This window comes from Sorex araneus, chromosome 3, assembly GCF_027595985.1.
Source record: "Sorex araneus isolate mSorAra2 chromosome 3, mSorAra2.pri, whole genome shotgun sequence".
Lineage (NCBI taxonomy): Eukaryota > Metazoa > Chordata > Mammalia > Eulipotyphla > Soricidae > Sorex > Sorex araneus.
The window spans coordinates 165038698-165110786 of NC_073304.1; the positions used below are offsets into that span (position 1 = coordinate 165038698).

The 72089-nt window shown below is 41.0% G+C and overlaps 1 protein-coding gene and 1 pseudogene across 2 annotated transcripts; both read left to right on the plus strand.

The window, feature by feature from the left end:
- The first annotated feature begins 37031 nt into the window (after positions 1–37031).
- LAYN (layilin) lies at positions 37032–57132 on the plus strand. Of its 2 annotated transcripts, XM_055132758.1 has the most exons (7): positions 37032–37255; positions 40881–41178; positions 46745–46902; positions 49197–49229; positions 49912–49989; positions 53529–53631; positions 56493–57132. In XM_055132758.1, the coding sequence occupies exons 1-7, from the start codon at positions 37171–37173 to the stop codon at positions 56854–56856; spliced, it is 1119 nt and encodes a 372-aa protein (XP_054988733.1). In that variant the 5' UTR covers positions 37032–37170; the 3' UTR covers positions 56857–57132. The 2 variants fall into 2 exon arrangements, with proteins under 2 accessions (XP_054988733.1, XP_054988734.1); XM_055132759.1 differs by lacking the exons at positions 37032–37255; positions 46745–46902 and having other exon boundaries at positions 40925–41178.
- Positions 57133–67074: 9942 nt separating this feature from the next.
- LOC129403592 (male-enhanced antigen 1-like) lies at positions 67075–67583 on the plus strand (annotated as a pseudogene).
- Positions 67584–72089: the final 4506 nt, after the last annotated feature.

The following is a 72089-nucleotide window of genomic DNA, read 5'->3' on the forward strand; positions in this document are numbered from 1 at the left end:
ATCTGAAGACCCACAAGAGCCCGCTGGACCCCAACAACTGCCAAGGAAATTGAGGGCTTCCAGCAGAGACTGTTGCAAATTTGGCACTCACTGGAGGGCTGGGGCTTGGCAGGGGGTGTACACAGGAGCTTGGGGAAGCGTCCTGAGTTGCCATGGCAAGGAGTCCCTGCAACGAAAAGGAGTCCAATGATATCCCTGGATTACTGGAGTTCTCAGGCTCTTCAGAACAGGACTCCATTTTAGCTAAACAGTTCTGGATTGCGGCGTCGTTGTACCCTCACAACGAATCTCAATTGACAGTGACGGGAGGGAGCTCCCAGCGGCTGCCCGTGGCGTCGTCCACAAGCAGTAGGCCTGGTGAGTAGCTGCCGCCTGTGGTGGATTTCTGCCACCACCAGTAACCAGCCAGGAAGATATCAGAGTGCCTTCGTGGAGAAATTTCCAAACCTAATACTAAAATACAAATCTTTCAAATGTCTAACTGCGCTATACAAAAACTTTCCCAGCATTGCTTCCTCCTCAAAATATAGGAAGTACCTTGTTGCAACAAAAAGTCCAAGGGCTGAAGAAATAGCACAGTGGGTAGTGGCTTGCCTTGCACATGCCAACCTGGGTTCAATCTCTGGAACCCCATACTATCCCCAGAGCCAACAGAAGTGATCCCTAAGTACAGAGTCAGGAGTAAGCCCTGAGCACAGCTGGTTGTGATCCCCCACCCGCAACCCTACCCCCACCAAAGAAGTAAATCATCAAGTAGACTTTAGCTTATGGTATCTATCTGACTAAACAGTATACAATCTGGGGAAATGTTGGCTGGAAGAATACTAAAATGATAGTTTATGTACTTGAATTCAAACAAAGTTGTGGAAAAAGTTGAATGAAGGCAGTATCAAAATTAGGTCCCAAGAAACCTAATTTATAAGGTCTTGCCTTTCTAAGGTCCAAGATGTGGAAACTATAATTAAACAATCTTTACAGGTAGAGAAAGGTTAAATAATTTTAATGTAATTTTTCCAGTGATTTCTTCTCCTTTCTATTTTTTTAGGAAAATTTTACATCCAGCCTTTTCCCTTTGATAAGGACAGTAAGTATCAATTTTTATTCCATTTAACATCCTAATTCCTAGGGTCTTCAAAGATAATAGGTAGTAAGTCTAAGAATATAACTTTATACTTTGGAATAACTCTCTGAATTGCATACCAAGATCCTATCCAAGGGATTACACTGTTTATCCAGAGAAAAAAATGCCTAAATTCATATACATAGTGAGTAGAAATGTAGAAATTAGAATATCTCATATGAGATACAGGTTATTTTAATAGAAGAAATATGTTTTCTTACCTCTACACAAGTGGCTTACTCCCTTTCTATAGAGAATAGTTTCCTTGCAACCATTGCTCAATTTTCTCCAATTATTTACGAATCTGTTCATGTGTTTACCCTTTTACTCCGTTACACCTTTTAACCACTATCCAATTTTATATCACATTTAATAATAATAAAACTGTTTTAACTGGAACTTGACTTTATTTCCTTTAGAGGAAACAGAGATCAAAACTAAGCTCACACAGATTCAAGAAACTGAGAAGAAAGAATATTATTTCCAAAAGGTAGGCTAATATTTCAAAAGACCACCTGAGTTTTGTTCAATTTCCTAAATAATCTTAATCATTCTTTTAAATATAATTTTTTCTGGTATCTTAGCTTGAGCAACTGGAATTTTGTTTATTTGTTTTTGAACCACACCAGGTGGTTCAAACTACACCAGGGCGTACTGGCAGGGCTTGAAGGACCATATGTGGTACTGGGGATTGAACCGGGGTCAATCACAGGCAAGGCAAGCTCCCTACCCCATTATACTATCACCCTGGCCCCTGGAATTTTAATGAAGATCAATAAATTCCATTAAATTCAAAAATAATTTCCACTACAGTCTCTGCAAATGCCAAATATAGAAATGTCAAAATGAGAGGAAACTGGGGAAAGATGGATGTACACAATTCCCATCATATAAACTCCAAACAGACACAATGCTCTAAAAACAAAAATATTGTGAAAACTGGAACTGTCAGAATTAACTGTCATGATTGATTAAAATTAAATGATTAAGGAATAAGTGTTATCTGGAACCACTCTGACTTGGTGTTGGTGCTGTCAACTAAATACACCCTTTTAGGGAACTTTTTTTTTGGTCTTTTATATGATATAGGTATAACTTTTAACTCATTAAACATTCACAAAAACATTTTGTTTGGTTAATGGATAAATACCATTTCTGTAACTTTCTGTACAGTAAAGATAGAAGCAAAGAAGATTCATTTTGGCCTAATGTCTCTAATCATTAGACATATTGCCAAACTCTGAAAGACTTATCGGGAATTCTACATAAATTACAGAACAATACATTTGAATTTGCTGAACACATTAATTCACTTTGTCTTCTATTGGCGATTCCTCCAAACAAATTAGGTGATTAGAAATAGTCAGCATTTTCTTGTCTCTTTAGGATATTAGGATATTTATGCCAGGCTTTAATGGCATAAATTAAAAAGACAACTTCTTCTGTACTTTTGGAGTTTGTTTCATTTAATTTAATTTAGAAAAGGATTATATATAAAAGATTAAAAAACAAATATCAATTTTAATCATCTTTTGTCAAACAATTAGACAAGATGATAGATTATATGTTGAAGGTCCTGCTAATGGCTACTATAAATATTAGTCTTAGAATTGGTTTCCTTGCCTTGCTTTTTTAAATTTATTACTTTATTCCACAGCTATTTATTGAGATCCTGATATGTGCTAAGTACTGTACTAGATAATGGGAATCAAAAATAAGATGTGATCCCCGATATCAAGGAGCTTACTCTCTAGTGGTCAAAGAATTATAATATGCTATATAATACACCTACACACATAGTATAATGAAACTTAAGGAATTAAGAAATCTTCCTAGGGGCTGGAGAGATAGCACAGTGGGTAGGGCGTTTGCCTTGCACGCGGCCGACCCGGGTTCGGGTCCCAGCATCCCATATGGTCCCCTGAGCACGGCCAGGGGTAATTCCTGAGTGCAGAGCCAGGAGTAACCCCTGTGCATTGCCAGGTGTGACCCAAAAAGCAAAAAAAAGAAATCTTCCTAAAAGAGCTGAGCTTCAAAGAATGTTTGAATCACCAAAATATGCAAACAATCCTCTTTGCTGCACTAAGTATCTTCCTCAAACCTAAAATAGATTACGTTGATCTCCTGGGTTATTAGTCTACTATTATGGTCATAACAAAATACCACAGATTAGATAGCCACAAGCACCAAGCTGGGAACAGTACCTATGTTCCACTTGGTGTGCTTTCAAAAAAAATCATAAAATTGGTATATAAATAAAATATTTACTGCAAGTAAATTATAAATCAAAAATAAAATTTTCATGCTTCACATATTCATTACCCTATATGGAGGTTTACACATGACTTCATTTGTGAAGCTAGGACTTAAACAGAACTTTGTATTCTTCTTTTTTTTTAATTTCTTATTAGTGATTCACCATGGGGTACAGTTACAAACTTATGAACTTTCATGTTTGCATTTCAGTCATACAGTGATCATTTACCCATCCCTCCACCAGTGCCCATTCTCCTCCACCAATGTTCCCAGTATCCCTCCCACCACCCCTACCACATCCCCCACCACCCCACCCTGCCTCTGCGGCAGGGCATTCCCTTTTGTTCTCTTTCCTTTTGGGTGTTGTAGTTTGCAATAGAGGTATTGAGTGGCTATCATGTTCAGTCTATAGTCTACTTTCAGCATGCATCTTTCAACCCGAATGGTCCTCCCAACATCCTCTACTTGGTGTTCCCTTCTCTCTGAGCTGCCTTTTTCCCCAGCATGTGAGGCCAGAACTTTATATTCTTGCAGTTCTGAAGACTAGAAGTATAAGATCATGGTGCCCATTGGGACTGATTTCTGGTAAAGCTTCTCTTGCCGGCTTGTAAATGACTTTCTTTTAACTATGTCTTCAAACAGAGGTAGCAATCTCTGATGTCTCCTTTTAAAAGATATCACTCATAATCTTTATGGTCTCACTTATATGATCTCACTTAAAAAACTAAATTGTCTTCCTAAAGAACCTCTCACCATACACAGTTACATTGGGAACTTCAAAATAAACATCTTGGAAGGACACAACTCTGTTCATAGATTACCTTTTTTTAAAAAAAAATTTATTAGTGTTATCACCATTACAGACTTACAAAATTTTGTGCTTGCATTTCAGTCATACAATGATTGAGTACCCATCCCTCCACCAGTACCCATTTCCACCACAATGGTCCCTGCATTCCTCCTACCACCACCACCACCCCACCTCTGTGGCAGGGCATTCCCCTTTGCTCTCTCTCTCTCCTTTTAGGTATTGAGGTTTGCAGTAGAGGTATTAAGTGGCCATCATGTTCGGTCTATAGTCTACTTTCAGCCCACCTCTCCCATCCTGAGCGGGCCCTTCTAGCACCCTTTACTTGGTGGTCCCTTCTCTATCTGAAGTACCTTTTCCCCCAGCCTGGTGAGGCTGGCTTCTAAACTGTGGAGTAATCCTCCTGGTACTTACCTCTGCTGTTCTTGGGTATTAGTCTCCCATTCTGTTACTTTACATTCCACAAATGAGAGCAATCTTTCTATGTCTGTCCTCTCTTTCTGACTCACTTCACTTAACATGATACTTTCCACCTATATGCAAATTTCATTACTTCATCTTTGCTAACAGCTGCATAGTATTCCATTGTGTAGATGTACCATAGTTTCTTTAACTAGTCATCTGTTCTCGGGCACTTTAAAGTAAATCAATGAGATACATAGTTACAAAGTTGTTCATGATCGGGTTTCAGTCATACAGTGTTCCAACATCCATCCCTCTACCAATGTACATTTCCCACCACCAATGTCCCCAGTTTCCCTCTTACCACCCCCCCAGCCTCCCTCTCTCCCTACCTCCCTTTCCTTCTCTATCTCTCTCTTCCTCCCTCTCTCTCTCTCTCTCTTTCCTATTCCTCCTTCCCCCTCTCTTCCTGCTTCCCTCTCTCTACCTCCCTCTCCTCCTTTCTTCCCCCTTTTTTGGGCATTACAGTTTGCAATGTTCCTTTATCTACTTTTCAGCACACAGTATACTTATTGAGAGTAATCATGAATCTCTATTTTCCCATGAATTTCTCTATATTTTCTCCATATTTTTCCATGAATCTCTATTTCTGTATGATCAAAACCAATCCCTTCAGTTTGACATTCTTCCTTTCCAATCTCACTGACTTCTTCCTATCATTCTCCTCTGCTTCTCACCCACCCTCAAAGTCTACTTCTCATAGTTGATTCTCGACCACTAGGCTAAGGTACACTTTGTATCCACCTATGTGTGCTACCAAAGTGGTAAGTGGATTAAAGTATATATATATATATATATATATATACTTTATGTCATATATATGTCATTTGTCACTTGTCACTTGTCATCCCATTGATCTTCAATTTGCTCGAGCGGGCGCCAGTAACTTCTCCATTCATCCCTGTCGCATGCTAGTGTAGCTCAGTGGTATCTGCTTGCTCCAGGAATACGAAGAGCCTCAAACCGTTCATTAAGGGTTTTGACAAAGAAGTCTGACAATCTTGTAGGTGGGCGGCCACACAGTCTTTTGACGTCCCATGGAATCTTGTCGGTAACAGCTCTAGTTCAGTGGTCGTCTCTGAATCTCATTATGTGTCTGGCCCATCTGATTTTTTTTATTCTTTAATTAGTGAATCACCATGAGGATACAGATACAGATTTTCGAGCGTGTTTTTCCCTCATACAATGTTTGCAAACACATCCCTCCACCAGTGCCCATTCTCCACCACCAATAAACCCAGTATCCCTCCCACCCCCCAATCCCATCTCCCCGCCACCCCACCCTGCCTCTGTGGCAGGGTATTCCCTTTTGATCTCTCTATCTCCAGTTGGGTGTTGTGGCTTGCAATAGGGGTATTGAGTGGACATTGTGTTCAGTCTCTCGTCTACTTTCAGCACAAATCTCCCTTCCCGCGCGGGATCTCCAACCACATTTTACTTGGTCTTCCCTTCTCTATCTGAGCTGCCTTTTTCCCCAGCATGTGAGGCCAGCTTCCAAGCCATGGAGCCAACCTACTGGTACTTATTTCTACTATTCTTGGTTATTAGTCTCCTACTCTGTTATTTTATATTCCACAGATGAGTGCAAACTTTCTATGTCTGTCTCTCTCTTTCTGACTCATTTCACTTAGCATGATACTTTCCATGTTGATCCATTTATATGCAAAATTCATTACTTCATTTTTTCTAATAGCAGCATAGTATTCCATTGTATAGATGTACCAGAGTTTCTTTAACCAGTCATCTGTTCTCGGGCATTCGGTTTTTTTCCAGATTCTGGCTATTGTAAACAGTGCTGCAATGAACATATAAGTGCAGATGTCATTTTGACTATATTTTTTTGCTTCTCCAGGGTATATTCCCAGTAGTGGTATTGCTGGGTCAAATGGGAGCTCAATTTCTAATTTTTTGAGAATCGTCCATATTGTTTTCCGGAAGGGCTGAACCAGTCGGCATTCCCACCAGCAGTGTAGAAGGGTCCCTTTCTCCCCACATCCTCTCCAAAAGAGGTTGCCTTTGTTCTTTTGGATGTGTGCCAGTCTCTGTGGTGTGAGGTGGTATCTCATGGTTGTTTTGATCTGCATCTCCCTGATGATTAGTTATGTAAATCACTTTTTCATGTGCCTTTTGGCCATTCGTATCTCTTCCTTGGGAAAGTTTCTGTTCGTTTCTTTGCCCCATTTTCTGATAGGGTTGGATGTTTTCTTCTTGTAGAGTTCATCCAGTGCCTTATATACCCTTGATATCAACCCCTTATCTGATGGGCATTGGGTGAATATCCTTTCCCATTCTGTAGACTGCCTTTGTATTCTGGTCACTGTATCTTTTGCGGTGCAGAAGCTTCTTAGTTTAATGTAGTCCCATTTGTTTATCTCTGTTTCCTCTTGGTTGGTCAGTTGTGTGTCATCTTTGATGAAACTGTTAGCTTCAGTATAGTGGAGGGTTTTGCCAACCTTATCTTCAATGTACCTTATGGTTGGTGGTCTGATGTTGAGGTCTTTAATCCATTTTGATCTGACTTTTGTGCATGGTGTCAGGTCGAGGTCTAAGCCCATTCTTTTGCATGTGGTTGTCCAGTTGTGCCAGCACCATTTGTTAAACAGGCTTTCCTTGCTCCACTTCACATTTCTTGCTCCCTTATCAAAGATTAGATGGTCATACATTTGGGGTTGTGTGTAGGGATATTCCACCCTGATCCATTGGTCTGAGGCTCTGCCTTTTTTCCAGTACCATGGCCCATCTGATTTTTGACGCCTTGGCAAACAAGACAGGATGACCACCAACTGGGAGCTCTTTGGCACTATTGTGACAACGTGAGAATATGCCGTCGTTGACAACATCGACGAGGAATATGATCGACTGGTTCAGCACCTCCATGACTGCACGAAGAATGCCAAGAGCGGGAAAGCCACATACAGACAACTGTCTTCGGAAACTCTCGAGCTCATTCACCAACGTGGTTTGGCATGAGCCTCAGGCAACCACAAGCTAATGTCCAAGCTTGAAAAGCTGTGCAGAGAAGTGATAACGGAAGACCTCAGAGAGAAGAGCAGCAGTGTTGGCTGATGCAGCAGAAGCCGGGAAAATAAATATGTTTGCAAAACATAAACATAATTTTGTGATATCTGCCAAATTGGCAGAGAGTCTCTTGCCCGCACTCCTGGCTGTCTTCCCCAGGGCCCCTCAGAGGGGATGGGCTCCAGCTTCCCTCCCTGCCCCGAGCAGAGCTCCCAGTGGCTGAAGACCACCGGAACCTAGCCACAGCCATGCTCGAGGCCCCTCTCCACACGTTCAGACAGGCCTCACGCATGAAGGTACCGGCAGAGGGACCCAGGTGTGTGTAATCCCATCAACGGCCAACATCCAGAGACTTAAAAGCAAGCTCCCAGAAGCGAGCGGCCGCTTTGCAGCTGTGTGATATCTTGTAGCCTACTTCTCCCTCTGGGAGAAACTGGCAAGCTTCTGAGAGTTTCCTGCCCACATGGGACAGCCTTGCAAGCTTCCCATGGTATATTCATATGCTAAAGCCAATAACAAGCTGGATCTCATTCCCCTGACCCTGAAAGAGCCTCTAGTGCTACATCGCTAGGAGGGCTGAGTTGAGAGAGACTTCTAAGATCTCAGGGAAAGGACGAATGGAGAGGCTACTGAGCCCGCTCGAGAAATCGATGATTAGCAGGATTTCTTGATCATGATCATGATCTGCCAAATTGCACATTGTCAAGTGACCCTGCAATGCAGTGTGGAAGATCTATTTTAGAGTAAAAGAGATCTAACAAGACAAAAGAAAGCAGGGCTGGAGCAATAGCACAGTGGGTAGGGCATTTTCCTTGCACGAGGCTGACCCGGGTTTGATTCCCAGCATTCCATATGATCCTTCTGAGCACTGCCAGGAGTAATTCCTGAGTGCAAAGCCAGGAGTAACCCCTGTGCATCTCCGGGTGTGACCCAAGAAGCAAAAAGAAAAAGATAGAAGAAAGCAAAAGAAAGAAAATCTAGTGAAACTATGCCTTGTGAATATAAAGGACAGCTTAGTCAGTACTGCACAGTACAATTCTAGTCAAACATGGTCATGAGCAATACACAATCAAGATAACCCAAACAATAGCAGGCTGTTCTCAGATATTATTGTGATGTGGTATTCATAATTTAGCGATAGACACTTCAGACTATGTGTACTACATTAAACAATTTACAGGAATAACCTGTATCCCACTTAAAAGAGCTATGTGATGATTAACCCCATTGAGTCAAATAAGGATTGATAAGTTTTCAAGAGTTTCCACAACTGATATGTGTCAGAGCCTAGATATAAAGCCTGTGTTCTAATGCCAAAAACCAATGAGACTTGGTATATTGTCCTGACTGCTGGTCATGGGGTTGTACAGATACTTCTGCAATCATGCAAGGAACACTTTCTAATCTTGTGAGATTATAAATTATTTCTTCAACCTGTATGTTCATGTTTCTATGAAAAATGCTCTTCACATTCTGCCTTCAAGCTGTAGCTCAGTGGCAGGTTCTCTAGCATTGAAGCCTTCTCAGAGGTGAACTAGCAACCAGTATAATGAATAGCTCCCTCCTCCGTGCTCCCATAGCCAATCACATTTACCAAATAACTCTCATAGTATCTACCACAACTTCTGGTTGGTATTATAGGCAATGGTGTACATATCTACTTTTCCTATTGGAAAAAAGGCACCATGGTGTAATGGACTTTGGAGATCAGTTGGGCATTAAACCTACTGTCACCCTTTCAGACACTATTTGTGCGACTTTGAGCAACCAACTAACTCCTGTGAGACTCAACTTCATTAAAAATTATAAATAATAGACATCTCAGGCTGATATGTAGAAAGTGCCTGATTCTACAAATACGTGTTTATTTTCTTTTCCTGTGTGAGGGCAGGGATCATGAATTATTTGCTTAAGCTAGTACCTTTCTGATTATTTGTGATTAAAGTACATAATTTCATTAATCATTGAACATATGTCATGTTTTACTTAGCTTTTTCCACATAGATTCATTTGACAAACTTTTCTGGGCTGAAATTTTTGCAAGAATGTTTCCAGTTGCTTGTAAATGTAATATAAGCACATTCGTATGTCTCTTTGGACTCATTTTAACATATGATCTCTCTTCTCAGTTTTGTTTTGATTTCATGGGTCTTTATGCGGGGCGGGGGGAAATGTGACTAAGTACTGAAACACAAGATCAACATTAAAGTTTAATAAAAGTATACTTCTGTATGCTACTGTGTTACTAAGACTACTATTCATTGTGGTCAAAATCATTCTAGAATTTTTATCTTATTGGCAGAAAATAAAGGGGGTAGGGTGGAGATTTTTTAACTTAAGAAAAATTATAATGGCTTAGTTAATTTAAGAGAATCTTCTATATATTTTGATTATAGGCAATAGGGAGAAGTAAATTTCTGTTATAACTTTTAACTTAAAATGGAAGAGAAAAAAAACATTTAATATTGATTCTCTTCCAGATTTCTACTCCCTTTTCTCCTTAAAATTAATGTAAATATAAAAATCCATCTTTCCTAAAAATCCCTTTTAGCTCTATTGTCTGATGATATTGATTTTTCAGTTGTTGAATTTTTATTAAACTTTAATGTTATTCTCCATTTTGGAATATATTCCAGGTATACATTATAAATGCTTTTGGTTAGTGAACAAAATGCTATTAATCACAACTACTATTTCTGTGATGGATATGCATGGCATAAAATCAAAAACAATTGAGTTGTCAAGATTAAATGGCCTACTCTGTCCATAAAGGAAACCTTATATGCACTATACTGAACCATTATTCTTCCTTTGAGAGTTCCAAAGTAGCCTGAAAACATTATAATAAATGAATAGTCAGCTAATTTTTTGAAATCATAAAACTAATTTGCTTTTTAGTTTTGCCACCTTTAAGAAAGCTCTTTAGCTGATTATCTCTTTAAGAAAAAAATTATGAATAATTCATTTGCTGGAAGAAGACAGAAGAGATCAAAGCAGTCTATTAAGGGATCTATATATAAATGACACACTTGTAAATATCCATCTGGGATCAAAGTTGTAACGAGTCAATACAAACCAAATGCTTTTGCAGAGAACCTTCTAAACTGCATCCCAAACATACTCTTTACTGCGAATGAGGTCTAATCTGTCCTATCATACAACCTATACACCAGTACTGACCACAGTTGAGAGACTTCTTCAAAGTGAGTTTGCTATAGTACTCCCATGAACCAGAATTATGTGACATTATTATGAAAACTGTGTTGGAAGAAGTGTCACAAAGTTGTATTTTTCAAATACTAGATCACAAAAATGGAAAACTCTTATCTTCTGTCATCCTACAATTTCCAAGCAGGAGGTACACCCAGAATTTTAAGTCTATTTAGTAGCGCCAAACCAAAGACATAGAGAATTTCCTCTGTGTCATTGCCAGAAATGAAGATAAAAGAAAATCTTCATCGCTTTCAATATAATCTGGATTATTTGTCTTTCAAGACAAATCTAAATTTTCTTAGTAACTGTTCTCTGATTTTCAGTTTTCTGTCCATTCCTTATATAATATCAAAGTCTCTTCCTCCACAAAATACCACTAAAGGGCCAGAGTAATAGTACAGTGGTTAAGGTATTTGCCATGCATGCGGCCAACCGCATCCTGATCTCCATATCACAAGGTCCCTTTAGCACTTTCAGAAGTAACTTTCAGAGTCACAGAGTCTGCAACCCCAGAACACTACCGGGTGTGCCTCACACACACACACAAAAACACCACTAAGCAATAGTGGATTCTTGGGCCAGAGTGATAGTACAACAGGTAAGATGTTTGCCTTGTACATGGCCGGTCCGGGTTCAATCCCCGGCACCCCATATGGTCCTCCAAACACCACCAGGAGTAATTCCTGTGTACAGCGCCAGGAATAACCCTGAATATCACCGATTGTGATAACAAAACAAAACAAAACAGGAAAGAAAAGTGAGTTCTACTAGCATTTCTATTCACAGATGAGATTCTCAGCTAATCTTTTGTAATAAGAGTATTTTCAGTTCATGAAAGTATGTTTCAGTTCATGAAAATATATTTGGAAAAGAAGAATGAGTTCTATTCAAGTATCTAACAAGCAGTCCCCGACAAATTTCAGCCCCAGTGTAAGATAAGGGCATGCATTAAATGCATTTCTTTCTTTTTTTCCCAAAGATATGTGACTATCTTTCATACATATTCACCTTAAGAACAAAATAAAATTTAAAGAAAAGCATTTTAAATCCTAAATATTATTAGGCAAAGACCCATACTAATTATCTCCTTAGAAACCAGAATTAAATGATCCTACTGAACACAAAATGTAGCACTGTAGCACTGTCGTCCCGTTGTTCATTGATTTGCTCAAGCGGGCACCAATAACGTCTCCATTGTGAGGCTTGTTGTTACTGGTTTTGGCATATCGAATATGCCATGGGTAACTTGCTAGGCTCTGCCACGCAGGCAGGATACTCTCGGTAGCTTGTTGGGCTCTCCGAGAGGGACAGAAGAATCGAACCTGGGTCGGCGGCATGCAAGGCAAATGCCCTTTCCACTGTGCTATTTGAAAAAAAATGAATCGGCTTTGTTTTGTTGTTTTGTGGCTGCACTCTTCTGGCTCAGTGCTGTGGGGAGTTGGGGTAACTCCTGGCAGGGCTCAGGGACCATGCATGCTGGGATTGGAATTGAAAGCTTCAGAGCACAGCACATGAAATCCAGCCCTCTATACTCCAGACCCTCATATATTTTCAAAAATAAATTTTATTTTGTTCATGAATACCCAATTTTCAAATTAATAAACACAAACAGTAGAGCAAATCAAAGAGAATAAATAGATTGTTCTGTAATTAGTTAACATCTTATGAACAGTAGGGCAAGCAAAAAATATTTTGTGGATTAGGTCATCAGAATAAGTACAGCATCTGAAACCAAAATAATAATTGCCTCTTTCTTTTGTCTTAAAGTCAAAATGAGAGGCTCATAAGCAAATCTGAGGCCAGATAATAAAGTTAAACAATTTATGTATTTTTGTATATTTCCTTATCATTTTACTATTTTTTAAGATAATGTATGTCAGTCACATGAAGCAATTAAAAATGCCCTCAGAGCCAATGTTGATCTGTTTAATAGGCTCTTGAGAGTTTATTATTCTCCAAATTATTATGCTAGCAACAGAATTGATCCTCATTATTCATAGACTCCATATTTGAGAATGCACTTACTACTGCTTATTTGTAATCCCAAAAATCAATATTCAAGGCACTTTCGTTGTCACTCATGGACATTCGGAGGATAGTATAGATTTTTGAATTATTCTATATACACTCTAGATTGAAAGTTCTAGATTGAATAAAGCTCTGCCTCTTGTTTTAGCTCTCAAAAGTTTCCTTCTCACAGTTTACTTTGTGCCACATTTTTCACTTTTAAAAAAATTATTATTCTGGGGGATGTGGTGGGGGTGGTGGGAGGGATACTGGGAACATTGGTGGAGGAGAATGGGCACTGGTGGAGGGATGGGTAAATGATCACTGTATGACTGAAATGCAAACACGAAAATTTGTAAGTTTGTAATTGTACCTCATGGTGATGCACTAATAAAAATTTTAAAAATTAATTAATTAATTAATTAAAATAATTTTAAATGCCTTGAACTATATATTGGATGTGAAAGGTGAAACACTGCAAGGTAGCAAATATAATTCATGGTTTTCTGGCTTACATATCAGGGTACACATGCAATTTTCTGAAATAAGGAGCGTGAGATGAAGATCAGGTGTTAGTTTATTTATTTACTTATGGGGGTTGGGGATGGAAGTAAATTTCAGTAAACATAAGGAGTGTGAGGTACCTTTGAAATAAGCTGGTCAACTGTCAAATAAGCCTGTGAATGTATGAACTAGAAATTCAGAAATGGATTGAATTTGAAGGTCACCTGGATGGGGCAGGGGAATCATCCATCCCCCCCTTTTTTTAGTTTTTGGGTCATATTTGGCTATGTTCAGGGGTTACTCCTGGCTGTACACTCAGAAATTACTCCTGGCAGTGTCCAGAGGACCATAAGGGGGGCTGACCATAAGGCAAGCACCTTACCTACTGTACTACCACCACCTGCTCCTTTTAGAATCCTAATCCAGGTCAGAAAAGATAACTGAAACACAAAGTCCGACCCCTTCACCCATTCGTCATATCTATATAACTACCAAAACAATAAAGACCTTAAAGACGCCATCATAATTTATTTGCTAAGGACAAGGTTGCAGATTGAGTCATCAATAATACATAGTTGAACCTTATACAGAATTATCTTTAATTCATCTATACTTCAATACACTTTAAAATCTTATGCTCACAATGGCCACTCAACGCCTTTATTGCAAACCACAACACCTAATCAGAAAGAGAGAACAAAAGGGAATACCCTGCCATAGTGGCAGTGTGGGGTGGGGGGAGACAGGACTGGGGAGGTGGGGGAGGGATGTTGGGTTTACTGGTGGTGGAGAATGGGCACTGGTGAAGGGATGGGTTATCAAACTTTGTAAGGGAGAAACATGAGCACAAAAATGTATAAATCTGTAACTGTACCCTCACGTTGACTCACTAATTAAAAATAAACTATTAAATTAAAAAAAAATCTTATGCTCATTTTCCTCAGAACTAAAATTCAAACCTTAGGGGTTTGTTTAACAATTTTTAAAGGAGCATTAAGGCACTCAGAAATGACTTGCATGTATTTGTTTTGTATAAATGTTTTAAGATATCAGCTAATTATTATTTACTCCATTAAAACATACGTAACCGGGCCCCAGGATAGAGGTATGGGAGGTGCCTGCATAGCTAAAAGTGCCTGGCATTAGCTTGACCCCTAGTGCTACACAGGCGTCAAGTGCAGTCCCAGCAGCGCTGCTGTCTGGCATCCCAGCACCAGATCAGAGTATGTGATCTCTAGAGCACCACAGGCAGGTTCAAATCAGCAAATGAGTATGATCCCAAGAAAGTTTGAGTGCAAGTTCCACAACTATGAAGTGCAGCACCCTAGGAAGCACATGGCTAAGTTTGTAGACATCACAACCAAGTGTGTGCAACCTCTGGTCATTGCAATAATTGCAACAAAGGGAAGAAAAGAGGGACGATAATATGGAATAGAACTGAGGGAAAATGTACAACAGTTTCAAGAATGTCCACATTTTTCTTTACCATAGGTAATTCACATTTTGTTGAAATCTATATTTAAGAAAAATTTATTGGCTCCCTCTTAGGTAATGATTGATGTGTTTTTCTCATTCAAGTGAGTGTTGTTTTTCAAATGAAAATTATATATGTCAGAGCTGGGAACTGAGCCAGAATCAAGCAATTTCCAGGAGGTAGAGAAGGTGCTTTGATATGCATCTTTTCCCTGCAAGTCAGCATTCTTCCTCCCTCCGATTAATAGTCCTCTAACATCTTCCATCCATTCCCATAGATGATTCGGTCAGATCTACCTCCTAAACCCAGATTACTGCTAGAGAAACACTTTTCACTGATTATTCAGGCTATCTTTATTTTTAAATTTGAAGTAATATTTATTGAATCACCATGAGATAGTTCCAAAGTTATTCATCATTGGGTTTCAGGCATGGAATGTTCCAGTACCCGTCCTTTCACTAGTGTACATTTCCCACCACCAATGTCCCTAGTTCCCTTCCCTTCACCACTCTCATGCCCTCTCCCTCTCCTTCCTTCCTTCTTCCCTCCTTCCTTCTGAGCATTGAAACACAGGTACTGACAGGTTATCATGAATATCCCTTTACCTACTTTCAGCACTCAGTTCTTGACCAGAATGACAATTTCCAACTATCAATGTCATAATGGTCCCTTCTCTATCCTAACTGACCTCCCCGTATCCTTCCACTTAATGGCATGCTTCCATCCAAGGACCAGTCCTCCTGGCCCTTGTTTTCTATTATTCTCATATTACAGTGTTTTCTTTTTTATGCCCCACAGATGAACATAATCAGTGTAGTCTGTCTCTCTCCTTTTGACTCATTTCTTCAGCATGATACTCTCCATGCCCATCCATTTATAAGCAAATTTCATTACTTCGTTTTTTCCTGGTGGCTGCATAGGATTCCATTGTGTAGATGTACCATAGTTCCTTTATCCACTTATCTATTCTCAGGCACTCAGGATGTTTCCAGATTCTACCTACTATAAATAGTACTTCAATGAACATTGAAGTTCAGGGCCATTTTTGGGCTCCCACAGTATATTGCCAAAAGTAGCATTGCTGGGTCATAGAGAAGCTCAATTTCTAGTTTTTTGAGGAATGACCCTATTGTTTTCCAAAAGGGTTTGACCAGTCAGGATTCCACGAATGAATAAAAATCCTTTTCTCTATGCATCCGCACCAGCACTGGTTGTTCTTGTTCTTTTGGATGTGTGCCAGTCTCTGTGGTATATGATATCTCATTGTTGTTCTGATTTGTATTTCTCTGATGATTAGTGATGTAGAGCATTTTAAAATGTGCCTTTTGGCCATTTGTGTTTCTTCTTTGAGGAAGTTTCTGTTCATTTCTTCTCATTTTTTGTTGGTATTGGATTTTTTTCTTGTAAAGTTCTAACAGTGCCTTATTTTTTTTATATTAACCCCTTGTCAGATGAGTGTTGGATAAACATTTTTATCATTCTGTGGGCTGTCTTTGTATCTTTGTCACTGCTTCTTTTGAGGTGCAGAAGCTTCTTAGTTTAATGTAGTTGTTTTTTTTTTTTTTTTTGCTTCTTTCTTGCTTGGTCAGTAGTGTTTCATCTTTGAAGATGCTTTTAGCTTCAATGTCATGGAGGGTTCTGCCTATGTTTTCTTCCATGTACCTTATGGATTCAGGCCTGATATTGAGGTCTTTAATCAATTTTGATATGACTTTTGTGCCTGGCATTATTAAGAGGTCTGAGCTCATTTGTTTTGCGTGTGACTGTTAATTCAGGCTATCTTTTAAAGCACATAGTAGATTTGTTGAAGTTCAAGTATCTTGGCATTCTGTATCTCATCATTATAGTGGATATTAATTTATTATATGGAAGTTATAGAATCTACATAGCAAATTTTAGTTAATAGGTACAGTGAACATTAAACTCACAGAGAAAGTTCATAGTTGTTATTTCACAGTTCTTTCAATTAATAGGCATAGTGAATAGTAACTTCATATAGCAAATTCATTCTTATCAAAATCAACAAGCTAAGAGGTATTCTGCTTTTTGGAATCAAGCCCAAAAGTGAAACTTTTTACTAATAAATAATTTTACCTTAAGCCAAAAATAATTATCACCTTTCTTGAGATTACATTTGTAATTGAAGAATCTGTTTACATTTGTAAATAGGACAAATGGAACCTCCTGATTATTAAGAGTTTATGCAAAATAAGAACTAAAATTCCAGGGGCTGGAGCGATAGCACAGCGGGTAGGGCGTTTGCCTTGCACGCGGCCGACCCTGGTTCTAATCCCAGCATCCCATATGGTCCCCTGAGCACCACCAGGGGTAATTCCTGAGTGAAGAGCCAGGAGTAACCCCTGTGCATCACCGGGTATGACCCAAAAAGCAAAAAAAAAAAAAAGAACTAAAATTCCATACTATTTCTATTGGACAGTTTGCTCTGTATCATTGGCATCAAATTAAGAATTAAATTCCAGATTCTGAAGGGGAAATACCTAATTTTGTTTTCAACTTCTATTAAACAACAGAACCTTGGTTTGTTTAGATAATATTCTAAATTTGAACTGTAATCACCTAATTTTGTTGTTAGGTTTTAATTTTAAAATTCTATCATAAACATACATTAAATAAATCTTAGAAAATTCATGAGTTTAAAAATATCACTAGAATTCGGCTATTCTTTACCCTTTAAGCATTTTTTGCAGCGTGCTATATGGTATAATTGTTTTATTTTTTAATTTATTTTTTATTAGTGAATCACCATGAGTTACAGTTACAAACTTATGAACTTTCATGTTTGCATTTTGTTTATATCCCTCCACCAGTGCCCAGTCCACCAATGTTCCCAGTATTCCTCCCACTCTCCCACCCCATTCCCCCCACCCCACCACACCTCTGTGGCAGGGCATTTCCTTTTGTTCTCTCTCTCCTTTTGGGTGTTGTGGTTTGCAACAGAGGCACTGCATGGCCATCGCGTTTGGTCTATATTCTATTCTCAGGGTGCATCTCCCATCCTGTGCAGGTCCTCAAACCACACTTTACCTGGTGTTCCCTTCTCTATGCGAGCTGCCCCTTCCTCCAGCTTCCAAGCCTTGGAGCCAACCTCCTGGTGCTTATCTCTACTATTCTTGGGTGTTAGTCTCCTATTCTGTTATTTTATTTTATATTCCACAGATGAGTGCAATCTTTCTTTGTCTTTCTCTCTCTTTCTGACTCATTTCACTTAGCATGATACTGTCCATGTTGATCCACTTATATGCAAAGGTCATGACTTCATCTTTTCTAACAGCAGCATAGTATTCCATTGTGTAGATGTACCAAAGTTTCTTTAACCAGTCATCTGTTCTCGGGCACTCGGGTTTTTTCCAGATTCTTGCTATTGTAAACAATGCTGCAATGAACATTCGAGTGCAGGTGTCATTTTGACTGTATTTTTTGCCTCTCCGGGATATATTCCAAGAAGTATTGCTGGGTCAAATGGGAGCTCAATTCTAATTTTTTTAGAAGCGACCATACTGTTCTCCAAAAGGGCTGAGTCCAACCAGTCGGCATTCCTAGCAGCAGTGTAGGAGGGTCCCTTTTTCCCCACATCCACACCAACAGAGGTTGCTTTTGTTCTTTTGTATGTGTGCCAGTCTCTGTGGTGTGAGGTGGTATCTCATAGTTGTTTTGATCTGCATCTCTCTGATAATTAGTGATGAAGAGCATTTTTTCATGTGCCTTTTTGCCATTCGTTTTTCTTCCTTGAAAAAATTTCTGTTCATTTCCATCCCCCAATTTTTGATGGGGTTGGGAGTTTTCTTCTTGTAGATTCCAACCAGTGCCTTGTATATCCTTGATATCAGCCCCTTATCTGATGGGTATTGGGTGAATATTCTTTCCCATTCTGTACATTGTCTTTGCATTTTGGTCACTGTATCTTTTGCGGTGCAGAAGCTTCTTAGTTTAATATAGTCCATTTGTTTATATCTATTTCCACTTGGTTGGTCAGTGGCATGTCATCTTTGGATATACCAATAGCTTCAATGTCGTGGAGAGTTTTGCCAACCTTGTCTTCAATGTACCTTATGGATTCTGGTCTGATGTTGAGGTCTTTAGTCCATTTTGATCTGAATTTTGTGCATGGTGATAGGTCTAGATCTAAACCCATTTTTATAAGTGGTTGTCCAGTTATGCCAGCACCATTTGTTGAAGAGGCTTTCTTTGCTCCACTTCACATTTCTTGCTCCCTTATCAAAGATTAGATGTTCATACAATTGGGGTTGTGTGTAGGGATATTCCACCCTTTTCCATTGTTCTACAGATCTGCCTTTGGACCAGTACCATGTTGTTTTGATTACTACCGCTTATAGTAGAGTTTGAGGTTCGGGAGGGTGATGCCTCCCATCGTCCTTTTCCCAAGAATTGCTTTAGCTATTCGTGGGCATTTATTGTTCCATATGAATTTCTGAAGTGTTTGCTCCATTTCTTTGAAGTTTTTCATGGGTATCCTTACCTCTAGATAGATCAACAAGAACAAAACTCAGCAAGGAAACACTGGCTCTGAAGGAAGAAATAGAAGAGAGAGGGCTAACAGACCTATACAGGGCCTTACACCCCCAAAAGAAAGAGTATACATTCTTTTCCAGTGCACATGGAACATTTTCTAAAGTAGACCACGTGCTGGGTCACAAAACATACCTTAATAGAATCAAGCAGATAGAAATTGTATCAACTATTTTTTCAGACCACGATGCACTGAAGATAGAAGCTAATCACATACAGATGAGGAGAACCAAATCAAACAACTGGAAATTAAACAACTCAATATTGAACAATGAGTGGGTCAGGAAGGACGTCAAGGATGAAATCAAAAGATACCTGGAAACAAATGAGAATGAAGACATGAGCTACCAAAACCTATGGGATGCAGCTAAAGCTGTGTTAAGAGGAAAATTTATAGCTTTACAAGCCTTCCTCAGGAAGGAAGGCCTACATAGGCCCTTTGACTTCACATCTCAAAACCTTAGAAAAAGATCAACAAAGGGAACCCTAACCCAGCCGAAGGAAAGAAATAATAAAACTTAAAAAAATAAAGCAGAAATCAATGACACAGAAACCCAAAAAAACAACCCAAAAGGTCAATGAAACCAAGAGCTGGTTCTTTGAGAAAATAAACAAGATTGATAAACCACTAGCAAGACTCACAAAGAAAGAGAACCCTAATAAGCCAAATCAGAAATGAAAAAGGGGTCATCACAACAGAAACTACTGAAATTCAAAAGATCATCAGAGACTATTTTGAGAATCTGTATGCCACGAAACAAGAGAACCTAGAAGAAATAGATAATTTCCTGGATTCTTATCACCTCTCAAGACTGAACCAAGAAGACTTGGAATACCTGAATAGACCCATTAATATCAAGGAAATTGAAACTGTAATTAAAAGTCTCTCCAAAAACAAAATCCCAGGCCCAAATGGATTCACTAACGAATTCTTTCAAACATTTAATGAGAACCTGTTACCAGTTCTCCTCAAGCTTTTCCAGGAAATTGAAGAAACAGGAACTCTCCCAAACAGTTTCTATGAGGCACATATCTCCCTAATACCAAAAGCAAACAAAGACACCATTAAGAAGGAAAACTACAGGCCAATATCCCTAATGAACACAGATGCGAAGATCCTCAACAGAATATTAGCAAATAGAATCCAACAACTCATCAAAAAGATCATAAACCACGACCAAGTGGGATTCATCCCAGGGATGCAAGGATGGTTTAACATTCGGAAATCAATCAACATAATCCACCATATCAACAAAAGCAAAGATAAAACCATATGATCATATCAATAGATGCAGAGAAAGCATTTGACAAGATCCAGCACCCATTTATGATGAAAACTCTCACCAAAATGGGTTTAGAAAGAATTTTCCTCAAGATAGTCAAAGCCATCTACCACAAACCTACGGCAAGCATCATCCTCAATGGATAAAAACTTAGGGCCTTCCCTCTAAGATCAGGGACAAGACAAGGATGTCCACTCTCACCACTTCTTTTTAACATAGTACTGGAAGTTCTTGCAATAGCAATTAGGCAAGAAAAAGACATTAAGGGAATACAGATAGGGAAGGAAGAAATCAGGCTCTCACTATTTGCAGATGATATGATACTATACCTAGAGAAACCCAAAACCTCTACCAAGAAACTCTTAGAAACAATAGACTTGTACAGTAAAGTCGCAGGTTATAAAATCAATACCCAAAAATCCATGGCCTTCCTATACACAAATAACCAAACAGAGGAAAGTGACATAAAAGAAAAACAATCCCCTTCACAATTGTGCCCCAGAAAATCAAGTGCCTCAGAATCAGCCTAACTAAAGATGTCAAGGATTTCTACAAAGAAAACTACAAAACATTAATCAATGAAATAAAAGAGGACACAAGGAAATGGAAACATATTCCCTGCTCATGGATAGGAAGAATGAACATTGTCAAAATGGCAATAGTCCCCTAAGCACTGTACAGATTCAATGGTATCATTGTTTTAAAAAGAACCTGGCAACTACTGAGAGCTTACTGCCCGCATGAGAGAGCCTGGCAAGCTCCCCATGGTGTATTCATATGCCAAATACAGTAACAATGATGGGAGTCATTCCCCTGACCCTGAAGAGCTTCTAATGCGGCACCATTGGGAAGGATGAGTAAAGAGTGGCTGCTAAAATCTCAGGACTAGGATGAATGGAGACATTACTGGGCCCCCTTGAGCAAATCATTGATCAAGAGGATGACAGTGATACAGTGATACAGTGAAATTAACTAAACTCTAGCTGGCTTAGCACCCTCTGCTGTACACTCGCACAGGCACAGCACACATTTTGTACTAGTATAGTCAGAGCAAAGCCCTGATTAACTCTATTTCCTGAATGAAGATAGAATAGAGAAATCATCTGTTACACTATATGGCTGTGTATTAAAATGTTCCAAAATCTTTATCAGGAGTTCAAAGTAGTATAGCTAAAGTATATAATATACAGTCAAACAGAACTGAGAATGGGTTTAAATCTTTGGTTCGACAGACCTATCACCATCAAAGAAATTGAAACGGTAATAAAAAGTTTCCCCAAGCACAAAAGTCCTGGCCCAGATGGATTTACTAGTGAATTCTTCCAAACCTTTGAAGAGGACTTACTCCCCATCCTCTTTAAGCTTTTCTAGGAAATTGAAGTTTCAAAAACACTTCCAAACAGTTTTTATGAAGCAAATATCACCCTGATACCAAAAATAGACAAAGATACCACAAAGAAAGGGAATTACAGACTGATATCCCTGATGAACACACACTCAAAGATCCTCAACAAAATATTAGCAAATAGAATCCAACGATTCATCATAAAGATCATACACCATGACCAAGTAGGATTCATGCCAGGGATGCAAGGATGGTTTAACATTCGCAAGTCAATCAACATAATTCATCATATTAATAAAAGAAATAATAAAAACCATATGACCATATCAATATATGCAGAAAAAGCATTTGACAAGATTCAGCACCCATTTATGATGAAAACTCTCAGCAGAATGGGCATCAAAGGAACTTTCCTCAATATAGTCAAAGCCATCTACCCAAAGCCCATGGCAAGTATCATTCTCAATGGGGAAAAACTGAAAGCCTTCCCTCTAAGATAGGGCACAAGGCAAGGTTGCCCGCTTTCACCATTCCTATCCAATATAGTCCTGGCCATAGCAGTTAGACAAGAAAAATATATCAAGTGCATACAGATAGGAAAGGAAGAAATCAAGTTATCACTATTTGCAGATGATATGATACTAGGAAAACCCTAAAGACACTACAGAAAAGCTCCTAGAAACAATAGGTCGATATAGTAAAGTGGCAGGCTACAAAATCAACACCCAAAAGTCCATGGCTTTCTTACATACAAATAATAAAAGAGAAGAAAGAGACATTAAAAAAACAATCCCGGTCATAATAGTACCTCAGAAAATCAAGTACCTTGTAATCAGAATAACCAAAGAGGTGAAGGACCTATACAAGGAATATTACAAAACACTACTTCAAGAAGACACTAGGAAATGAAGACACATCCCCTGCTCATGGATAGGGAGAATTAACATTATCAAAATGGCAATACTGCTAAAGCACTATACAAATTTAATGCAGTCCCTATCAGGATACCCATGACATTTTTCAAAGAAATAGACAAAACACTCCTGAAATTTATATGGAACAATAAACCCCCACGAATAGCTAAAGCAATCCTTGGAAAAAAGAAGATGGGTGGTGTCACCTTCCCCAACATCAAACTCTACTACAAAGCAGTAGTAATTAAAACAGCATGGTATTGGGATAAAAACAGACCTGCAGACCAATGGAACAGAGTTGAATATCCTGTCACAGACCCCCAAATATATGGCCACTTAATCTTTGACAAAGAAGTAGGAAATGCAAAGTGGAACAAGAAAAGCCTCTTCAACAAGTGGTGCTGGGAAAACTGGATAGCTACCTGCAAAAAAATGAACTCTGACCTCTGTCTAATGCCAGGCACAAAAGTAAGATCAAAGTGGATTAAAGACTCAATATCAGACATGAATCTATAAGGTTCATAGAAGAAAATGTAGGCAGAACTCTCCATGACATTGAAGCTAAAAGCATCTTTAAGGACAAAACAGCACTGACCTTGCAAGTGGAAGCAAGCATAAACAAATGGGACCACATCAAACTAAGGAGCTTCTGCACTTCAAAAGAAACAGTGACCAAAATACATAAAGAGCTCACAGAATGGGAAAGAATATTTACACAATACATCTGGTAAAGGGTTAATATCCAGGATATACAAGATACTTGTAGAATTGTGTAAGAAAAAAACCTCCAACCCCATCAAAAAATGGGGAGAAGAAATGAACAGAAGTTTCCTCAAAAAAGAAATACAAATGGCCAAAAGGCACATGAAAAATTGCTCCACATTGCTAGTCATCAGGGAGATGCAAATCAAAACAACAATGAGATATCATCTCACACCACAGAGATTGGCACACATTCAAAAGATCAAAAGCAACCAGTGCTGGCATGGATGTGGGGGAAAAGGGAAGCTCCTTCACTGTTGGTGGAAATGCCAATTGGTCCAGCCTTTCTGGAAAACAATATGGACAGTCCTTCAAAAACTAGAAATTGAGCTTCCATATGACCCCGCAATACCACTTCTGGGAATATATCCCGAGGATGCAAAAGAGCACAGTAGAAATGACATCTGTACCTATATATTCATTGCAGCACTGTTCACAATAGCCAAAATATGGAAACAACCTGAGTGCCCAAAAACAGATGACTGGTTAAAGAAACTTGAGTACATCTACACAATGGAATACTATGCAGCTGTTAGGAGAGATAAAGTCATGAAATTTGCTTATAAATGGTTAAACATGGAGAGTATCATGCTAAGTGAAATGAGTCAGAAAGACAGGGACAGACATAGAAGGACTGCACTTATTTGTGGAGTATAAAATAACATCACATGAGGCTGACACCCAAGCACGGTAGATACGAGGGCCAGGGGGATTGCCCCATAGCTGGAAGACTGCTACATGAGCGGAGGGGAGAAGGCAGATGGAATAGAGGAGGGATCACTAAGAAAATGATGGCTGGAGGAATCAGTCGGGATGGGAGATGCATGCCGAAAGTAGATAATGGACCAAACATGATTACCTCTCAGTGTCTGTGTTGCAAGCTATAATGCCCAAAAGTAGAGAGAGAGTATGGGGAATATTGTCTGCCTTAGAGGCAGGGGGAGGGTGGGAAAGCGGGGGTATACTGGGGATATTGGTGGTGGGGAATGTGCACTGGTGGAGGGATGGGTGTTTGATCATTGAGATTGTAACCCAAACATGAAAGCTTGCAACTATCTCACAGTGATTCAATAAAATTTAAAAAAATAAAAAATATATATTTGGTTCGATCAGTTAAGTGATTCAGAGAAATTGTTAATTTTTATGTAACTGAGTTCCTTTTATTAAAGAGATAACGATAAGTATAATACATATTTCACTGTGCTATGATGGTAAAATGAGTAATCCTCACATAAGGCCTAGCATTCAACTTGAGCAATGGGATGACAGTGATACAGTGATTCTGGGGCTGGTTAGTACAGTTGGTAGGGCATCTGCCTTGTATGCAGCTGACTCACGTTCAATACTGGTCACCCCATAAGGTTCACCAAGTCCTCCAGAAGTAATCCCTTAGCAGAGTCAACAGTGGGCCCTTAGCACCACTGGATGTGTCCCCCAAAACCAAAAATAGTTTTTTAAAGTGATTCTTTACTTTTAGATTTGGAAAAGGTACCAACCCTCCACAGATCTGATTAATGCTCCATTTTCATTTCTTTATTATTTTTTAAATATGATTTCCATATTTAATACTTTAATCAATCCAATCTGGTGTATCTTTTTAAAGTATATTGTAAAACATGGACATGACTTAATTTCCTCCCCAAATTGCTAATTATCCCAACAGCATTCATTAAAATGTCCTCATCATACACCACCCTGCCCCCACCTACCCCCCAAAAAAGGGTTCTTTTCTTAGGCTGGGATGTGATTTAGCAGTAGAGGGCATTCATTGTATGTGTGAGGCCCTGTTCAATTCAAATGGTTCGATTCAGTCACTAGGGGAAAAGCTTTGGTCTTATCTTCTCTGCTTTCATCTTTCTTTCACTTTTTATTTTTTGACATTGAAAAATAAAAACTTAGCAGGTAAAAAGTGTTAGTATTAAATAAAATATCTTGAATAAAATGATAAATATCAAAGGATAATGAATAAATTGCTAAAGATATTAAACCACCTAAGTATTTACAACCTGATTAAAAGACACAAGACCAGCATGTTCTCATAGTCTTTTAAAAAAAGATTCTTATTTTCCCTTCATCCTGTCTTTATCATCTTAAAAAGAGAAAATTATCACTGAAAAGATTTTTGAAATTTCAATTATTGAGCAAAAAATGTGTGGACTATGTTCATTTTTGCTTGTAAATAGATGGTAATTTTATCACATTCCACTCTTTTACAAGCATAGATTAAAAGGAGGAACATTGTGATGATTCTAAAGGCCTAAATTAGTGCTTTTTGATTAGAAACGCTCAAAACTCAACTGAGAAAAGATTATTTTCACTCTACAAGACTCTTGGTAACAGTTCTTAGAAACCTTGAAAAGACTGGTATAGACTAAGTTCCTAAAACCAACGCATTATTAGAAGTGGTGAATAATACACCAATTAAATCCAATTCAATTCAAAGCAAAGCTAATTACTAAACGGTAAGTAAAATTAGTTGATATAATAAATAGGGTAGTAATCTGCATTAAGTACCTTGTAGATGTGGTTTGCTTGTTTTTGTGTTTGACAGTGGATGGCACTGTTTATTTCTTAAAATAGTTGGATAAGATGGGGCTGGAGTGATAGCACAGTGGGTAGGGCGTTTGCCTTGCACGCGGCCGACCCGGGTTCGAATCCCAGCATCCCATATGGTCCCCTGAGCACCGCCAGGGGCAATTCCTGAGTGCATGAGCCAGGAATGATCCCTGTGCATTGCCGGGTGTGACCCAAAAAGCAAAAAATAAATAAATAAATAAATAAATAAATAAATAAATAAATAAATAAATAAATAAATAAAATAGTTGGATAAGAGGGCAGAGAGAGATAGTGCATGCTTGCCTTGCATGCAACCAACCTGGGTTTCATTCCCAGTGTCCCATATGTTCCCCTGAACCCCACCAGGAGTGATCCTTGAGCTCAGAGCCAGGAGCAAGCCCTGAGCACCACCAGGTGTGGCACAAAACAAAAACAAGATGTTTGATCAGTCATTTTGTCTATAGAGTTCTCTGTTTTTATTTACTCTACCTTCCATAGATACAAAGTTTCATTATTTAATGAAAAAAACTCACCTCCTTCTTTTCCCTTTTAAACAGGCTAAAAAGAGAGATGAGATTCTCCAACTCTTAAAAAAACAAAGAGAAGAAAGGATCTCGGTGAGAAAGAGTGAGGCATTGGGATCAATATATCAAAAAGTGCAGTGTTTCAGAGGTTTTATGTATTGACCCCTTAAATCTGGATATCCATGTTTTATGGTCTTCTATTTACTAGAGGGGTGGGGGCAAGGGATAAACATCAGATTGTTGATCCCTGATGAACCAAAGGCCCCTCCAAAGTGTACAGCAAAGCTGATCAAGAGAAATTCTCATATCCATGGGCTTTTTTGTCACCTTTCATAAAGTTATTTATAGGATTTAATACCTATATTAGTAATATTAACACAGACTGCTTCAGTGCCAGTGATTGTTTTACAATGACTCATAACATTCAAAAGCAAATGCTAAATTAAAAAGACAAAAAAAAAGAATAATATGTTATGAATTTATTGACATACCAACACCTAACTCTCCTGAACGAACCCAAATTCCCTAATCTGGAAAATTTATAACCTAACCATCTTCAAGTTTTAGAAGCTAGTCTGTATAAATTCTGTGAAAATTTTAACCTCAAATTTTTTTCAAGTAAATTTCAGTCAATAAAATTTTCCTTTTGAACAAAAACATTTTATAAAACATAAAAATTTTTCTTTTGAATTTTTTGTTTAGAAAGAACGGCTCTCCCTTTCATATAAACCAAAGGCCAAAGACTTCAAAGCAAAGTAAGTTTAATTCTGTCAAGAAACATTCTTGTCTTTCTAGTTCCCCTGGAAAGAAACAATTTTTGTACTCAAACTAATTTTTGCACCTATCTTTAAATCTTCATTTCAAAAAAAAAAACACTCACTGTACTAGAGATATCATGCCAGGAATAAGCATCTGTATATCTCTGTGAGTCTATTGCATTAGAGATTTCTTGCCAGGAATAAAGTGTGTGTCTGTGTGTGTCTTTCAGAGACATTGCTGCCTAAGAGCCCCCTTGCATCTCTTATACAATGTGCAAGTACAAGTGTGTGCAGAGCAAAGCAGATTACCTGAAATCTGTACCACTCCCTTTTCCTCCAGTTGAGGGCTATAGTAGTCACCTGCCTCCCCACCCACACCTCTTCTCCCCCAGTCTTTAGCAGATCTTCTGGCTTACAAACTCAGATTCCACCAATGGCACTCCAGAATTTTCCAATCTAAAGTCAGGTGTCAAAACTATTCTCAAAATGACAAAAAATATCCTTATTTCTGGAATGTTTGAACAGGACCAGACACATAGGCCTGAAGAGTTTAAAGGAAAGCGACTACCACTAATCATTAAAAAATATATATTTTAATTTTAGTCTTTTTCCCTTCCTCCAGCCTTTACACACACACACACACACATACACACACACAGGGGAAAAAAACCTACATTCATAGATATAACTAATATTTCTTCAACATCTGTTAGGATAATACAGATTCACTTCTGCCACAGAGAATGAGTGTGTTTACTATAAGGTTTTAGTGTCTTACATGGCAATACCAGACTAAATCCTAGGTAAACACTTAATGATGCAGATCTGATGAATCTAAGCAATTTTAGTAGACCAAAGCTCCCATAATCGTTTAGAAGGAATTTGCACAATAGGGATTATTGCCTCCTAGGGAGATAGTCACTCACATGCTAAGGCAGGCTAATGGATAAAGAACTTGAAGATTAGGACTGGGGGTGGGGGGTATTGGGGCCACACTCAATGGTATTTAGAGCTCACTTCTGGCTCTGCGTTCAGGGATCATTCCTGGCAGGGCTTCTGGAACCATGTGGGGTGCTGGGGATAGGACCTGGGTGGGCTGCATGCAAGGCAAGTACCCTACCTGCTGTGCTATCTCTCCAGCTCCTGAAGATTAGGGTTTTTTTATATACCTAGTTACAATTGTGGGCTGGAGTGATAACACAGCGGGTAGGGTGCTTGCCTTGCACGAGGTCGACCCAGGTTCGGTTCCTCCGCCCCTCTTGGAGAGCCCGGCAAGCTACGAGAGTATCTAGCCCGCATGACAGAGCCTGGCAAGCTACCCATGGCATATTCGATATGCCAAAAACAGTAACAAATCTCATAATGGAGACATTACTGGTGCCCGCTTGAGCAAATCGATGAGCAACGGGATGACAGTGACAGTTCTAATTGTATTTTTAAATTTTTAATATTTCATTGGGTGATTGGGCGATTGGGCTGGAGCAATAGCACAGTGGGTAGGGTGTCCCTCTTGGAGAGCCCGGCAAGCTAACCATGGCATATTCAATATGTCAAAAACAGTAACAACAAGCCTCACAATGGAGACGTTACTGGTGCCCACTCGAGCAAATCAATGAGCAACGGGATGACAGTGATACAGTGATATTTATTTACCCCAGTGATATTTTTAAAGAGGATTACTAGAAAGAACAATGGTAAATACAAAGAAATCAGTTACTGATGATGAAATCTCAGAAGTTTAACTTTTGGTTAAGTAACTTATATTAAATGTATAAAGTCTTCTCTCAAGCCCACAATAAAATGACCATTTCTACATGCAAGTTTATACTTATTACAAAATCTAATAGTCATAATCCAAGACAGTGAATACTTATTAGGGGAAATGAACACATTTTCATACATTTTTGACTTGTCTATTTATTGTAAGAAACATAAGAAATTGGTCTTGTACTATATTGTATTCACAACAACTATACTGGCACTCTGATGGCCCACAGGAAAAGGACAATGGAGTCAGACAAAAATGACAAAGAAGAAGTCAAAGCCTTAAAGTAATTCGACTGACAACATGGCAGAAGCAGGTGCACTTGGATCTTCACTTTTGAAGAAATCTACTATTACATCAGGTTGTTGGGTTGTTTCACTTAGTAAAATCAGAGAAACAAAAGTTATACATATAAACTTCTAAGAATGAGTGATTAGCTACCTGCGTCTATTAATACTGCATTTGATATACAGAATGATCATGTCTCTCCCTGTAGGATAACATTGGTTTGTCCCTCCTCCCTTGCCATAAGGAGTTTAGGTTTAAGTGCTCTGGAGACACTCCCATTCCTTTGTTTATCTATAAACTCTTCTCTGCATCCTCCTTCCCAACCAGTTAATCACCTTTTCCTAAATCAGATTCTGTTATCTTGTAAGATTAGATCCTTCTAAGGACTCTGGACTTGTATTATAAGTTAGTGTCTTTTGCATAGTTTACCTTAAAGCAATGTCCTTTCTGTATGGACACAAGAAGACAGTTAATATTGTGCTTATAACTTGGGAGTTGATTGACTCCAACAATATTTACTCCTGAGCATCTGCTTTCTCAACTCAGTTGCCCTTAGTTCCTAGCACCCCAAGAGCAGGGTCCCGACGAGGGACGGAATAGACCCAGGGCAAGCTGTGAGCTACCCTGGCATCGAAATGGGCCAGGCCAAAGCGCCACAATACTCAACTATAAGTTGAGGACATGATCATGGACAATGCTGTCATGATCCAAAGGTAACAATGAGACTAGGACCCTGCTGGGGTTAGGAAGATTAACCTAGCCTGAGGACTGTAATCTGGAATGTATAGTGAGATGTCCTCAGGAAGAACCAAACTTTATGTCTCCTACTGTGCTCATACAGAATGACATTGCTAGAAATATTAGAAGTAGATTTACTATAACTATTTAAGCAGATTACTAACTCACACCCTGATACACCCTTGTTTGGACCCCCACCCTTGAGCAGATCTCCTTAGATGAGATTTCCTTAGATGAGATTTTGTTAATCTCCTCAAGAAATGGTCTTACCCTTCTTTGTTGATTTGTTGATGTTAAACCCACTTTTGTGCTACTGCCCTATGTAATTTGCTATATTAAACTGAGACGGTGGGGCAGAGAGGGGAGATAGAAAAAGATCCAGAGAGAGATCCAGAACCAGGAAAGAAGCAGAGAGAGAGAACGAAATAAACTGATTGAGCAACCAGTTTGGCCTTCTTCCTTCTGTCGCCTGCCCTTGACCAACAGCCACACACAATGGTTCCAGAGATTCCAGAGCACCGAACGCAGGTGGTGAGACAGAGCCGTCCGGAGAGCCCGCCAGTGCACACGCCCATGCGTGCCTTAGTTTTTTACATCTGCCAGCTTGTACATTCTCAAACTCTTATTTGTCTTATTTTCATTTAAAGGTTATTTTTAGAATTATTATGTTTGATCTATAGTAGGAGCATCGTATAGACAAGAAAAGAGATTTTGAGTACCAGTTTTCAAATTTCCAGTAAACAGAGATTAAAGGGAAGTTGTGAACACTTTAAAATCTTATTGTTTGGCCAGAGAGATAGTACAATGGATAGGGACGGTACTTGCCTTGAACAGGGCCAGCTTTAATTCAATCTCCAATACCCCACGTGTTCCCCCGGAGCCCTGCTAGGAATGATCTCTAAGCACTGAGCAAAGAGTAAACCCTGTGCACCACCAGGTGTGACCCAAAAACAAACAAAAAATTCTTTTCTAAAAATCTGACTTGTTTTTGGAACACAGCTAAAGTCAGAAATGAATGGCTTTTGGTTTAGGCATTCCCAGGTCTAATGCATATGTGTGTGATCCTGTTGCCAAAAGTCATGCCTGCTAGTATATTTCAGGAAAGAGGTCAAGTATTTGTCCCTTCTGCATTATCCAGCTGGATGCTTGTCAGTTCTGTGTTCCACTCCAGATTTGGGGCTCTATTTAGAGCCATCATGCACTTTGCTCTGCTCTAAATCTGGACTCTGCAACCTATCAAAGCCCAAACTTTCCAACCAATTAATTATTTTTTTTCTTTTGCAGTGCTGAGGGTTAAACTCAGGGCCTCACACATTCAAGTGAAGAACTCTACTACTGAGCTACATCCCTAGTCCAATTAATTATATTTGTCCTGATTTCCTGCTCACTGAGAAATGTTCTCTTGCCCCAGGGAAAGTATGTGCTTAATAGCCCAATGCAAACATCATTTTACCTGATAATCATATATCTCAATGTGTATATATGCTAGTCCCTTAGATTTGGTTTGAACTTTATCACATTAAGGATTAGACACTAGATCAAGGTAATTTAACCAATAAAAATTCTATTATTTCAGCTCTCAGTAACTCATCTTCCCCCATTAACACCACTCAGTACTAACAGTAATGCAATAATACTGCATAACAATGAATTCAATGTTCAGGGGCCCAAATTGTGGCTCAGTACTATAGCATATACTTTGCAAGGATGAGGCCCTGGGTTTAATATCCAGAACTACAAACAAACAAGTAAACATTATTTGGTCACATGTTTGCAGATTCACCGCCTCATCGTGGTGAGGGGGTGGCAACAGTGTCAACCGGCAGAGAGCGAACCAACATGCCACCTGCATGGCAGAGCCTGGCAAGCTACCCGTGGCATATTCGATATGTCAAAAGGAGTAACAAAAATGGGCCCCATTCCCCTGACCCTGGAAGAGCCCCCAGTAGTGAGCAGACGTCATTGGGCTACACTAGCACACGACAGGGATAAATGGAGACATTACTGGTGCCTGCTCAAGCAAATTGATGAGCAATGGGATGACAAGTGATACAAATGATGTTTCAGATCTGTTGGAGTTTAGCTGATCTAATTTTGGTCAGATAGCTCAGCTCTATGCTACAGCACCAGGAAATGGAGGGCAGGGTTCCAGTCTGCTAGTAGGTGTCTAATGATTGACTAAGATATCCCTGGATCTCATAGCATCCTATTTGGTATATACATGAACAGTTTTGAACAGCTGAGAAATCTACATGGTCTCAAAAAAAGCAAAGATCCAAGAGAACAACTAGAAATGTGTGGCCATTTTCTGTCTAGGCTCAGAAACAGAAGTTTCAACCCATTCTGTTGACCAAGTGATCTGGTAAAACACTGTAGCACTGTCATCCCATTGTTCATTGATTTGCTCGAGCGGGCACCGTAACATCTCCATTGTGAGACTTGTTGTTACTGTTTTTGGCATATAGAATACGCCATGGGTAGCTTGCCAGGCTCTGCTGTGCGGGCGGGATACTCTCAGTAGCTTGCCAAGCTCTCCAAGAGGGACGGAGGAACCAAACCCGGGTCGGCTGCGTGCAAGGCAAACTCCCTACCCTCTGTGCTATCACTCCAGTCCTGGTAAAACACAAAGATAAAATATATTTTGCCCCTTTAATGAAAGGAATTACAAAGCCACATGACAAAGGATATAGAGACAGAGCAAATGAAGAACTGAGGTCCTTAATCTACCATATGAAGCTGACTCTATACCTTAACAAAACAGACCTGGACCAAGGGTCAAGGTACCAAAGGGAGAGATCCGGAGCAGCCGTACACGAAACGGCGCCTCTGCTCCTTAAAGACTATGATCCTGGAGGGCTACTAACCACTTTTGGCACCCAGCGGCTTCTTGTAGAAATGCACCTTTACTGTGAACTGAGCTACAACCCCATGCCGTCCCGGGAGGGGAAAGGTTTTTCTCTCTCGACCTTTTCTTTTGGCAGGGCTGGTGGCAGCGGCGGCAGCGGCACCCACGTGGCAACCGCCATATTCTAGAACTCACTACCTAGAGATATGAGCTTGCAGTGACGTGGCACACAGGAGATCTTGGGATGGGGGTGTTACTGGCACGCTCTCTGCCCAGACGAGATCTGGAGCAGACACACATAAAACTGTGAACTGAGCTAAAATATCAGAAATCCAAAATCATACGGCCGCAATAGCAGCCACACGAGCTCATATATTCTTCATTCTCAGCAATGTAAAACAAATTATCAAATGACACCTTTACAGCAGGTTTGATTGTTGGGGTACAGCAGGTTTGATTGTTGGGGGAAAATTCTAAATAATAGTAGTTTTCTGTTGAAATATTGAACGTATTCAAAGTATAGAGAGAATAAAGTGAATATCATTGACCACACAGGTGGGGGGGTGGAAGGTGGGGTATACTGGGGTTCTTGGTGGTGGAACATGTGCACTGGTGAAGGGATGGGGGTCTGATCATTGAGTGACTGAGACTTGAAGCTGAAAGCTTGTAAGTTTTTTCATGTTTAATTCAATTAAATAATTTTTTTTAAATAAAGGTACCAAAGGGAGAACCAGGGCACAGTTTCATATTTGTGTCAAAGGAACAGTTTCTTTAACAAGTTGTAAGAGATACTATCGTACTGGAAATAAAGCCTTTATAGTTGATAATATCCAGCAGGCTGAAGCGATAGCACAGTGGTAGGGCATTCACCTTTCACGCGGCTGACTAGTGTTCAATTCCTCTGCCCCTCTCAGAGAGCCCGGTAAGCTACCAAGAGTTTCGTGCCCGCATTGCAGAGCCTGGCAAGCTACTTGTGCGTATTGGATATGCCAAAAACAGTAACAATAAGTCTCACAATGAGAGACGTTACTGGTGCCCGCTTGAACAAATTGATAAGCAACGGGATGACAGTGTCAGTGACAATATCCAGAAATCTGCACACTTTCTATTTTCCTAAATTATCTATTTTCCTCATATATATTTCAAATATCTATTTGATTCATCAAACCTTCACAAAACTTTTTCACATAGATATTGATCAAATATCTAAATATCTACTTGCCTCCATCAAATCTTTACAAAACTATTGGGGGGGGAAGAAGAGGGTTTGGGCCATATCCTGAGTTATTCAGGGCTAACTCCAGGTTCTGTGCTCAGGGTATCTTCTGGCAGTGCTTGGGGACTATATGATAACTGGGTTGAGGCTTTGTCCAACTAGATCCAAGCAATACAAAGCAAGTGCTTTATGCTTGCCTTGCACACAGCTGACCCAGGTTCAACCTCCAGTACCCCATATTGCCCCCTGAGCTTGTGGGGAGTGATCTCTGATTGCAGAGCCAGGACTAAACCCTGAGCACAGACAGAAAGTGGCTCAAAGACTAAATAAATAAATAAATAAACAAATAAAAGCAAGTGTCTTAACCCCTGTGCTCCCTCTCCAGCCCCTTAATTAAGGTCACATTTAGTATTATCAAGAGTTGACTGAAACTTGGCAAAGGAACTCACTCAAGGCCCTACAGATATTTTTTTAAAGGCATGGGGATCTGAGAGATATCCCAATGGTTAGGGTCACATACACTGCGCTCTCAGATCTGGATTTGATCCCTGGCACCAAATACCACACCTCAACATCAAATGCCACACCCCAGCACCAAATACCATTCCCCAGCTCCAAATCCCACGCCGCAGCACTGCCCAAGGTAGCCCTCTTGCCCACAAGTACCACAGCAATAGCTTGGTATCCCTGGCACTGCAGAGCCCAAAGTGCTCCCCCACTGGGCACTAGCATTGAATAGCCAGACCCAATCTGTCGAGTTTAGACATAACTGGTCCCGAGGCATCCTAAGCAGAGCAGCAGAAGCCAACTTAAATGCTTTTTTAAAATTAATTTATTTGTTTTATTTAACCATAACAGTTGTCTCTGTTGTTTTGATGACCAGGACTTTCTGGAAAAACTAAATTTTGGGTCTGAGATGTTCTTTAAAATACTATTTTTTCATCATTGGTTTATAACATCATGTAATTTCAAGTGTTTCGCTTCACACCTCTGTCTGTATGTGTCTTAATAGTTACCAGAAATAGTCACCCTCCACCAGAGTTCCAGTGTAATTGCACCACAAAAAGCCCCCATGGCTATGACTGTCCTGCAGGACTCTCTCTGCACTAACAAAGCAGCCTATTATCTGAGGATGCTGATATCCCTCCCTGCCTTCCCCCCAAGTCTGCATTCAGCCTGTTCGTCTAGAATTGCAGTCACTCAAACTGAGGGTAAAACAGACATCTGTGGCCATGATGGGGGCTTCTTCTGTGTTTCACAGAGCAGCATGGTGTGGGGGAAAGCCAAGGAACTCAGAACCAACTCTGCCACCGGGTACCTTAGTACTTAAGCAGGAGGCTAATTTTATTACTAGAGTATATTTAAAAACATCTTGTTTGAAATTTGCATATAAGTGGATTCAACATGGAAAGTATCATGTTAAGTGAAATAAATCAGAAAGAGAGATACAGACATAGAAAGATTGCACTCATCTGTGGAATATAAAATAACAGAGTGGGAGACTAACACCCAAGAGTAGTAGAGATAAGGACCAGAAGGTCTGCCCCACAGCTTGGAGACTGGCCTCACATGCTGGGGGAAATTGGCAGCTGAGATAGAGAAGGGAACACGAAGTAGAGGATGTTGGGAGGACCCATTCGGGTCGGAAGAAGCAAACTAAAAGTAGACTATAGACCGGACATGAAGACCACTCAATATACCTCTATTGCAAACTACAATACCCAACAGGAGAGAGAACAGAAGGGAATGCCCTGCTGCAGAGGCAGGGTGGGGTGGTGGGGGATGGGGTTGGGGTGGTGAGAGGGATACTGGGATCATTGGTGAAGGTGAACCTGCACTGGTGGAGGGATTGGTAAACGATCGCTGTATGAGTGAAATGCAAAAACACAAAAGTTCATAAGTTTGTAACTGTACATCACAGTGATTCTCTAATAAAAAAAATAAAAATTAAAAAATTAAAACATCTTGTTTCACTACAAAACTCAAAGGTAAAACACAGCTGCTGTGGGAGTCCAGGGACAGAGCAGGGTTAGAGAGGAAAGCTTTTCCAGAGCGAACTGAGACATTCTTTTCTTAGAGGGGGTCCTCTTCCAAGGCCACCTTCTGCATGATGTCTTCTGCTCTGCCACAGTGCTCTCAGCCAACTTAAGCCACCTTCTCCGCTGGCTATGCTCGCTGCCTTCCACTTCCACACTGCCTTCTTGAGCATCTGAATCTACTATGCCTTTCCCAGGGTAGCCGTCCTGACCTGAGAGGTCTCGGTACCTTTGGTCCACACTGCAGAGCCCAGGGCTGGGCGGATCTGCCTATGCCTCTGAAGCGAGCAGGAGAGATGTCCTGGTCTGGGCCACGGTGCTGTCACCAGGCTTCAGCAAAGCCAGGCAGGGATTTTCCTGGGCCCAGTGCCCCGAGGCAAACGCAGGATGGACCGCCCCGCGGAGCTAGGAAGCCCGGCGGAGAGCTGGCGCTCTCCTCTCCTCCCTCCCCTGGCGCAGGCCGGGCGTCCGGCGCCCAGTTCGCTGGTGGAGACCCGCAGGGGGCGGGGGGAGGGGGCGAGGGGGACGGGCTAGCGGGCTGGGCTGCCCTCTCCGCAGTGACGTCCCAGGGGGGCGGAGGGGCGACGGCTTGGCTCGGCGCCCAGCCCGCCTCCTGCGGGTGCCGGCTCCGTCGAGCTTAGGAGATGCTGCGGCCGCCGCCGTGTCGGTGGTGCACGACGCTCCAGAGTCCGCCCGCTCCGCCGCCGCCTCGTGCCCCCCGAGCCGAGCCATGCTGCGGGGAGCCGCGCTGCGAGCCTGGCTGCTGGCGGCGCTCCTGGCGGGGTCCCGGGCCGCGAGCGGACGCCTGCTGAGCGGTGAGTGCACAGCGGGGCGGGAGCGGGAGCTGGGCCCCGAACTGCCTCGGTGCTGAGCCCCCATGCACCCCAACTGCTGCCGACGGCCGGCAGGGCCGCGGGGTGGGTGGGGTGGCGCCCCTCCCGCGAAGGAACTCCGCGCTCTTCGACGTCCCCTGCTCCTAGGGGGAAAATCGCCCCGCGGCGCAGACCAACGCCGGTTCCCTTCGGATCCTGGAAGGATCCGAGTTCCTTCCCCAGCCCAGCGAACGGGATTCGGGGTGACGTGGGGCTCCAAGCACATCGGGGACGACCTGCCCAAGTGGTACTCGCACTCGGTGCTGGATCACCGGTTCCCCTGCCCTGCCCACGGCCCGGGGAGGGCCTCGCGTTCGGGTACGGGGAGAATGAGAGTCGTTTGTGCTGTCGGGACCTCGCCCGGTACTCCGGGTCTTTCCCTGGGGAGCAGAGGGTGGCGGGATCCAGCGGCGCAGGGAGAGCCCTAGAGGTCGGGAAAGCAGCGGGGTCGGCGGGACCAGCCCCGCCTGACTCGGGGGTGACTCTCCGTTTCCTTCCTGCGCCCTGCAGCCTCGGACTTGGACCTCGGAGAAGGTACAGTGCTCTGCTTTTCCCGCATTTTGCATCCGTGCTGCATGTCGGGGGGGGGGGGCAGGGGGGCGGGGGGCGTGAGTGGGGAGCAATATCTCGTCTCGCCCCTCTCTCTCCGCTCCACTTGGCGGGAGCGGACAAAAACCAAGGGAGACACCGGGCAATGTAAAGGCCGGCAGAGTTATCCTGCGGGCCCAGCTGACTGTCAGCACCGTTGGTTTCAGGATGGGAGCGGGGTGTGAGCGACGACAGCGGAGGAGGGAGAGGGGGTAAGTAACGGGTAGGGTAGGGCTGTGGGGCCGAGTCCGTGCTCTTGGGGAGCAGAAAGCCCTCCCACCCTTCCCTTTCCTGCCAATGAGAAGAGAAAGACTTCCTGGAGGCCGGAGAACCAGATGGTCCGGGCCTGTTTCCAGCTCTGGCTCGCTGGCACTCACCCACTTACTCGGGTCTCCAGGCCAGGCCGACCATACAGGAAACTGGTGGAAGGTGTTAGAGTTTCCCTGGATAATCCGACGGTGGAAAATTGGAACGCCAGGAAATTCAACTCCAGTCTGTCTTATACTGGGGTCCAGGCTGGAAGTTCTGGGCTCATTTGTTTTTCCTCACCAGGCTATCCTGCAGGGGAAAATCCCCATACCCCTGTCTACCCAGTACACCCCCCGCCACACACACACACTCCCTCTCTAGCGCACCCCCTTAGAGAAGTCCTGCCTTTGAGGCCCTCTAATTTGCTAATGGGCAATTCTATTAAAGTTTCTCTGTTTAGTAGCAGAAGACTGACCCCAAGAAAGAAAGAAAATACAAAACTCTCTTAACTTGTTGCTTTTTGACAAGTTTTTTTTTTTAACCAAAGCTGTTAAAGAGTAATAGAAAATAAGAGACCACAAGTGCATTCTGGATTATTTGTTGTGCTATTTCTTTTTGGCACCAAAAAGGCAGTTGTCTGTGGCATGCTGGACAGTTAGAACATAATAAAGGCTATCTGGCTCCCTGAACAGCTGCAAAATAAGTTAGGAACATAAGGATTTCCATGAGGCCTGGGAAGAGATCCTCAAACCAAAACCTCCTTCTGTGGCACTAATTCACACCTCAGCCCATGGTTGGACTTTTTCCTTACAAAGGAAAGATTCCCCTTGTTAAAATTTGGTCTTCATTTCATAGATCTGAATCAAGATACAAAGGCTGACTGGAGAGATATTACAGTGGTTAGGGCACTTGCTCTGCACACGGTCAACTGGGTGCAATCTCCAGTATCATATGAGGCCTGCCAAGCCCTCCAAGAGTGATCCTGGAGTACAGCCAGGTGTGGCAGAAAAGGGAGAGAAAGAAAGGAAGGAAGGAAGGAAGGAAGGAAGGAAGGAAGGAAGGAAGGAAGGAAGGAAGGAAGGAAGGAAGGAAGGAAGGAAGGAAGGAAGGAAGGAAGAAAGAAAGAAAGAAAGAAAGAAAGAAAGAAAGAAAGAAAGAAAGAAAGAAAGAAAGAAAGAAAGAAAGAAAGAGGGAAAGAGAGAAAGAGAGAGAAGGAGAGAGAAGGAGAGAGAGAAAGAAAGAAGGAAAGAAAGAAAAAAGAAAGAAAGAAAGAAAGAAAGAAAGAAAGAAAGAAAGAAAGAAAGAAAGAAAGAAAGAAAGAAAGAAAGAAAGAAAGAAAGAAAGGAGGGAAGAAAGGAGGGAAGAAGGGAGGGAGGGATAAGGGGAGGGAGGCTGTGTCCTTCTGTGGGCTAGGAACTGGCATTTGCTTCTTCTCTTGCTTTCTTTTATTTTTGGGATTTGGGGTCATACATTGTCATGCTACACGGAAATACTCACACCTAAGAGATAGGGGGGCACAATGTGGTGCCAGGGATGTTTCTGCATGTGAACTCTGCACTCCAGTCCTCCGAGTTATCTGCCTGCTCTGGCACATGTTACTTCTCTCAGCACCTTGTATAGAACCAGGCAGAACTTCCTCTCCAAATGGACTGACCAAAGAATGGAGTAATTAGGCTACGACTTCAGGTTCAGCAAGACTTCACACAGAGGCAAGCAAAGCAGTGTGTACTGGTGAAATCCTCAGTAGAAGCCCATCCATTTGTCTGAGATGGTATACAGCCCGCTGGATGTCATGTATGATATGTATATTCAGTCTTTTCAGATAACATATATCATTACTGCCTTAGTACAACCTGAGCCTGCAGACAAGAGGGGAGTGGGTAGTATGTTCACCATTAGCAGACATCGATAATTCTGCTGATAGCAGTGCGACCACCATATTACTTAATTTCCCTGAGGCTTTGTTTTCTCATCTGTAAAATGGGGTATACACAATAATCTACATCTGGGAATTATGATGAGGTTTCAATAATGTAATATATGTGTGTAAATGTGAAAGTCCTTAGTATAGTTCATGACACACAGTAAGAGTTCAGTAAGCCATAGCTGTTGTCTTTAAACAAGATCAGTAACAGAAACCCCAATAGATCTGATGTTTTTGCTACATCTCATGCCATAAACTGAGCGAATTATCAGTCTTGCAGCCTAGGCGGAGGGTTCCAAGGTAGAGGAAACTGCCCAACATCAGGATACCTTATCTTACCTGAAGGGACCACCAAACAGATATCCCACTTTAAACCAACCATACAATCTCTGAGACTCCCTGACTGCATGAAAATAGTGATTATATGCCTTTAAGTGAAGTCATAAGTCTCCATCTACTTTCCTTTAAAAAAAAACGAGGAAATGATGTAGTTTAAAGGTAAAGTGCCTGCCTCAATACCTTAGTTCAATCCCCAGCACATATTTAAAAAATAAAAATAAAAATGTCTGCTTTTCAAGAATCTGTAACAAAACAAATGAGCATGAAATTCTACATGACACCAGAGTTTCAATCACTGCATCCCCATGATGGAAGAGGAATCAGTTTGCTCTAAAAACCCTGACATTATAATCGTCCGTTGAGGTGTAATTGAAACTCTTGCCTATGGGGGCTTTACTTAGATGGCACTAGGCATCTCAGCTCTGATATTTTGGGGGACACTGAAATAGACTTTCCTTTTTTCCCTAGGGCAACGGGTCTGCCGGGGAGGAACCCAGAGGCCTTGTTATAAAGTCGTCTACTTCCATGATGCTTCTAGAAGAATGAACTTTGAGGAAGCCAGAGATGCCTGCAGGAGGGATGGAGGCCAGCTAGTCAGCATGGAGTCTGAAGATGAACAGCGACTGATAGAAAAGTTCATTGAAAACCTCTTGGCATCTGATGGTGATTTCTGGATTGGGCTCAGAAGACATGAGGAGAAACAAAACAATAGCACAGCCTGTCAGGATCTTTATGCTTGGACTGATGGCAGTACATCAGCATTCAGGTAAGTCCATGGAACCACAGTGGTGAACTTATATGACTAAAATACAAAAGGAAGCAAGTTGAATCCACATTGCCAGGTCAGTGGTAAGAGAAGACAGAGCTCTGCAGAGCCCTGGTGTACAGCAGACACTAGAATAGCAGAAGTGTGGCAAAGGTGGGGACTCAACCTTGGGTCTGTGTTCATCTCATATCCAGTGAGTTATGTATGGGTGGATGAAACCCAGTAGTACTGCTTCTATAGTACAAGGGCTAGAAGTCAATGGATTTGGCTATCCAGCATCAGGACCTAGAACTTCAGAGAGAGGTTGAAGGCCTATGGGGCTAAAATTCATGTTTGGGCTCCTGACTACAGGAAATTGTGATGATAGGCAAGAAATCAAAGCCAAGATCTAATTCTATCTATAGGCAAGAATTTATACCCTCCTAAAACCAACATCACTCATCACACTCCACCTTGGCACCATGGCCTTACTACCATCTTTCCTAACAAATATAACATGGACAAAAATCAAAAATATTAAAATTAGAAGACACACCTAATACAAAAAATAGTTATGAGTTATAACAAATTTACCATAGCTGATATATTTTTACAATAAAATGTTTATGCCAATGAAACCTAAAAGTATAGCCAACAAAACATTAAGAGATAGAGACTGGAGAGATAGTATAGCAGGTAGGTGTTTGCTTTACATGTGCCCGACCTACCTTCTATCCCTAGTGCCACATATGATATCCCAAGCCCCGCCAGATCCCTGAGCACAGAGTCAGGAGTAAGTCCTGAGTACTGCAGGATGTGCCCTAAAACAAAACAAACAAACAAACAAAAAGATTAACATATATAATATGTGGGGCTGGATAGATAGTATAGCAGGTATGACACTTGCCTTGCACCCATGTGATGTGGATTCTATCCCCAGCATGCCATATGCCCCCCCAAGCACCACCAAGAGTAATTCCTGAGTATGGAGCCATTTAATAACCCCTAAATATTGTCAGGTATGACCCAAAACTTATATATGTATATCTATACATATGTATGTAACATCTCTCTCTAAATATATATATGTATATATATTTACCTGTTATATTTAAGACAGCAGATGAGCAACTATCAAGGTCTATCCATTATGTTCATCAAACCTGCATCTTAACCTGCATTCTAGAATCAGTAGCTTCTGAAGGATTCTCATGGAACTCTCTTCCTAGAAGAATTTCTAAAAGGAAAATAGTAGGATGAACTATATGTCCCACCACTGCAGCTGGTCCCAGGGCCATTACTGATACCGAATGATCTCCCTTCTTTAATGCTCAGTTTAGACTCCCTCACCTTCTGCTCATGGCACCTAAATGGCTTACCTTGTGACATGATCTAGACCCTTATCCCGAGTCCACTTGTAGTTCTCAAGCTGCAGTGATCGCAGTTTTTTATTTATCATCTAAATTGGGCAAGTGTAAAACAAGAGTACCCAAATAGATAATCTGGGCACCTTTCATAATGTATAAAAACAGATCTACCTTCTCTTTGTTAAGGGGCATTTTCCTTCAGCGGCTCTCTTTCCTGTGTGTTTTGTTTTATTTTGGGCTCACATCACTCAGTGATGTTCAGGGCTTACTCCTGGCTCTGTGTTCAAGAATCACTCCTGACAGGGTTTGGGGGACCATATGGGGTGCCAGAGATCAAACCCAGATCCACTACATGCAAGGCAAGTGCCCTACCACTGTACTACTGCCCTGTCCCCAATGGTTACTCTTCTTGACTCTTAGATTCCAAAATGTCCAGGTAGCAGCCATAGTTCATGGTTCAATCAGACCCTTGCTCTGGTTATTCTCCTTTGGGAGCCAAAAACTTATAAACCCACAAAGCTCAGAATTGTAGATGTGTAAGATTCACTTATTCTAAAAATAGTCCATACTAGCATCACAAGTAGGGCTATCCCTTGGTTCCCAGAACCATGTACTCTCATACTTAGGTTCAGATGCCAATATAAAAGTCACTAAGTTCATTGGCTCTTAGAGAATGATGTCCCATCAACAGAGAGTATTACCTCTCAGTGTTCCCAAAATGCTATTCCATCCTCCTATCAGGATGGCAGCAACAGAATGGTATAGTATGTGGTATGACTAGCAAATTCCTTGGCCAGGTGCTTACTCCCACACTTACTATGTGATAAAGTAGTTCTTTGTTCTGATGAGATGTTATATGGTATCCTGTGTTGATAGATAAAATATTGAAAAAGCCTTTGGATAGCCATTCTGCACAAGTAGTTAACTATATATACTATATGTACAAACTGAGATTTGGCCATAGAAAGGATGTCCTTTTCCCCTTGAGCTTTCAAGGACATCTGTGAGCATGGCTGTTTTTATCCATTTGGAGTTGTAGTTGGCTGACCCATTCACAAATCAAGCTTAGTCTGATCTATCAAGGATCCCCTTATGCAGCTAGAGTGTAAGCTAAGGGAGAGCCTCTGGTATGATAGTGGTAATTGTCATTAGATCATCTGTTTAAATGGCTCATATGATGCCCTTTAGTCCTAGATATACCTCTTCCATATTATAATTGATTGGTTCCAGACATGCCAAGCTCTGGTGAGGTCTGTCTAATAGTACAGACATTGTACTATTAGACATAATTGTCTAACTACATACATCAAACATAATTAGCAAGTGGAATTTCATGGTCTCTGTGCCTGTTGCCTTGTAGCAAGCAAGAGGTTGTTTTGCAAAAGATGAGTCTTTCTCAGCTACAGGTGACATGGCCTTACCACAGAATCCTAGGAGTCTGCATTGATTCTTTCATTAAGTATTGTCAAAAATTCCATATGACATTATTTTTATCACCACTGATCCCTCCTATATTAGTGTCTCTGGGTAATATGGCCAAGTAGCAAATCAGCTTACACCACATCCTAAACTACTTGAGTTGCTTTCTGCTTTAGATTCTTACTCAAAGACAACCATCTTTTTAATTTACTGGTACATGGACCAATACAGTATCCATAGGTATGAAATCCTCTGCATTTAGAACCAAAAGAGACCTACTAGGCATTATGTTTCCCTCTTCAAGTTATTGGAAGACACTTCAAATTATTGCAAGATGCAACTGTCATGTCCTTTAATTTTTAAAATATGTCCTGGCATTCCTTAGATCGTGACGCATCTAAGCCATTATTACAAAGTAGAAGTTTCTGAATCTTTATAAAATTATCTTCAACCTCTTCAGTGTACTGGAGGATATGAGCTGAGTCTAAGTTCTGCAATGCATTAGTCACTTTCTGCCTGTCTGATTCAGTCCACGTCATGATAGCAAAATAGGTGGTATATTGCACAGTTTTCCTGCAAGATGTCTGAGCCACCAACTCTCTTCACATCATATTATAACAGAAGGTAGGAGAATTCATATAACCTTTTGGCAAAAACATAAATACATACTTTTATTCACTCCAAATGAATGTTAACCACTTATGATTCCCTTGCTGATATATGTGGGAAAGAAAATTATCATCAGATCTACACACTAGGTCCCTGAGGGCATGTTAACCTGCTCTAGCAAAGATGCCATATCTGGCAAAGCAGCTGTAATTGTAGCTTCTTGGTTGAGTTTGTTCTCCTCTGGTACCCTCATAAACCCCTTGGGTTTTACAGGAACCAAAGCCAAATTTAATTAACTACATTAAATAGATGTACTGTGAGGGAAATCATGTTTGCATACCTCAAGCTTTCAAGTTGCTGCTACTTTTGACATTTTCCCCTGACAAAGATATTTATTCAGTGTCTCAGAGTAGATAGAAAGAATACAGTTTCAGAGACATAATTTGATCTTCTTCATCATTATAGCTTTTAACCCTAAAAGGAACCAAAGTGGGATTATGCCAACTACTTTTCATTTCATATCATGTCTTTTCATTTCATATCCTTGAGAACTGGATAATAAACATGGAATGGAGCCCACTGGGAACTGGTTGTGGGTCAGAATTATATTTAAAATGCTCTCATTCCAGTGAGTCCTCTTGATGACATTAGGTCTGTGGGATGTAAACTTGTATCCTGTATCCACCAGTACTTAGAATGTTTGGGTATTCATCTTTCCCAGTAAATGGTTATTTGAATAGCCACAGGTCCCAATGACAAACAGGGTAAATCATTACCATGTGTATTGCTGTGGTGATAAAGGCTCCTTCCTCCTGGGAAGCTGGACTCCCAGTGAGTCCCTTCATGGCAAGCTGGCTCAGGACCAGAAACAAGGTGACAGGTATAATAATCCATTCATTCCTGCTGAAATGAAGCAACATAAAGCCATAAGTGATGAGTAGAACAAGGCAACACAGGGTAGGTGTACTAACAGGCCTTCTGGAGTTGGAGTAAAAGTACAGCAGATAGCTCATTTGCCTTGTATACAGCTGACCCAGATTTGATCCCTAGAACTCCATACGGTCCCCTAAGCACTGCCAAGAGTGACCCCTGAGCACAGAGCCAGCAGTAAGCCCTGACCACTGCCCAATATGGCTCAATATGGCCAAAAACAAAAGAAAGAGAAAAGGTAGAAAGAAAAATGGTCTTTAGGCAACTAATGAGAGACAAATTCCAGCTACCCCGGCACAGTAACCAAGTTTAGTTACTGTCCAGTCCAGGGAGTGTAGCATAAAATTTTCCACTTGAAAGTAGCAACCAGCCCTCAAGCAAAGCCTTTCTGGGTTGCTACCAGAAGACCTCCAGGCCATGTCTAAGGAGGGACTTTCACAGAGCTACATAGAACGGAAAGACCCAGCTTAAACATCTGGGCACCAAGGCACAATCTGGGCCCAGGAAGGAGACAGTTCAGATGAGTAGCCTAGCAGACTATGAAACCCCATCCTGAGACAACACCTGAAGTAAATGCTCATGGCCTGTAGACTTTCTGCCATCAAAAGTCTTAAGCCAGGACATGCATGTCCTGCATTAAAATCCAAGTGCCACTAGATAGTGGAGCTGAGGTTACCCCATTCAAGAACCAGGGAGACAAAACAAGAAATCAGGCTGAAGAGGCACATCAGACTGATGAAGTGAAAATAACTGAATATGACTTCTAACCTCATCCCTCATCTGTTTTGAAATCCTCTGAAGTCTGAAAAAGCTTATTTTGATGCTGAATTTTCCATCTGCTTCCCAAGGTTAGGATAGGAAGGCAGTTATAGCCACTGAAAAATGCAGAGAGATGGGAGAGACAAGCAACTCTAGATGAGATAAGTTATATATTATATCAGGGCAAACAGACTGAAACAGAGACAAACAGACCCTCACTACTAGCTGCTTTGTCTTTGTAAATACTTTACAGACATTATCACATGGTAATAAGTTCCTCCATGCAAAGAGGTCATGTCAGATGATTGACTATGATGTCCATATTAGAACATGTGTGGTACTACTTATTGACAGGACTTCAATTCTCTCTCTGTCTCTCTCTCTCTCTCTCATACTTAAATAACATTGTAAGTTTATGGCTCAGTAGAACTTGAAAGGAAAGAAAAGACTTCCATGTCATGGGGTATCCTTCTGTTGCTTCCATTTTGACCCCTTTCCTACAGGAACTGGTATGTGGATGAGCCTTCCTGCGGCAGCGAGGTCTGCGTGGTCATGTACCATCAGCCATCGGCACCCGCTGGCATCGGGGGCCCCTACATGTTCCAGTGGAATGACGACCACTGCAACATGAAGAACAATTTCATTTGCAAATATTCTGATGGTAATGAATTCCCTCCCAATTATGTAGTTGAATTCTTCACCTCCTCTCCCATAAGCAGCTGCTAGTTCCAAGAATTTTTACTGTGGTCTCTGAGAAAGTTTGTTGTGAATGCCAGCAGTGATAAACATGGAGATTTCTTGTAAAGGGAAATGCAGACACTTCTTTAATGAGAGTTATTCTAGGAAGAGAAAAGGACAACAGATGCTAAATGAGGGGATGAAGAAAACAAAGGGTCTGACTTATGCACAATTAAAAAAGAATTATGAGACCAGGAAACAAAATGTCCTCCAAGAGGGCAGCCACAGATTCTTGATGCTTTCCACGTGTGAGGCTGACTGTAGGAGCTTAGAATAAGAAGAAATGTGAGAGGAAGCTCTCATCATTCTCTAAAGTCTCCTAATAGTCATGTGAAGTTACTTACTGGGGCTTTTAAGGAATTCGAACAGTGATCAGAGGAGGTAGATGCTAAAGAACACCAGTTTCAGTGATACTGGGCAGACAGTGATCACTCATATGAGCAGGCTTTAAGTCCCCATGCTAGATTATATTGATACCTTGCAACTTCAACTTACATTGCTTTGTTCGTTCTATCTATTTGGGGATTAAATAATCCTTTCACTTTCAAATTTTGTTTGAAGTTGACTATGCTTTTGCTGCAAATTTTGCTGCCGATTTTTTTTTTCAATTTTCTGTCTTTGCCCCTTTGAATAATTCTTTCTTCTCTCCAGAGTTCTGGCCCTCCCCGTCAAACACAGTTGTCTTCCTTCAGCAAGGGAACTGCATAGACCAGGGTTGGGTTCTTTAGCAGATGGCTTCTTCAGAGAGATAAAACTAGGTGCTTATTACAAATGGCTTTCCACCACTTTTATTAATTATCCCCCATTAGCTCCATGACTTAAAATTTTGCACTTTTTTTTTTTTTTTTGCTTTTGGGTCACACCCGGCGACGCGACGCACAGGGGTTACTCCTGGCTCTACACTCAGGAATTACTTCTGGCGGTACTCAGGGAACCATATGGGATGCTGGGATTTGAACCCGGGTTGACCACGTGCCAGGCAAATGCCCTGCCCGCTGTGCTATCACTCCAGCCCCTTCTTTTTTTTAATTTTTTTTTAAATTTTGCACTTTTTAATGTTTTTTGAAATGTGAGTTTTTTATACATGAGCTTTTATATCCTTTTCATTTTCAAAGGACCAAAATTTAAACTTTTTTAAAAATATGCTTTATTACTTTTGCTTTTGCCTGTAGCAGACTGAATCCTGGTAGGGGATGGGGGGAGGGGGAGATGGCACACTCAGAATTGAATGAGGAAAGTGACATAGAAAGCCATTTGGAAAATGGCTGATCAAAAACATAAGATGGTGATGTGCCCAGCCACAATGAAAAAGCTAATACCATTCCCAGGCCCAAGCAAAGGGAATGGTTTTTAACAGAAACCACAGAGAGCTTGAAGTCACAGAAAAGCCACCCATCGAAGCTCTAACCTAAGAATCCAGATACCGTTTATGACAGTGATGTGGGAGAGGGGAGGGGGATAGAATACCAGGACATGTCTCTTCTGCTTTCTCATCTCTTGCCTCTGTCTCAGTTAATTAAGTGCAATCTGAAGCCAAAGGACACAGCAACACCCCATGATAAGGATCTTAGAGATCAGCCCAAAACACAAAGAAGGATAGAATATAGATCTGGGAAAGGGAGGTGGGCACGTGGAAAAAATAAGCATATTGTTTTTTGACTGGCTACTCGTCCTTCAGATAAGTTCCCACACCTCAGCATGCCATAAAAGGACGGAAATAATCAGATCCTGGTCTCTCCATGCCTCCTACTTTTCTCAGAATCCCATTCCCTTTGTACTCTATGAAATACCCCAAGAGTTCTTCACTGCTATTCCCAGGGCTTAAATACCCTTCCCCCTTTCCAGTGATAACATTCAACCTCAGGTTCAGGTTCCCACCTTCTTTCATAAGAACTAAGTGCAACAGAGGATCCTACATTGGACCCTGGCTGATGACAGTGACACTGATGATAATGATGATGATGATGATGATGATGATGATGATGATGATGATGATGATGATGATGATGATGATGATGGTGACTATTTATGACAAATAGTAAAATTTGAATAAGGTCTGTAGATTAGATGGTAAGCTACCAATGCTGATTTGTTGAGTTTTTATCTTTGTGGGATGATAAAGTTTTGTATGAGCAAATAAATGATAGATGCTTTGGCTGCTTTCATTCAGATGGCATAGAAATTTGAGTACGATCTTTATTTTTGTTTCTTTCTCAGAGAAACCAACAGCTCCTTCTACAAGGCCTGTAGGTAAGCTCTCCATTTGAGATTTGGGTTACTTTGGATTGTTTCTTAACTTCTCTTTGTGGGTTTAGAAGCAAATATTCTTTAGACTATATAATGAAACATAAAGACCACTGATTGGTGGGGCAGGAGTGGTAGTAAAATATTTAGGGTGTATTTCTTGCATGCGAACAACCAGCTTTGATCCCTTGCACCCCATATGGTCCCATGTGGGACCTTACCAGGAATGAACCTTAAGTGCAAAGCCAGGAGTAAATCATGAGCACTGCTGGGTGTGGCCCAAAAACAAAACCCCCAAAAATAAAGACCACAGATATTATCCCTGACCATTGAAGAGTTATAGACCACATCTGGCTATGGCAAGTAGCTTATTTCTCTCTCTCTCTCTTCTTTCTCTCTCTCTCTCTCTCAAAACAATAGTTCCAAACTTAGTTTGGTATATTATTTGTTATAACTATCTGAAAGGAATAATTCAACCTAATGAGACAAGAAGTGAGCCAAACTAATAACTGTTGTTTCTAGAAATGAGCCATAGCTTTCCCTTTGGCACCTCAATACTTTATGTGCCTTGATGCCTGTTGGTTGTTTCAGTACCTGATTCTTAGCAACAAAGATCACATTATCACGTACAAAGATTACGTTATCACCTTATCACATTCTAAAGTACACTATTTTTTTCCACGTGCAGGAATAGAGCCAGCAACACCTACATTTTCAGAAGACATACAGAAAGAAGAGGACAAAGAAACATTTCAAGAAAATAAAGGTAACAAACTGGTGAGATATTTCAGGGGTTTAAGTTTATATTTTACATGCAGCTGACCTAGGTTTGAATCCCCAATACAACATGGTTCCCCAAGCATTTCCAGGTGTAAGCCTGAAGGTGCCCCCAGTACCTCTGGGTATAACCTGAGTCATCCCTGACATTGCTGAGCCCAAGCTACATTGCTTCTTAGGTCCTAGAGGTGGACATGAGCCCAGATGGCCCAGCATCACCAGAAGTGGCCCCCAGGTTCCACGAGCTCTGACGAGGAGATTCTCCAAAAAAAGAAAAAAAAGAAAAGAAATATATGTAACGAACTCTCCTGGAAAAACTAGAAAATGGGACTCTGCATCCCAAGTTACCCAGTGTTACATTTCTTGCTCTGTTCTTACCCCACAGCTACTTGAAAGCTGTAGCTGGAGCTGGAGCAATTATGCAAAAACTACATTAAACATTAACTTTAATCAACGAGATAAGAGGATAAAGCTAGCCTAAGGCAACGGGGGAAGTTAAGCTAGACAAGCGGTGAAAAATATGGATGAAGACAGAACCTTAAGAACCATTAAGAAGTCATGAGGTGGGGAGTAGGCAAAGGAGGGGGTCTGAGAGATTGATGTAAAGAAATAAAACCATAAAGTTCCAGTCATGATCTATAACATCCATGATTAATAGCATTTGTGAAACAAACAGGGGAAATGGGTAAAACATTCTAAAAGTTAGATAATAATAGGTCTGGAGCAATAGCACAGTGGGTAGGGCGTTTGCCTTGCACACGGCCAACCCGGGTTCGATTCCTCTGTCCCTCTTGGAGAGCCCAGCAAGCTACTGAAGTATCCTGCCTGCATGGCAGAGCCTGAAAGCTACCCGTGGCATATTCGATATGCCAAAAACAGTTAACAACAAGTCTCACAATGGAGATGTTACTGGTGCCCGCTCGAGCAAATCGATGAGCAACGGATGACAGTGACAGTGTAACAGATATAAAAGATAAAAGAAAATGAGAAGAACATTTTAGATTACAAATGGAATATTCAAGAGCAAGTTTTGTTACTGGGAAACTTTTTTTAAAAAACACTTATTTTTCTGAGCTTCAATTTAATCATTTGCATAATGGAAGTAATAATCTTTTTATTACGAACCTAAAAGTATTACTGTGCCCATAAATACAGTATAATGCAATACTATAATCTAATTCAGAATCCTTCACTTCAGTTCACTGAATTCAGTCTTGTTAAGGGTTCAGCTCCCAACAAGTCTGCTTAATTTTATTTAGAACATCAACAACGAGTTAAAGAGATCCCAGGACCCCCACACTTCTGATCAGCTGACCGAAATCCAAGGAATATTTACAGTCCCTTCAGATTTGATAATTTACTATAACTCACAATTCAGAAAAACATTATATTTATGACTACATTTTACTATAAAGGATACAAAGAAAAGCCAAATGAAGAAACCCATAGGGTAAGGTCTATGGGGGTTGGTTCCCAAAAGGGGAGCTTAGCTTTTGAGTCCTTTCTCTATCAAATCATCATCCTTCCACACATTAACTTCACCCACCACTGAGCTTCGGTGTACAGACTTTATTGAATGTCTGTACACCAAACATAGACCAAACACCAAACATAGCCCATACACCAAACAGGTATGTTTGACTTGTTCATGAGCCACAGAACTGAATTCAATCCCCTTATAAGCCTCGCTTCTTCGGCACTAGCACCACCACCCCATCCATCCGCAGATATTTCTCCTCAGCATAGACTCTGAGTGGCCCCTGAAGAACAAAATCACTGCTATGACATGGGCAACCCCACGTATTTCTACCCTCCTTCCCGAGAACCAGGGACAAAAGCCAGTCAAATCCTTCACTACATAATAAATACAATGTATGAAAAGGCTTTGAAAAAAGTACAAAGTGCTTTGTTGTTTGTTTGTTTTTTATTTTATTGAATCACCTTGGGATAGTTACAAGCTTTCATGTTTGGGTTACAATCACACAACGATCAAACACCCATCCCTCCACCAGTGCACATTCCCCACCACCAATATCCTCAGTATTCCCCCCCCTTCCCTATCCTCCCCCTGCCTCCATGGCAGACAATATTCCCCATACTCTCTCTACTTTTGGGCATTATGGCTTGCAACACAGACACTGAGAGGTCTGATAAGGGATTAATATCCAGGATATACAAGACACTAGTAGAATTGTACAAGAAAAAAAAAACCTCCAACCCCATCAAAAAATGGGGAGAAGAAATGAACAAAAGTTTCCTCGAAAAAGAAATACAGGGGGCTGGAGCGATAGCACAGCGGGTAGGGCATTTGCCTTGGATGCGGCTGACCTGGGTTCGATTCCCAGCATCCCATATGGTCCCCTGAGCACCACCAGAAGTTAATTCCTGAGTGGATGAGCCAGGAGTAACCCCTGTGCATCGCTGGTTGTGACCCAAAAAGCCATAAAAAAAAAAGAAAGAAAGAAATACAAATGGCCAAAAGGCACATAAAAAAATGCTCCACATCGCTAGTCATCAGGGAGATGCAAATAAAAACCAACAATGAGATATCATCTCACACCAAAAAGTACAAAGTTCTTTGATAAAAGTACAAAGGTGGGTGGCATTTTATTGCTCATTATTATGATAGCAAGCATTTAGAGTTTAATTTTGATTTGGATTTTATTTGTTTTTTTTCTGTTTTAGTGTTTTGTGGTTGTGAAGTTTGCAGTCTTGTAAAAAAAAAAAAGAAGAAGGGAAAGCATCTGGGTGACTGGCAGAAAAAAGGGAGTCAGTTCTTAATTCTTAATTCCCAAAGTCTTTAAGGGGAGAGTCACTGGTTCTAAGCTCTAATGAACAGGAAGGTCAGGAGCAAGAACTTTAAGTGCTAGTCACAGTCATGTGGTTCATGGACACAACTGGAGCCAATTAGTCTTAGTCAAAGGCACTGGGAAGGTTCTACAGGCTGATTCATATGTTTTGGGTGACTTTCCCTTTCCTGATTATAAAATACTGAGAGTTCTGGCTTGCTTCTTATTCCTTCCCTTTTCCGCACACCATTTTAGTTTCCTGCCCATACGGTCAAACACATCAGCACTCCCCAAGTATCCCCTATGTTGTTATGAGAGGAAAGACAAGAAAAGAATCTCTTTCGGGGCTGGAGCGATAGCACAGTGGGTAGGGCATTTGCCTTGCACGTGGCCAACCCGGCTTCCATTCCCAGCATCCCATATGGTTCCTTGAGCACTGCCAGGGGTAATTCCTGAGTGCAGAGCCAGGAGTGACCCCTGTGCATCACCGGGTGTGACTCAAAAGGAAAAACAAAAAGAATCTCTTTCCTCTGGAGGGAAAAATTTACTTTCTGATAGATTACAAGGGACTTCAAAATTTAAAGTTCTCTATTATTCTGAATAACAAGACTGGTAGAAAGCCTCATTTATTAAAACTAGGTTGATTTTGCTAAAAGAAACATTAGTGCTCTTTTTTTGTGCCTGTTTTGAAGTACATGAAAACATCATTAATGCGAATAATGTGCATTCCTCCTTTCAGATGTTGCCTTGAATCTTGCCTACGTCCTAATTCCCAGTATCCCTCTTTTCCTCCTGCTTGTGGTCACCATATTTGTATGTTGGATATGGATCTGTAGAAGGAGGCAAGTACAACCGTTATCCTGTAAACCTTTGAATCTTCTAAACTCTTTGAGATTTGAATGCAACCATGTTTGTTTCATGAAAAACCACAGAGGCTAGGAGAGAATCGCCCCTGCAGATTTGAGAGTAAATTTTCTGCTAGTCAGGATTTCTGAAGTAATTAAGCATTAATTACTTAAGTAATTAAGTATTAAGCAATGTGCTTGGTTATGATCAAGATAGTGATCATACATTTTCTAGGGGTTTTTTTTTGTTTGTCGGTGTAGAGTGGGGGGGGGGAGACTTTTAACCACATAAGTGGTAAAGCTGAGTGATATTCCCCCACATTTTTCATGTAATGTATGCCTCATGGAATGTATATATGCCATCCCAAAAATTGTTGAGTGAATTAAGAAATGTCTAGTGAGTGTATGAAAATTTACTATTATAAAGCATTCTAGTAAGCACCTAAAACTTACTTCAAATGAAATAGGTAGATCCTTATAAATTGATTTTACTTTCAATTGAATATACTAGTTCTCTAAATATTATTAAATAACTACACCAAGTCACAGATAACACCTGTTTATAAATTACATACCAAGATTTTAAAAATAATTTTTTCATTACAGTTTAGGTAACGTGGCTATAATATTGTATATATATATGTATATATGTATCAGCACTATATACTGATGTACAAAGTGGTTGGGCTGGAGCGATAGCACAATGGTAGGGCATTCACCTTTCATGCAGCCACCCCTCTCGGAGAGCCCGGCAAGATACTGAGAGTATCGCGCCTGCATGGCAGAGCCTGGCAAGCTACCCGTGGTGGATTTGGTATGCCAAAAACAGTAACAATAAGTCTCATGATAAGAGACGTTACTGGTGCCCGCTCAAACAAATCGATGAGCAATGGGTTGACAGTGACAGTGACCCATCACCACAAAGTGCTCAGGACCCTCCACCATTATCCCTTTGTCACTTCTAGTCCACCTCTTCATTCCCACGCACCCTTCCCCCACTACTTGGTAATCTGAGTTTTATAATCCAAGGGCAAGGATTTGCCAATTGTTTGATACTATCTATTTTCCCTTATTTGTCTCTCTCTTTTTTTGGTAGGGGGGTTCTTTTCTTTTGGTGGAGGGGGTCACGCCTGGCAATGCTCAGGGTTTACTCCTGGGACTGCACTCAGGAATTACTCCTGGTGGTTGTCAGGGGGCCATATGGGATGCCGGTGAATTGAACCTGGGTCGGCCACATGCAAGGCAAATGCCTTCTTTGTTTCTTTATATATCATAGTGAGTGAGATCATCTAGTTGTTGTATTTCTCCTTCTGACTAATTCTGCTTCTGTGATACCCTCCAGTTTCATCCATTCATTGCAGTGATCAGCAATGTGTCATTTTTTCTTATGATATGCCACTATATCTAAAATGCCTGAAACATTTTTCAATTACCTCTTTAGACTCATCATGGTATACTTAAAAAGGTCGGGTGTTCCCCTTTACAACAGGTAAATTCCTCTTTTAGAACTGGATCTTAGCTAAGTTCAATTCTCTTTGATGACCAATTTGAGTGGCATTCAATTATTGTAATAATTTTACTTATTTCCTTTTAATTTAAAATTTGAATTATGTTCAAAATAGTACATACATCTTTTTCAGCCTACAGTTGGTTCTTGGTTTCCTTTCCTTCCTTTATGTAACACATCACAGATCTGGAAATTGTTCCTTTGAAGAGAAGTCTATCTATCACAGGGATTTTTTTTTTTTAATCCTTTTTGGTGCCACAGATCCCTGTGGCAGACTCATGAAGTCCATAGACCCCTTCTCGGTATGCTATTTTTAAATACATAAAATAAAATGCAATGGATTACAAGGAAAGCAATTATACTGCTCCATATTTAGTGAAATATTTCCAAAAGTGATTACTTAGTTCAGTAACATATGTGGTTCTTTATTTACTGTTAGGTATAGTTATCATAATTTTGTAATCAAAATTAGCAGACTATATATTGGGCTGGGGTGAAAGTTGGTGGTGCTCAGGGCTTACTTCTGGCTCTTTGCTCAGGGATCACTCCTGGGGTGCTTGGGGTACCACATGCAGTACCAGGGAGTGAACTAGAGTTGGCAGCATGCAAGACAAGTACCTTACCCCCTGTACTATATATCTCTAGTCCCAAAGCCAAATTTTTAGGGGGGCTTCCTCAGTAGTACTTGGGTGCCGAGAGACTACTCTCCATGACACTTGGTCCAGTTGTGAGAGTCTGACACTCTGTGCTCTGGTCAGATAATGCAGTGCTACTTGCACCCCGTGGTGGCTCAGGGGCCACAAGGGCCACATCTAGCAGTGCTTGGAGTTGAGGCCTTGTACACGCAAGCGTGTGTTCTACCCTATGAGCTAACTTCCACCCTGAGCAGAGAGCAGTTAGAAGATATTTCAAGGCATGTGTAATAACTGTAATGGGATATGTAAATATCTATGATTTTTTTATAGAACCAATGATACTACTTTTTCCTACTTGGCCTTATTGTCCTATATTCATAACTGAACAGCAGGAGAAAGTTCACTGAGATGAGGTTTTTTAAATGTGTTCTTCTTCCTCTTCAAGTTCAATACATGAATCTTGTAGAGGCTGTGGGACCTTGGGATATCCACCCCTGTTCCATACTCTGAGAGCAGGAATGACTGCTCACCCCTTTAAACATAGTGACACTCTCCTGTTTTGTCCCTCCCACACCCGGTCCCTGGCTGTCCATTTGTCCAGAGAGAAGATCAACGAGTGGCTCCCCACACAATTTCCTCCTGCCTACTCAGGAAGAGCTGGGGATGTTGGGGTCCCCTTGTCTAAAATATTCAGCCCTGGTTTACTTTCCTCCTAGGAGAAGGGAGGAGTCAGGCACCAACACGAAGGAGCCGCATACCATCTGGCCGTCCCCGCACTCCGAGAACAGCCCTGACCTAGAGGTTTACAGTGTCATACGAAAACAAAGCGAAGCGGATTTAGCTGAGACCCGGCCAGACCTGAAGAACATTTCATTCCGAGTGTGCTCAGGAGAAGCCACACCGGACGACGTGTCTTGTGACTATGACAACATGGCTGTGAACCCATCGGAGAGTGGATTCGTGACTCTGGCAAGCACGGAGAGTGGCTTTGTGACCAATGACATTTATGAGTTCTCCCCAGAACGAATAGGGAGGAGCAGGGAGTCCGGGTGGGTGGAAAATGAAATCTATGGTTATTAGGGCACAGAGAAGGAAGCTTGAACTGATAAGAAAGGGAAAGAAAAGAGAATTAAAAGTCTCCTATTTTTCAGAAGGTAAATACTCAGCGAGGGTATGGAAATATCGGGAGCAGACTCGGGGGTGGGGTAAGCTTGATCCTCGTTAGCCCCTCTTGGATCCCCAAGTTTGGACTATCTCCCTTATTCCAGACACATCCAACTTGACCTTATGAGAAAGTGCGGTGCCCAGAGTGAAAAACAGATGTCAGATTATTGGTGATTTCTGTCTTTCCAGGGATTGCACATTCACTGACAGTGCTCAGGTTGGGGTTGGGGGAGGGGGGTGGAAGGGGGAGCTGTGAGATGGGTTTTATCTCAGGGTTCTGTTTTTCTTGCTTTGTGTAGGTCACACACATCATCATCAAGAGAGAGAAAACACAGACTCTCTCAAAGCCCACAAATAGCAGCCTCGGGCTGACCTGCACATCAGCAATTCTTGTATCATTTTTTGTTTCTGCAGAGAATCAAATCAAATAAAAAGCAGGAAGCAGAATGTTAGTCAGTCTGTGTCTACAGCCCTTCCTCCGCATGTGGCCTCGGGGGACCCTTTTTTCTTTCTCCTGACATCCAAACTTGGAAATATCCAACTTGGAAATACTTTAGGAACTAAAAATGAAATTGCAGTTAGGGCTAGTAGGCTTGTGTTCCCAGCCCGGGTCCCGCATGTTTGATTCCGTTTAAGCTACTTACAAATGATACTATTTTACTGATAAGATGATCAGTATTAGAATATGCTGATAATTTTGTTTTAGGTAGCTGACTATTTCAAATATTTTTGGACTCAAATACAGAGAGAAGTTTCTTGGCCTAATACCAGTTTAGGCACTGGTGATCTGACCACCATTAATCACTATCAACCTCCCTCTAACAGCTTCATAATCAGGGTCATTTAACTATTCCTTGGGTATCTTATTTCTGAGTAGTTTCTAACTTCTGGGTCAGAGCAGTAGAAGTGCCATAGTACTGCCCAATTACCTGCCTTTTCGGGCAGACAACAGTGTGGAGAACAAAACATTACTTAGGCAGACTTTAGGGAAGTATATTTTGAGTTACCACATTTCAAGCAAAAATAGTGACCACACTGTCTGAAGGACTGACTTGCTGTTCTGAAATGTTCGAGTTCCCATTTTGCTTCGGACAACCTGTCTCTCTGATCTGTCCCTTTACCCTCTCTATGTCCCTTTCCTCTCCTCATGCCCTTACTCAGCTACCACACACTTCAGGCCTGGGATTCTCTCTGCCTGCAGGCATTGTACCTCCTACACTCAAGGCACAAATCAGCATGGAATACACAAACAGTATTTGTTAAATCGATGAACAATTCATCTTCCAGACTATAAAGCAGTTTAAATCTTTCAACTTAAAAGTTTGTAGAGCCTGTTTTTCCTACTCTACTGGGGTGAAGGAGGTAACAGTTATCTGAGTTTAAAAATCACTCCTATGGTCTAAAGAAAAAGAAGCATTGTAACAAGTAAAGTCAAGTTGGTTACTGTATGAGTAACTTACTCTAATGATGTCCCTGCACCTTGAAATGAGGACACCTTGGCCATACCTTCGTAGGCTACAAGGAGGCACAATAAATACTTTCTGATTCAGACCACTACTCCTCAAAAGTCAACAGAGTCATGCCCTCTTCTAAGATTTTCCACTTTGGGTGTGAAAACACAAGCCAAAGATAAGATGGAGACTAAACTCTATGATGTCTTTTAGCTCTAAGTATTTTATTTCAATATAATTTTTCCTTGCTTATTGTTGAGCAGATTATGCTCACATTACTTATCATCAGAAGACATAGGGTAATGGTGTCGAGTATCCAGTAGAGGGACCACATGAAGATCGATGGACCTGCATTCCCAGAGGTGGAAAAGTGACAAAGCCAAGTCCTCTTCTTTTTAATTTCAAAGAGTAGCAAGTGATTAATAATTGTGAACCAATTCTTTTATTTTTAAATTCTGAGTCTGAAAGAAATGGAGTCTGGAATGAGTCATCAGAGCAAGGACATCATAGGAAAACAGTTTTCCAAGATTAAAGAAGACCAGGTAGAACGTTTGAGTATATAAAGCTATTAAATATACATATATATTATCACAGAAGTACAAGATTTATATGTTTTAATTAGCACAATTTAGAACCCTTCAAAAGATAAAAGTTTATACTATTATGTTCCTACGTTTGGTTCAAATTAGTATCAGCATAATTCATAGTTGCTTGACTGTATTAGAGCAATTAGGGAGAAAGGCCAGTTAGAATTTCATGCAATACAACTTTTGCTGGAAGTCGGAAATGGCTTTACTTATTTTTACCACCAGGTGGCAGTGTTGTAATACAATAGAAATTTTATCTACTAAAATTTCAATGGTGAAATTTCAAAAGTTCATTCATTTCGAACAATTCCCTATGATTATAAAGGAAGTGAAAGTAAAAGTTATATTAGACTAATATAACTTCTAGGACAGTAAAATAAAGTAATTAAAATCCTGGATTCTGGAATCCCAGTGTCTAAATTCTAACTCTTGTTGCTGTACAATCTTGAACAACTAAATTATTTAAGCCTCAGTTTCTTTGTATTTCAAATTAACTGTCTTAAAGTATTTTTTGAATCAAATCAAAAATTACATGCCAAACATTGACATTTGTTGAATTACTTCTCTCCAGTTTCATTTGTTGAAGTCCTAACCCCTGTAGCACTGTATCACTGTTGTCCTGTTGTTCATCAATTTGCTTGAGCAGGCACCAGTAATGTCTCCATTGTGAGACTTGTTACTGTTTTTGGCATATCGAATACAACACAGGTAACTTACCAGGCTCTGCCGTGCAAGCGGGATACTCTCGGTAGCTTGCCGGGCTCTCCGAGAGGGGTAGAGGAATTGAACCCTGGTCGGCTGCATGCGAGACAAACGCCTTACCCGCTGTGCTATTGCTCCAGTCCTCCTAAGTCTTAGCCTTTCAAAATGTAACAACTGTATTTGGAGATAGGGTCATTACAGATACAATCGGTCAACATGATTTAGGGTATTCTGGAGGCTCTAATCCAAAATGACTCGTGTCCTATAAAATAAGGAAATTAGAAAGCAGCAGAACATCCTATGAAGTTAAGCTGAGAACGAGGCGTTGCTTCTGCAACCTAAAAAATGCCAAAGATTGCTGGCAAATGACCAAAAAATGAAGTAAGAGATCTGACACTAGCTACAGCATTCAAAAGGAACCAACTGCACCAACACCTTGATTTCAGAATTCCAGCCTACAGTACAGTGGGATCACACATTTCTGCATTTAAGACAGTCTGTGATACTTTGTTATGGATACAAAGAATAGAAAATGCACAGCACATGACACCACTAATATGAGCTATTATTATCCCTGAACACTTTTAATCTAATTGCACTGAGGCAACAAGACTTCTCAATTCAATTTAGAGAAATTAAATTTTTCAATTAAAGTGCATTTTCTGGCTATCACCGATTTATATCCCCTTCCCCACTCCAACCCCATTGGTGACATTCTGAGGAACAACAAAAGGTTAAACTCTCCTCAAAGGAGGGAGATTTAGTGAACCACAAGACCTGCTAACCATCATTGTCTGTGTTGAAACTCACACAGAAGTCAGTGGACCCCCTTCAGGGAGTCAGCAGAGTGTAAGAGGTGGAGCCTCCAATTTTGAGCTCCTGAATATAGGTAATAAGAATAGGTAACTGTTCTTTGTTATATCAGTGCCTCCCAGAGTTTAGATCTGTAAGGTTCTTACTTATCTTAGTGTAAAGATCTTAGTCATTTTCCTTTGGTCTGAAAAAAATACTAAGAAAAGAAAAAGCAAAAAAACTTAGTGGGCCAGGGAGATAGAGCAAAATACTAAAGCACATATTTCGCATGCAGAACCCCAGGTTTGACCCCAGCATTGACCACTGAACTGGAAGTCACTCCAGAGCACCTCCAGGTGTGGTGTACACACACACATGCACACAAACACACACACAACTCACACACACAAACGCACACAGAAATTAGTTGGCAGGTTTTTCTTTTCTTTTCTTTACTGGGATGTGGAGTCTCTAGCAGTGAGATCATCTAAGTAGAATTAAGGCTAAGAAACTGATCCCAGACTTCCCTAAAACCCCATAAAACAAACAACCTATGCCACACAAGTCCTCATCATTCATGTTATCCCCCAAGGCAATTAATAGTCTTGCTAGAGCTAGATTAGATTAGCATTGCAAGATAAAGTGGTAGATAACTCATCCCAGTCATCCCTTCTCCACACTCAAAGGAGAGGTTCGGCCCCACTGGGGAGGAACTAAAATCTGGAAATGTTTATTTTGTGTGAATATTAGAAGGAGTATTTATGATCGTGCAGGGTGGTCCCCAAATGTCTTCCACCACAAGTTGGCTCCAGGGCTATTTTTAATAAAAGGAATTATACTGGTGTGAGACCTTGTTTGACTGTTAATAGGGGAAAAACTAACCAAAATAAGACACCCTGAAATAACTGAAAAATTGAACATGGGTTGAGTATAAAATTAAGGATTTCTTTTATTTTTGGAGAATGCAATAATACTGCTTAGGCCCTGCAGTGCTGGGTGCCCCCAAGATCACCACCATGGTGCTCAGGAGGCCATGTGGTACCAGGACTCAAAGCTGAGTTGTTCACATTCAAGGCATGCACCCTGACCTCTGAACTATATCCCCAACCTTATTTTGTACTTGCTGTATGATAATAGCACAATGGTTTTGTAAAAAATAAAGGAGCTAGGGGGGTCCCTCCGATTGATAGCATAGTGGGTAGGACATTAGCCTTGGACCACCCCGGCATTCCATATGGTCCCCTGAGCCCACCAAGAATAATCTCTGGGTGCAGATAAGCCAGGAGTAAATCCTGATCACAACTGGGTGTGGCCCAAAACCATGAAACATAAACAAACACAAAAGATAAAAAGAGTTTATCAGTTACAAAGCTTACAGTAAAATGGCCCAATTTCTGAAATTTATATTCTAAAATATACTGTCACTGTCATCCCGCTGCTCATCGATTTGCTCAAACGGGCACCAGTAACGTCTCCATGGTGAGACTTGTTGCTACTGTTTTTGGCATATCAAATACGCCACAGGTAGCTTGCCAGGCTCTGCCCTGGGGGCGAGATACTCTTGGTAGCTTGCCGGGCACTCCGAGAGGGGCAGAGGAATCAACGCTTTAGCCGCTGTGCTATCGCTCCAGCCCCTAAAATACACTATGAAAATGATATGAAAGGGGTAAAATATCAGCCAATTGCTGAGGTTCTGAATGAGAGGTATATTGAGGTTCACTGTATTATCCTCTTTCTATTTTAACCTGTGTTTGAAAGTTTCTATTTTTAATTTTTTTATATTCTATTTTTTATTTTTTAATTTTTTTCACAAACAAAAAGGATAGGAAGGAAGAAAAGAATCACAGTTCCTTGCCCCTAATGAGTAAAAGAGTCCTTTTGGGCATATAAAGGGAAAGGCTTAGGAACTTCAGTAAGTTTCTCCTCATAGAAGACAATAAAATAACTTGGAGAGAGCAATAGAACTAGTTTAACCAACACTAATGTCCACCAGAGCCTAGAATATGATTTTTTTTAAATGAATTGATACCAATTCACTGAGTAGCCTTGTGACAAGTACTTTCACAGAAATACTGTCCAGCAAGCTACTTTTATGAATCCCTGTGCTTATTTTTCATCATTTGCAATATCTCATTGGAAATCCTGTCTGGGGACCCAGACATTTATTTTATTCTTCCACCCTGCGCTGTGTCCTAGCAAACTGAAAGTAAGAGACTGTATCACTCCACATCCTTCCCCTACGACTTGGAAAACAGGAATTTCCAGCAGTCACATGTGGGCAGAAGGGAGAAAAGGTTATGGTATTTCTTCCTACTCTCTTCCTGCTTTAATGTCTTAGCTACTGCAATTGTAGCACCTTCTACATTTACAGTTTCACTAGGTGACCCCTCTTCCTTCTCCCACTATTAAAATTTGAATTGCTTTTATTCCAAAAGCTACAGGGAGATATTCAAGGATTTTAAGAGGGTGAAATCACATGACCATGAAAGCTCTTCTTGGCAAAAACTTTTTATTTCGAATTAAATTACAAATTATAGTAATAAAAATAGTTTGTTCTTGGCATAAAAGCAGATTCAAAGATCAATGGAATAAAATCAGGAGCCTAGACATAAATACACACACATACAAAGTGAATTAATTTATAACAAAGAAATAAAGAATGTGTAAAAAGGAATTTTTTTCTGTTTTTGAGGGGTGGTCACACCCAGCGATGCACGGGGGTTACTCCTGGCTTTACACTCAGGAATTACTCCTGGCGGTGTTCCGGGAATCATATGGGATGCTGGGAATCGAAGCCAGGTTGGCTTCGTGCAAGGCAAATCCCCTATCCTCTGTGCTATTGCTCCAGCAAAAAAGGAAAGGACAGTCTGCAATAGATGGTGTTAGAAAAATTAGACAGTACACACACACACACACACACACACACACACACACACACACACAAATGAAGCTGGACCCATATCTTACACTTTACCCAAAAATAAACTAAGACTATACTAACAACTTTAATTAAAAGAAAAATATACTTGAACTTAAGATCTGAATACTTAAAACTGATAGAAGAGAGGGGGCAAAGCTCTTGGACAATGGTCTTCTTGGATTTGACTCCAAAAAGCATAGGCAACAAAAGGGAAATGAAGACAAGTGGTACTACGTAAAAATAAAAAGCTTCCACACTGCTAAGAACACGATCATTCACATAGACAATCTCCCAGGAGAGTATCAGACTGAGTGAAATTAAAAGAACAATACAGAATGATCTCTCTCATATGTGGGATATAAAGAAACACACAGCTTGGGAATAGCAAATGGACAAAGGCAATAGGACCTGAGAACTGGTCTACAAAACCGAGCTTACCATGGCAGTGGGCTGGGTTGAGAGAAAGATGAGGGGCATTCTGGTGGATAGTGTGGTGTTGGAACACTGTATACACAAAACCCTATCATTAACAGTATTGTAAATCACAGCGTGCCAAAAAAAAATGTTTTCATTAATTAAAGGAGCCAGAAGATAACAGAGCAGGTAAGATGCTAACCTTGCATGTGCCAACTTGAAACGTATGATCCCAGGTCAGTCTGGTATCCCATATGGTCCCCAACCTCACCCCTGCACTGCTAGGAGTGACTTCTGAGCACAGCATGGTGTGGCTGAGAAACAAACAAGTAACTAAGATAATCTACTAAATGGGAGAAAATATTTGCAAATTGAAATCTGTAGCCAGAGCATTTAAATCAAGAGAGATAGTATAATGGGTAGGGTGCATCCTTAAAATGCAACGTACCTGGATTTGATCCTCAGCACCTCATATGGGTCCCCAAGACCACCAGGAGTGATCAGGAATAAGTCAGGAATAAGGTCTGAGTACCACTGGATGTGGGATACCCAACCCCACCCCACAACCCAGAAAAATAGAAAGGAGGGAAGGAAGGAAGGAAGGAAGGAAGGAAGGAAGGAAGGAAGGAAGGAAGGAAGGAAGGAAGGAAGGAAGGAAGGAAGGAAGAAAGAAAGAAAGAAAGAAAGAAAGAAAGAAAGAAAGAAAGAAAGAAAGAAAGAAAGAAAGAAAGAAAGAAAGAAAGAAAGAAAGAAAGAAAGAAAGAAAGAAAGAAAGATCAAATAAGATTTAAAAAAAACACACACAGAGAGATGAGACCAGGAATCTGGCTCAGTAGTAAAGTCTCCTGCATTCTCTTGCATGCAGGAGACCTGGTCAATATCCAATACTGCCAAACAAATAAAAAAAACACAATGAGATCAATGAAACTGTCAAAATTAATTGCTAAAGTTAACTCATACCTGTTAGACTAGCTATTATCAAAAATCAAAAAGTAACACGTGTTAATGAGGAGGAAGAGAACCTTTGTACATTGTTGGTGGGAAACATAAATTGATAGAACCATTATGGAAACAGTATGGATGTTCCTCAAAGAATTTTATTTTTTTTATTTTGTAATATCACTGTCACTGTCATCCCGTTGCTCTTCGATTTGCTTAAGCAGGCACCAGTAATGTCTCCATTGTGAGACTTGTTGTTACTGTTTTTAGCATATCAAATACACCACAGGGAGCTTGCCAGGCTCTGCCAGGCTGGCCAGATACTCTCGGTAGCTTGCCGGGCTCTCCAAGAGGGGTGGAGGAATCGAACCCGGGTCAGGTGCGTGCAAGGCAAATGCCCTACCCGCTGTACTATCACTCCAGCCCATAAAAATTTGTAGTAATTTTATTTATTTTTATTTATTTATTTTTCATTTTTTAATGAATCACCGTGCCTCACAGAATTTTAGAAAGCATTATAGGGTCTAGGCAATTCCTCGTCTAAATAAGAACAAATCCAACAGAAGTGAAACTACTATGCCACAAAATATCTCACTGCCATTTCATGGCAGCAATTTTATAATAGCCAAGACCTGAAAACAACTTGTGTGCATCAATGGATGAATGAATAGAGAAAATGTGGTATAAGGTCATATGTTGCTAAATATGATCCCAATGCAGTATATCATGCAGCGTAGGTGTAGAGTAGGCCAATGCATCTAGGTTTGGGTAATTACACTTTCTGACGTTCACACAATGACTCAATTACCTACTGGCACATTTCTTAGAATGTTTGCCCATCATTAAGTGACGCATGACCATACTTAAATAATAAAATATTCAACCAGAAAATAAAAAGGGAAATCCTTTATTTGTGACAACATCAATTGTCCTTCCATTTGTAACAATATGGATTGAGCAGAGTGAAATAAGTCATAATGAAAGAGACATATTGTATAATGTTATAGGTAAAATTTATGGGAAAAAATGCACAGATACACAGAACACAGAGGCGAGGTAATCAGAGACAAGGGATTTAAGGGGACTAATAAAATGGATGAAGGTAATCAAAAAGTACAAATTTCCAATTATAAGTTTGGGGACATAAAGTGTTCATCCTTTTTTTTTTTAATTTTTTATTGGAGAATCACTGTGATGTACAGTTACAAACTTATGAACTTTTGTGTTTGCATTTTACTCATACAGTGATCGTTTACCCATCCCTCCACCAGTGCCCATTCACCTCCACCAAGGATCCCAGTATCCCTCTCACCACCCCCACCCCATCTCCCACCACCCCACTCTGCCTTTGTGGCAGGGCATTCCCCTTTGTTCTCTCTCCTTTTGTGCGTTGTAGTTTGCAATAGAGGTATTGAGTGGCCATCATGTTCGATCTATCACTGTCACTGTCATCCAGTTGCTCGTCGATTTGCTTGAGTGGGCACCAGTAACGTCTCCATTGTGAGACTTGTTACTGTTTCTGGCATATCAAATATGACACGGGTAGCTTGCCAGGCTCTGTCGTGTGAGCAAGATACTCTCGGTAATTTGCCGGGCTCTCAGAGAGGGAGGAAGGAATAGAAGCCAGGTAGGCCACGTACAAGGCAAACACCCTATCGCTCCACTGGGCTGTTACCAATAATACTGTAGAGTACGCATGGAAGTTGCTCAGAGAGCCAATCTTAAAAGGTCTCATTACAAATTTATAACTGTTTTACTGTCACTGTCATCCCGTTGCTCATCAATTTGTTCAAGAAGGCACCAGTAACGTCTCTCATCGTGAGACTTATTGTTACTGGTTTTTGGCATATCAAATACGCCACAGGTAGCTTGCTAGGCTCTGCCGTGTGGGCGCAATACTCTCAGTAGTTTGCCAGGCTCTCCGAGAGGGGCAGAGGAATCGAACACGGGTCGGCCATGTGAAAGGCAAACGCCCTACCGCTGTTCTATCACTCCAGCCCAACTGTGAGTGGATGTATACTAACTAAACTTATTGTGATGACCATTTCATACTATAGACATGTATTAACTAAACTTATTGTGATGACCATTTCACACTATAGACATATACCAAATCATTACGTTGTGATCTAACACAAAGACAATGTTATGTATTCGAGTACATCTCAATTTTATAAAGTTCATTATGAGTCTGTTTTGAAGCAGCTATTGAAGTAGGACAAAAAAGTGAGGAGAGAATGACCCCAAGTCCGGCTCCCAGAGCACGTCTGACTTTCTGGAAGTTAAGACATGGGGCTTCTGCCACAAGCTCTAAGCAGCCTCTACCCAGATGGCAACGGCAGTTCAAGGGAGAGACACCAGGGGCTCTGAGCATATCTCCCCCAATCAGACTGAGAAACTAGAGCCACAGCAGAGCCCCCATGGAAGGCACTAGAGATTGGAACAGTGAGGAGCCTGAGGAGGAGCGGGAGGAAACCAGCCCAGCCAAGCTGGCTACTCCTTGAGCTCCTGAACCAAGATTGAACAAGAGGAGGTGGAGCTTGGCCCCAGTGGGGGATGGAAAAGATGTAGTTGCTGAAATCCAGGATAGGGCTTCATTTGCATATCCACAGTTAGAAAGTGAGAATGAGGAGGCAGGCACAGAAGCACTGAGCAGCCACAGCTTTATTTTCATGGCCTCAGAGCACATGGAGCTGGTGGAAAGGACGATGGCTGGAGTAAGTTTGCCACCCCCCACCCTGGGTTCCTGCCTGAGCTCGGGAGACCTCAGATGCTTGATGGGAAGATGTGGTCCAGAAGGCCCTCCAAGCCCAGCTGGCCTCCGCTGCCTGGAAGTGAGCAGTCCCCTACCCACCTCGCTCCACATACTCCCAAGAACTGTCTTAGCTCCCTGTATTCCAGGCCAGAACCAGCACTGAACCGAACACATCCCTGGTTATCACGTCTATCTCTTATTCTTCTCGACCCCCTGCCCACACAAAGGCAAAATCAGACTTCTCAGAGACCCACTTTATTCAGTTCTGTGCATACAGGGTTATTGGCCCAAGCCCAACTCACCTCAGCATGGATCAATGTGTGAAGAGTAAAGCACCCCTTATACACGGCAGAAAAAAAAGAAAAGAAAATGACCACATGGGAGGTTGTAGCAATAATAAATACAGAGATTAAGGAGACAGGGAAAACTTTACAAAGTAAAAAGAGAGGACTGGAGCAGTAGCACAGCGGGGATGGCTTTGCCTTGCATGCAGCCGAGCCAGGTTCGATTCCCAGCATCCCATATGGTCACCCGAGCACTGCCAGGAGTAATTCCTGAGTGCAGAGCCAGGAGTAACCCCTGTGCATTGCCAGGTGTGACCCAAAAAAGCAAGCAAGTAAAAGGAGTCAGGAGATACTAAATAAATATAATTAAAAGACTTGACAATTGATTGCACACATTTACATATAACAAGACTGTAATAATCTGGTAATCAGAAAAAAAAAACAGAAAAGAGGGAATGATAGAAAACAGAAAAATAGGATGATAGATAACATCCAATGCTACTTAAGAGTCAAAACCTTCAGAATTAGCTAATCTATTGCTTTGGGGGGACATCCCAAGAAATGTTCAAAGCATCAAAGGGCATCCTTGTCGAAGTAAAAGACCTTTACAAAGAAAACTACAAAACGCTACTCCATGAAATCAAAGAGGACATGAGGAAATGGAAACATATACCCTGCTCGTGGATAGGGAGAATCAATGTTGTCAAAATGGCAATACTCCCTAAAGCATTATACAGATTCAATGCGATCCCTATAAGTATACCCATGACATTCTTCAAAGAAATGGATCAAGCAATCCTAAAATTCACATGGAATAACAAACGTCCAAGGATAGCTAAAACAATTCTTGGGAAAAAGATGATGGGAGGCATCACCCTCCCCAACCTCAATCTTTACTACAAAGCAGTAACAATTAAAACAGCATGGTACTGGAACAAAGGCAGAGCCGTAGACCAATGGAACAGGGTGGAATATCCCTACACACAACCCCAAATGTATGATCATCTAATCTTTGATAAGGGAGCAAGAGATGTGAAGTGGAGCAAGGAAAGCCTCTTTAACAAATGGTGCTGGCACAACTGGACAACCACATGCAAAAAAATGGGTTTAGACCTTGACCTGACACCATGCACAAAAGTCAGATCAAAATGGATTAAAGACCTCAACATTAGACCACAAACCATAAGGTACATTGAAGACAAGGTCGGCGAAACCCTCCACGATATTGAAGATAAAGGTATCTTCAAAGGTGACACGGAACTAAGCAATCTAGTAAAAACAGAGATCAACAAATGGGACTACATTAAACTAAAAAGCTTCTGCACCGCAAGAGATACAGTGACCAGAATCCAAAGACTATCCACAGAATGGGAAAGGATATTTACACAATACCCATCAGATAAGGGGTTGATATCAATGGTATATAAAGCACTGGTTGAACTCTACAAGAAGAAAACATCCAACCCCATCAAAAAATGGGGCGAAGAAATGAACAGAAACTTTACCAAGGAAGAAACACGAATGGCCAAAAGGCACATGAAAAAGTGCTCTGCATCACTAATCATCAGAGAGATGCAGATCAAAACAACCATGAGATACCACCTCACACCACAGAGACTGGCACACATCCAAAAGAACAAAAGCAACCGCTGTTGGAGAGGATGTGGGGAGAAAGGGACCCTTCTACACTGCTGGTGGGAATGCCGGCTAGTTCAGCCCTTTTGGAAAACAGTATGGACGACTCTCAGAAAACTAGAGGTTGAGCTCCCATTTGACCCAGCAATACCACTGCTGGGAATATATCCCAGAGAGGCAAAAAAGTACAATCGAAACAACATCTGCACATGTATGTTCATCGCAGCACTGTTTATAATAGCCAGAATCTGGAAAAAACCCGAATGCCCCAAAACGGATGACTGGTTGAGGAAACTTTGGTACATCTATACAATGGAATACTATGCAGCTGTTAGAAAAAAGGAAGTCAAGAATTTTGTAGTTAAGTGGATGGGCATGAAAAGTTTCATGCTGAGTGAAATGAGTCAGAAAGAGAGAGACAGACATAGAAAGACTGCACTCATCTATGGTATATAGAATATCAGAGTGGGAGACTAATACCCAAGAACCGTAGAAATAAGTACCAGGAGGTTGACCCCATGGCTTCGCGGCTGGCCTCACGTTCCGGGGAAAGGGCAACTCAGAGAAGCGATCACCAACTACATTGTAGTTGAAGGCCATGTGGGGGAAGGGAGTTGCGGGCTGAATGAGGGCTAGAGACTGAGCACAGCGGCCACTCAACACCTTTATTGCAAACCACAACAGCTAATTAGAGAGAGAGAACAGAAGGGAATGCCCTGCCACAGTGGCAGGGTGGGGTGGGGGGGAGATGGGAGTGGGGAGGGTGGGAGGGACGCCGGGTTTACGGGTGGTGGAGAATGGGCACTGGTGAAGGGATGGGTTCCCGAACTTTGTATGAGGGAAGTATAAGCACAAAAGTGTATAAATCTGTAACTGTACCCTCACGGTGATTCTCTAATTAAAAATAAATAAATTATAAAAAAAAAAAAAAACAAAGGGCATCCTTGTCATAGTCAGCCAGTTTGCCACAGTGTTCAATGCTCACACCAAAATGTGCAATACTGTTAAGGCTCAGCAAGGCTGGAAACCACCAAGGTCACCTCAGCAGTATTCAGATACCATGTGGTCCATTCCAGCAATGCCACACCCCAGCAGTACCAGGGATAAAACTCAGGACTTCATGCATGCAAAACACACACTAGAGTTCTATGAATTATTTCCCCAGCTCCTAGCTAATATACACCCATACCTCCATCCATAAGTTATAAGTTCATTTACATCAACAATCAGACAAAATACTAGTTTCATTTATACAACAAAGCACCATGATTTGGTGTCTGTGACTCTGTCTTCAGTTACTCTGATCCACTCAAGACCCTAGGAGGATTAGGTTTTTAGGTGATGCCAACTCTTTTCCATCTCAGAAACTCTACGTTTGCTTTCCGTTCCCTCTTAGAGTCATCTTACACCCCACTTGTGACCAAAATGTCCACTATGACTCCAGCTTCAAGGTCATTTTGTCCACCAGAAATTATGGAATAAAATATTACACCATCTTTAAATCTCTATTTACCTGTCCTAATCATGTTGAGTGGGCTGGAGCAATAGCATAGCGGTAGGGCATTCATTCGCCTTTCATGCGGTCGGCCCGTGTTTGATTCCTCCGCCCCTCTCGGAGAGCCTGGCAAGCTACCGAGAGTATCTCGCCCATATGGCAGAGCCTGGCAAGCTACCCATGGCTTATTGAATATGCCAAAAACAGTAACAATAAGTCTCACAATGAGAGATGTTACTGGTGCCCACTCGAACAAATTGATGAGAAACGGGATGACAGTGACAGTGACAGTGACAATCATGTTGAGTAGCAACACATAAGAAACATGGAATTCTGACCTCACCTTAGTTTACCATAGTTCAATGCCTGGCTCATAAATTGTCCTTTTTTTTTTTTTCTTTTTGGGTCACACCCGGCAATGCACAGGAATTACTCCTGGTTTTGCACACAGGAATTACTCCTGGTTTTGCACACAGGAATTACTCCTGGTGGTGCTCGGGGACTATGGGATGCTGGGAATCTACCCTGGGTTGGCTGCATGCAAGGTAAACACTCTACCGGCTGCACTATCACTCCAGCCCCAAACTGTCTTCTTCATTGGGAAGAAAGTACCTTAAGGTTACACTACTCATCCTATTTATTTTTATCTTCCCAGATGAATAAGAATAATGCTTTACACACAGCAGGAGATCAATAAACACTCGTTAAACACATGTAAGGATAAAATACAACAAGTGTGTTTTTGGTTCTACACCTCAGTTAAAAAAAAAAAAAACAAATAATCATGATACCAAAGCCAAATAAATCCAAAGAACCTCTAGGAAACAAAAACGTGCAAATGTGCCAAGGGATTTTACAGAGTACATCCATATGGGGTTTTGAAAAACAACACAAGTACAGTAGGATTTTATTGTGAATTGGATCTGCCAATATCAAGGCTAAAGGAGCCAATCCCAAAGCCAAACACCAGCATTTGTTTCCCAAACACTGATTAAAACAAATATTTTTCAGTTGCCATAGTTTTTGGATCTGTTTTTGACATTCACACTGAATCTAGCAGAAAAATATGGAAACCCTGGCTTCCTTCATTGCTGTTTGACATTAAGGATACTAACCTCACGCGTGAGACCATGAAACACAAGTTTCCCACCCACAAAAGATAACTTTCCATTGGT

Excerpts from the sequence above, each read along its gene's own strand:
- LAYN (XM_055132758.1), top strand. The coding sequence starts at position 37,171 with ATGCTGCGGGGAGCCGCGCTGCGAGCCTGGCTGCTGGCGGCGCTCCTG. Across the intron at positions 46,903-49,196 it reads CATTTGCAAATATTCTGATG|AGAAACCAACAGCTCCTTCT; the intron begins GTAATGAATTCC and ends TTTCTTTCTCAG. Across the intron at positions 49,990-53,528 it reads AACATTTCAAGAAAATAAAG|ATGTTGCCTTGAATCTTGCC; the intron begins GTAACAAACTGG and ends TCCTCCTTTCAG.